General features: G+C 41.4%; 2 protein-coding genes across 2 annotated transcripts; one reads left to right on the top strand and one right to left on the bottom strand.

Annotated features, from left to right (window-relative positions):
• Positions 1–18,871: 18,871 nt before the first annotated feature.
• On the bottom strand, positions 18,872–23,031 carry LOC107781829 (2-hydroxyacyl-CoA lyase). The gene is made up of 2 exons (XM_016602619.2): positions 21,308–23,031; positions 18,872–19,612 (listed from the first exon to the last, which is right to left on the bottom strand). The coding sequence occupies exons 1-2, from the start codon at positions 22,715–22,717 to the stop codon at positions 19,298–19,300; spliced, it is 1,725 nt and encodes a 574-aa protein (XP_016458105.2). The 5' UTR covers positions 22,718–23,031; the 3' UTR covers positions 18,872–19,297.
• Positions 23,032–28,180: 5,149 nt separating this feature from the next.
• On the top strand, positions 28,181–29,062 carry LOC107781831 (uncharacterized). The gene has a single exon (XM_016602620.2). It carries the CDS (start codon positions 28,181–28,183, stop codon positions 29,060–29,062), a length of 882 nt encoding a protein of 293 aa, XP_016458106.2.
• Positions 29,063–72,089: the final 43,027 nt, after the last annotated feature.

The following is a 72,089-nucleotide window of genomic DNA, read 5'->3' as shown; positions in this document are numbered from 1 at the left end:
AAAGGAGAAGCATCTCGAGGTTGTGAGGAAGGAATATGGATGGGGGGACGAGGTGACCATACAGATCCCAGCTCCCGATGAGAGCATCACAACTCATGTGGAGGGGTTTTTAAGTGTTTACACTTACCCCTTCACACTAGACTCCCTCGATCTAGTGGTGATTGATTTCTGTAAAAGGTATGAGGTCACCCTAAGATAGATCCACCCTTACTTTTGGTGCATCGTGATTATAATGTGCTATTTTTCTAGCAAGGCCGAGGGGCTGGAGTTTACCTTCCAGCACCTCATCAGATTGTATCGGCCTCAGCTTTTCCGCGGACTGATCAAGCTCCAACGTTGGCCCAAGAAAGCTTTTTTTTGCCAGTAATGATGAGACCAAAAACCGAGGCTGGATGAGTCGATTCATCCGAGTGAAGACCTCGGACATCATTCCCGAGGAAAAAATGTCATTTCTTGAGAGATGGAACTTCCGATGTAAGTAAAAAATTCTTTTTTCGGTATTCCCTTGTGTTTTGTTCTCGTATTGTGTGATGCCTTCATCCTTTCATGCAGCTGATGGTTGGATGCCACATGTAATCCCTAACCTCGAGGACTGGGTCAGGAAGTTGGCCGCGACCTCCTTGTATGATGAGCGCAAATGGCGTGACTTGTCGTGGGGCAAATGGGAGGCCAAACATCATGGTAAGTTTTCCTTCCAGATTTTGATATATTTTTTCCTATTAGTGATGCCTTCTAACTCAAGCTTATTTGTGCAGGCATAGGAGATATCTCTAAAATAAAGCCAGCCCCGTCCAAGGAAGAGACCAAGTCCCTGATCCCAAAATCGAGGAAAGACAACAAAAGAAAGAGGGTTTCGAAGCCCGAGGACCATCAAGATAAGAAAGCCCCTGCTCGAAGGATGCGAAAGACATTTGCTCATGTGGACGCAGATTCGGCCCGCGATTCCCTGGATGATGAAGAAAATGATGGTGAAGTGTCGGTTCTAGTGCCTCAAACCAGGAAACCAATCGAGATCGGCAAGCCCTCGGGACTAGAGACCTCATCCCGAGGTGAGGAAAATCTAAAGAAAGACTCGGGAAAGGCCCCCGCGTCCCTGGAGGTTGAGATCGTTCCTCCGCCTTCAACAAATATATCGGAGGGGGCGAGTGCAGAAGCTCTCGAAGCTAATGAGAATGCCCCGAGTGAAGAGCTCGGGGCCATGACAACAGGTCACTCCCGTTCCTTGCCAACTTATTCCGAAGAGGCAAGAAGAAGCTAACGCTCTGCGCATGCCCGATCCGAGCTAGGTCCTCGAGGAAGATCTCTTTCTGAGTTGCTTTGCTGGGGTTGATGATACCGCCGACCTTAACGATGCATCCACCCTCTTCGAAGAGGCTCAACATCTCCTTTCTCGGGTAAATACTAACTTTCATTGTTGCATTTTTTATTTCTTTCTTTTCCTTTGCTTGACATATCTTCGTTTCATGCATAGGCCATCGTCAAGTTTAGAGCCGAGCTGAGCCAATGTGAGGCCGAGCTTAGGAGGTTTCAGGCGAAGATAAGTCCTTGATGCTCCTCTGTGACCAAAAAGAGGAAGATCTTAAGGACCTTCAGGCTGAATTGTCCAAAGCTTGAAAAAACGAGACCGAGCTAGATGAGCAGGTAACTGTAATTTTAACAGAGTATGGCCTTCTTGGCCTTACTTCAGAGGCTAATACTTCGATGTCTCAGCTGCAGCAGAAGTTGGAGATGATAAGGCAGTTTTGGGGCGAGGTTGATCAAGTAAGGGCTGACTGCCATAAATGGAAAGAGAACATGGATCAGCTTGCTGCCGATAAGGAAGTTGTCACAGCCCAACTGACCTCGGCTGAAACTCAACTCCGGGGACTTAAAGAGAAAGGCCTGGCTCATGCCAAGAAAATCGAGGAGTTAGAGGCAGAGCTTGCTAGAGCTCGGGCCGAAACTGTATAGGCCAAGGCTGAAGCTGAGAAGTCGAAGGCTGCGGCAGATAAATCAATCATTGTATATTTAAGGGATGTTGCGGCCGCTCAAGCTGAGCCGAGGGAGGCCTCCGACCGGGAAAAATGGAGCAATGATCTTGAGGGTTCAACGTTGTATTTTTCAAGGGTTCAACGTATCGGAACCTTATTAGTAACTTATTTGTGTAATAATAATTGAATACCTCTTGAGGTTTTTCTGAAGGCTGATGTTTATCGAAGCCTTTAAATTATTCAAGGGCTGAATTTATCGAAGCCCTTTAAATTATTCGAGGGGCTGAATTTATCGGAGCCCTTTATATTTTGCTTTTGCCGAGGGTGCCTGATTTAACCAGTTTTTTCAAAGTGTTTGAAGGCCTTTAATTTATGGAGGAAGTCAGATATCTCCGAACCACATTAGTTTGGTCGTAGCCTTTATATGACTGTAGTCTTTAATATGGTCGTAGCCTTCGGGTATGTCACTTGGACTTGTTTCCCGATAACTTTTCGAACTTGTCCAAAAAGTTAGTCCCCGAGTATATTGGCCTTGGCCTCTGCTTCGAGGGGATTCCTCTTTGAGGTCTTATGCGTCCGAGTTTCGATGACTCAGATATACTGACTGTCGATAATAGTCCCTAAGTATTTCGGGGTGCATTTGTGTTTTGGCTCTTGAGCCACTTCCTGTAGGATTGTAAGTGTAGAGCTCGTATGATGGTAAACGTCTTTGAGATACAAAGTGTTTTTGATATAACCAGAATGCTTCTTCTGTAACACCCCAAAATATTTTATAATATTTGCATTCTTGATTGGGCATTTTTATAACGAGGAAATATTTTACTTTGCACTTCCTAAATGTGAAATGGTCAATATATGAAAATTTCTTACTTTAGGTTGTGTTAATATTGACAATGAAGTTTCATGATGTTGCTATATGTAACACTTAATATTATTTTGACTAGTCGTTATTAAATATAATATATAATTAATTTTTGGTTTCCAACCTTTAGTATTTATCTAAGAATATTTAGTAGTTGGGTAACCATTTTATTTCATATCTATCCATAAACACCCCATTTTGTTTCATGAAAAAAACCATGGATTTCTACTAAATCAATAGGCAAATTTTGTTTTTGGTGAAGATCAAGTTGCTCCTGTTGGTAAGTTTCTAAACTCGTTTTTATACTAGACACCTACTAGAAGTTTCTACATATCGTTTTGTACAGTTCTCTGATTTAAGTTATCCAAAACTTTCTGGAAAGGTATTTCATAAATCTATAACTTTTATGAAGGAAACAAAATCTATTTTTGTCGGTATTTACCTGAAAAAGGATCAGAAAATACAGGGCAGGTGCTGTCCAGATTTCCAGTTTTAGAAATACTCCATGTACTACTGTTAGTAATTTTAGCATAACTTTTTGTTCAAAATTGATATGGAGGTGATTCAAGATGTTATGAAACGGTAAGACATATATCTACAACTTTTGTGAAGACCAGAAAGTCTAGTTTGTCCGTGTAGATCTTCAAAAACTGAGTCACATTCGGAACAGTGATACTGTCCAGAATTTCTGTTTCAAACGTTTTTGGGTAATTTTCACCAATATCATATTTAGTTTGACTTGCTAAATCACTGAACTTATTTAGATACTTGATTATGTATTTAAGGTATATAAACCCTTGAAAAAAATCAAAGGGGAAGTGTTTGAGGAAGTGGACAGATTTGGTTTGTTTACGGCGTAGACGATTCGAACGTCCCCAAGTTGTGATTGAACTGTTTCGTGGTAAAACACCAAGGTTTGTGTATAAACTTGTACTCTTTTTGATTGCTAGAATATGTTGAAATAACTTGATATTTTATTTTTCTTGGATTCAATTTATATTGTTATATTCGTACTATATCAAGTATTGTAAGATATTTGCTAAATCGCCCATTCGTACGAATTGTTTGATCATTTTGCATTTTTGTTGGGACTTTGTCCTTCTTGTGGCAGTGACTTTGTCACTCATCTTGGCATGCCTCTTGATTTGGATCTTTTGCCATCTTGACTTTGGATTTGTAGTTCGTCTTGAATTATGGAACTTGTCCGTGTTAAGTACGAACTAGGAAGCCATTTTTAATATGGTTCTTGATTCTCTTGTCTATTGGGTTTTGACCCTACTTGATTTGGGGCTTCGGTCCATCTTGATATCTGATTATGCTTAGTGTGATGGCATGACGTACATATTGGGCGAAAATGGATATTTGGTATACTCTCTTAAATTGATAGTATACACTTTCTAGACTCTTGAACATTGTTATTGATATTTGGAAACACTTCAAAGTTTGATATTGATATGTTTGATATATTTGTTCACTTGTTTTAAATTATGTTAAATTGAGCTAACTATGACTGAAAAGGGGAATTGGAGAATTTAATGACTCCAAGCCTAAAGTTTATACACCACTAAGCTTTATGCTTAGCGATAGTTGTTTTCTATCGTAGAAAATGTTCGGGATGAAATCTGAAGATGGCCAGGGTGAAGTAGTCTTTTTGGGAGAATTTATGGAGATCACATTTGCATATGCACCTTGGTTTGCATAGTTTTGGGACATGTACATGATATACATGATATATAGGATATATATATATACATATATGTCACACTTATGTTATTTGGAGGCTTGTGAGATTTTAAAGACCAAAATCTTATAGATATATACATACATATATATATATATATGTCACACTTATGTTATTTGGAGGCTTGTTGGATTTTAAAGACCAAAATCTTGTAACTTGAATTTGTAACCTATTTTATTGTATTAGGGTGTTTTAATAACTCAAGTCTTGTAATATGCTGAATTTACACTTTGTCTTGTAAATATGTAGAAAAGGAGAAAACTAGTTTCTTTTTTTTACCCGATAGTTTGAAATTTATGTACAATACAAACTTGTAGTGATTTTGAATGATTGTATACATCTGTTAGGAAGTTGCTTTAATCTATTGATTAATCCACAAGGGTTATATCACCATATGTTAATATTTTGACATTGTATTTCATTTAAAATAAAATTATGGTGTATTTTCAAAAAAGAAATATATTACACTTTGAACCTTTTCGCATGGGCCTACTTCCGCTACTAAAATTATTCTGAATATTTTTATTAATATCTCTTTTAATATATTGTATGTAGGAAATTAGATTTGTTTCCTAAGTTGTACCCTCCCAAAGGGGTTGCTATAAGTTTTGGTATCAGAGCCACGGTTTGTGATTCTAGGATTTGTTTTATTGTGATAGTACCTAGTATTTGTTGTTATTTCCTTTCTTGAAAATGACTTGGAGTTCATAAATTTTTGCATACTTGTTTAATTTAATTTATTGTATTCTGTGTGCACATGCATCATGTACATGTCTCTAATGCAGTGTGATCTTATCTTTTATAGGACTTTTAATATGGCCTCTTCTTCGAATAAAGCTGTTGAATCCGAATTACCCTTCCTAAACCTGTTTTCTCTCCTACTAGCTTCTTCCTTGTCAATTCTTTTCCAAGTAAGTGCAGCTGAAATCAGCTTGGAAAAATCCTCAAGTTGTAAGTCTGCCACTGATTTTGGAATGTAACCATTCAAACCTTCTTCAAATCTTCTGCACTTGTCTCTTTCACCATCAATAATACCTTTAGCATAGCGAGAAAGCCTGAGAAAGTTTGTTGATACTCTGCAATAGACATACTCCCTTGTCTTAAATTCAGAAACTCTTTCTTTTTAGCATCACAATAGACAGGGGGAACAGATTTTGCATGAAATGATTTCACAACGTCATCCCAAGTCAGCACCGGAGGTTTTGCTTTTACATTTGGCACACTTACCCACCAATCATACGCATTTTTTTTGTAAAAGGGAGATAATATACTTAAATTTGGCAGCATTAGTACACTCCAGTTGTTCAAAGACCCTCTCCATGCGCTCGAGCCATTGTTCAGCTACCGTGGGATCTGTAGTGCCTTCAAATTCAACTCCGCCCATTTTTCTCATCTTCTCAAAATTTATTTCACTAGGTTCTGACATTGTCCCTGCTAAGTGACGAAAGAATTCAGCCATCTGCTGGAATGGGGGAGTCATAAATGGAGTATTATGACTCATTGCTCTTGGATTACTGCCCATTTCATTTCCACTTGCATTTCCCGATACTGTTACATCTGTGAGACTTGACTTTGATGTGCTGGTCACGAGTCCATTAGGTTATCAGGCTGTTGTTAACAGGATTTACCGAGATTGTCCATTCATGATTCAAAATCTGGTCTTCCCTGTCGACTTGCTTGAAATGCCCTTCCGAGACTATGATGTTATTGTTGGCATGGATTGGATCCATAGGCACCATGCATTGGTTGATTGTAGGTTGAAGAAAGTGACATTTAGAACTCCTGCATATTCACACATGGTAGTTCAAGGAGAAAGATCATTGACATTTAATATTATTTCTGCGGTCTTGGCAAGGAAGATGATTTGTCAAGGTTGTGATGCCTATCTTGCTCATATAGTCGATACACGATTGGGGAGTCCAAGTCTTAAGGACATACCAACTGTGTGCGACTTTCCTGATGTATTTCCTGATGATCTTCCTGGGTTGCCTCCAGAAAGGGAGATTGAATTTCCTATAGATCTTGTCCCTGGAACTACTCCTATTTCTATCGCTCCCTATAGAATGGCTCCAACTGAATTAAAAGAGTTGAAGGCTCAATTGCAAGAACTTCTTGAGAAAGGTTTTATCCGTCCCAGTATTTCACCTTGGGGAGCTCCTGTTTTATTTGTGAAAAAGAAAGATGGCACTCTTACCGACAGTTGAACAAGGTAACAATCAAGAACAAATACCCACTGCCTAGAATCGATGACTTGTTTGACCAACTGAAGGGTGCCAACTTATTCTCAAAAATTGACTTGAGGTCTGGATATTATCAGTTGCGTGTGAAGGAGCAAGATGTTCCTAAAACTGCTTTTAGGACCAGGTATAGCCATTATAAATTTTTGGTAATGCTATTTGGTTTGACAAATACTCCTGCTGCATTTATGGATCTAATGAACCGTGTATTCAAGCCTTATCTCGATCAATTTGTGGTGGTGTTTATTGATGACATTTTAGTCTATTCCAAGAATAGAGAAGATCATGATAAGCATATCTGAATTGTCATGCAAATTCTGGAAGAGAGACAACTCTACGCGAAGCTTTCCAAATGTGAATTCTTGCTGAATGAAGTGGCTTTTTTAGGGCACATTGTATCATCTGAAGGTGTGAAGTTTGATCCTAGTAAGATTCAAGCTATTGTTGATTGGAAACTCCCTAAAACCCCAACTGAGATAAGAAGTTTCTTGGGTTTAGCAGGATACTACAAAAGGTTTGTGAAGGGCTTCTCTATTATAGCTTCTCCCTTGACCAAACTTTTAGGGAAAGACGCCAAATTTGTATGGGATGACAAGTGTCAAGAGAGCTTTGAAAAGCTCAAATCCTTGTTGACACAAGCTCCAATACTTTCTTTGCCAGCTGAAGGAAAAGATTATGTGGTATACAGTGATGCATCTCATCGTGGATTGGGTTGTGTTTTGATGCAAGAAGGGAAAGTAATTGCTTATGCCTCTCGAAAGTTGAAATCGCATGAGTTGAATTATCCCACTCACGATCTTGAACTTGTTGCCATTGTTTTTGCCTTAAAAATTTGGAGGCATTACTTATACGGAGAGAAGTGTCACATATTTACTGATCACAAGAGTTTGAAGTACTTGGGTACACAAAGAGAGTTAAACTTGCGACAACGTAGATGGCTTGAACTCATCAAAGATTATGATTGCACGATTGATTATCATCCTGGTAAAGCCAATGTGGTTGCAGATGCGTTGAGTCGCAATTCCCTTGCATGTTTAACTCTATGTCCATTGCCTTTGCTTCTTGAATTAAGAGCCATGAATGTTTGCCTTTCATTTAATTATAATGGTTCTATCATTGCTAATTTGCAAGTCAAGCCAGTCTTACTTGAGCAAGTCCAAGAAGCACAGAAGTTAGATGAGAAACTTGTGAAACGGGTTGAAAAAGTCCAAAATGGAAGAGAATCAGATTTTTCATTAAGGAAAGATGGTACCTTATTTTATAAAAATAGGTTATGTATTCCTAATGATGATGAATTGAGAAATCAGATCTTGATTGAAGCACATAGTTCACCTTATGCAATGCATCCTGGAGGTACTAAAATGTATCGGACCATTAAGGAGCACTATTGGTGGAGTGGTATGAAGAAAGACATTGCAGAGTTCATTTCTAAATGCTTGGTATGTCAACAAATAAAGGCTGAAGATCAAGTCCCAGCTGGTCTCCTGCAACCTTTATCAATACCTGAATGAAAATGGGAAAGGATAACGATGGACTTTGTTTCTGGACTTCCACGCACTCAAAGAAATCATGATGCAATTTGGGTCATTGTAGATAGACTAACTAAGAGTGCTCATTTCTTGGCAATCAGAGTGGACTACTCACTTGAACGTTTAGCAGAATTGTACATTAATGAGATTGTGAAGCAGCATGGAATCCCTGTTTCTATTGTGTCTGATAGAGATCCTAGGTTTACATCTAGATTTTGGTCTAGCTTGCAAGAAGCTTTGGGTTCCAGGTTGAATTTTAGTACTGCTTTCCATCCACAAACGAACGGCCAGTCTGAAAGGGTAATACGAATCTTGGAGGATATGCTTCGAGCCTGCATTATTGAGTTTAAAGGTAGTTGGGACAAACACTTAGCCCTAATAGAAATTGCTTACAATAATAGCTACCAATCAAGTATAGGCATGCCTCCTTATGTAGCTTTATATGGGAGAAAATGTAGAACGCCTCTTTGTTGGAATGAGGTTGGTGAAAGAAAATTTGTGGGTCCTGAAATTTGCAACAAACTGAAGATAAGGTAAAAATCATCAAGGATCGTTTGAAAATTTCTTCAGACAGACAAAAGTCCTATGCTGATCTTAAAAGGCGTGAAATTGAGCATCAGGTGGGCGATAAGGTATTTTTAAAGGTTTCTCCATGGAAGAATATTATGAGATTTGGCCAAAAAGGTAAACTTAGCCCTCGATTCATTGGACCTTATGAAATACTTGAGAGAATTGGTCTGGTTGCATATAAGCTAGCTTTGCCACCTGAATTAGGTAAGATCCACAACGTCTTTCATGTTTCTATGCTTCGAAAATACCGCTCAGATCTATCTCATGTTCTTCCTATTGAGTCTATTGAGGTTAATCCAGATTTGACATATGAAGAAGAACCAATCCAAATCTTAGCACGTGAGATAAAAGAGCTTAGAAAAAAGATAATCCCATTAGTGAAGGTTCTTTGGAGAAATCATTCAGGCGAAGAAGCTACCTGGGAGCGAAAAGAGGATATGCGAGTTCAATATCCACATTTGTTTCGGGACTAGTACAAGGTAAATTTCGAGACAAAATTTTTTTTAGGGGGAGAGAGTTGTAACACCCCAAAATATTTTATAATATTTGCATTCTTGATTGGGCATTTTTATAACGAGGAAATATTTTACTTTACAATTCCTAAATGTGAAATGGTCAATATATGAAAATTTCTTATTTTAGGTTGTGTTAATATTGACAATGAAGTTTCACGATGTTGCTATATGTAACACTTAATATTATTTTGACTAGTTGTTATTAAATATAATATATAATTAAGTTTTGGTTTCCAACCTTTTGTGTATATCTAAGAATATTTAGTAGTTGGGTAACCATTTTATTTCATATCTATCCATAAACACCCCATTTTGTTTCAACTCTTCAAGACAAAAAAGAGTAGCTATCTATCTCTCTCTTTCTATCTATCCCTCCTTCTCTCTATCTCTCTCCTCCGTAGAAACTTGAAAATCTGAAGTTTCATGAAAAAAACCATGGATTTCTACTAAATCAACAAGCAAATTTCGTTTTTGGTGAAGATCAAGTTGCTCCTGTTGGTAAGTTTCTAAACTCGTTTTTATACTAGATACCTACTAGAATTTTCTACATATCTTTTTATACAGAGCTCTAATTTAAGTGATACATGACTTTCTGGAAAGGTATTTCATAAATCTATAACTTTTATGAAGGAAACAAAATCTATTTTTGTTGGTATTTACCTGAAAAAGGATCAGAACGTACAGGGCAGGTGCTGTCCAGATTTCCAGTTTTAGAAATACTCCATGTACTACTGTTAGTAATTTTAGCATAACTTTTTGTTCAAAATTGATATGGAGGTTATTCAAGATGTTCTGAAATGGTAAGACATAGATCTACAACTTTTGTGAAGACCAGAAAGTCTAGTTTGTCCGTGTAGATCTTCAAAAGCTGAGTCACATTCGGAACAGTGATACTGTCCAGAATTTCTGTTTCAAACGTTTTTGGGTAATTTTCACCAATATCATATTTAGTTTGACTTGCTAAATCACTGAACTTATTTAGATACTTGATTATGTATTTAAGGTATATAAACCCTTGAAAAAAAATCAAAGGGGAAGTGTTTGAGGAAGTGGACAGATTTGGTTTGTTTACAGCGTAGACGATTTGAACGTCCCCAAGTTGTGATTGAACTGTTTCGTGGTAAAACACCAAGGTTTTTGCTTGCTGGAATATGTTGAAATAACTTGATATTTTATTTTTCTTGGCTTCAATTTATATTGTTATATTCGTACTATATCAAGTATTGTAAGATATTTGCTAAATCGCCCATTCGTACGGATTGTTTGATCATTTTGCATTCTTGTTGGGACTTTGTCCTTCTTGTGGCAGTGACTTTGTCACTCATCTTGGCATGCCTCTTGATTTGGATCTTTTGCCATCTTGACTTTGGATTTGTAGTTCGCCTTGAATTATGGAACTTGTCCGTGTTAAGTACGAACTAGGAAGCCATTTTTAATATGGTTCTTGATTCTCTTGTCTATTGGGTTTTGACCCTACTTGATTTGGGGCTTCGATCCATCTTGATATCTTATTATGCTTAGTGTGATGGCATGACGTACATATTGGGCGAAAATGGATATTTGGTATACTCTCTTAAATTGATAGTATACACTTTCTAGACTCTTGAACATTGTTATTGATATTTGGAAACACTTCAAAGTTTGATATTGATATGTTTGATATATTTGTTCACTTGTTTTAAATTATGTTAAATTGAGCTAACTATGACTGAAAAGGGGAATTGGAGAATTTAATGACTCCAAGCCTAAAGTTTATACACCACTAAGCTTTATGCTTAGCGATAGTTGTTTTCTATCGTAGAAAATGTTCGGGATGAAATCTGAAGATGGCCAGGGTGAAGTAGTCTTTTTGGGAGAATTTATGGAGATCACATTTGCATATGCACCTTGGTTTGCATAGTTTTGGGACATGTACATGATATACAGGATATATATATGTCACACTTATGTTATTTGGAGGCTTGTTGGATTTTAAAGACCAAAATCTTGTAACTTGAATTTGTAACCTATTTTATTGTATTAGGGTTGTAACCTAGGTTATTGTATTAGGGTGTTTTAATAACTCAAATCTTGTAATATGCTGAATTTACACTTTGTCTTGTAAATATGTAGAAAAGGAGAAAACTAGTTTCTTTTTTTTACCCGATAGTTTGAAATTTATGTACAATACAAACTTGTAGTGATTTTGAATGATTGTATAAATCTGTTAGGAAGTTGTTTTAATCTGTTGATTAATCCAGAAGGGTTATATCACCATATGTTAATATTTTGACATTGTATTTCATTTAAAATAAAATTATGGTGTATTTTCAAAAAAAAAATATATTACACTTTGAACCTTTTCGCATGGGCCTACTTTCGCAACTAAAATTATTCTGAATATTTTTATTAATATCTCTTTTAATATTTTGTAAGTAGGAAACTAGATTTGTTTCCTAAGTAGTACCCTCCCAAAGGGGTTGCTATATCTTCAAATAATTGATACTTGCGTACATGTCTTACCGTCGGGGATCGACTATTCTATATGGACACGGTTCATTTGACCGTTTGGCCCATTACAAAGTTCTCCTATCGAGGCCCTCTTAGGCGTGAAGTATTTTCCTCAAGATATAACCTCTGAGGGTGATGCCCCCCAGTATTCGAGGTTGATTGAAAAGAGCCTTGGATACTGTTGAGTTTTCCTTAGGTAGCACATAGTTGTTGCTTCATTAAAAACCTTATCGGTAAAACCCATTTGGGACAAAATCCGATCTAAGGGAAAAAGAGTGCAACGCATGCTTTAGACCTAAGGTCTTCGTGTAAAAAAAGGGGTCTTCGAGTATTGAGGGTGACTTTCCGTAGGACTAAGTCCCCAATTCCAAAGTGCCAAATGTTGGTCCTTCTATTATAGTATCTTTCGATCCTTTGCTTCTGTTCGGCCATCCGAACAAGAACTGCTTCTCGCTTTTCATCTAATAACTCGAGGCTAATATTCATGGCCTCGTGATTTGTCTCCTCCGATGTATGTTGAAACCTGACGCTGGGTTCTCCGACCTCGACGGGGATGAGGGCCTCGGAGCCATATACTAGAGAAAACGGAGTGGCCCCCATGCTAGTCTTCGATGTTGTCCGATATGCCTAAAGGACTTCGTGTAAAACTTCCCTCCATTTCCCCTTTGCATCGTCTAACCTTTTCTTCAGGTTTTGAATGATAGTTTTGTTTGTTGACTCGGCCTGCCCATTTCCAGTTGGTTGGTATGGTGTCGACAAAATCCTCTTTATTTTATGTTCCTCGAAGAACTCTATCACCTTGCTGCCGATGAACTGTTCTCCATTGTCACATACAATCTCGGTAGGTATCCCGAATTGGCATATTATATGGTCCCAGTTGAAGTCAATCACTTCCTTTTCTCGGACCTTCTCAAAGGCCTGTGCTTCCACCCACTTAGAAAAATAATCAATCATAAACAAAATAAATTTAGTTTTACCTAGGGCCATTGGTAGAGGGCCGACTATATCCATTCCCCATTTTATGAAAGGCCACGGGGATAGGACCGAATGGAGTTGTTCCCCGGGCTGATGGATCATCGGTGTAAATCGTTGACACTTATCACATGTTTTGACAAATTCGTTAGTATCTTTTTCCATGCTATCCTAGTAGTAACCTGCCCTGATAATTTTGCGGACCAAAGATTCGGCACCAGAATGGTTTCCACAAGTGTTTTCGTGGATTTCTCGTAGAAAATAATCGGTGTCCCCTGTCCCCAAGCATACCGCCAATGGTCCATCGAATGGTCTTCGGTACAATGTTCCATTTTTATCTAACGCAAACCTAGCATTCTTGGCACATAGGGCCCTCGATTATTTATGGTCCGATGGGAGTTTTCCACTTTTCAAATAGTCGATATACTTATTCCTCCAGTCCCATGTTAAACTAGTTGAATTTATTCCGCCATGACCCTCTTCGACTACAGACCTTGATAATTGGAAGACAGTCCTTGGGACGATGTCATCTTCTTAGACCGAGGATCCCAGATTAGCAAGTGCATCGGCCTCGCTATTTTGTTCTCGAGGCACATGATCCAGAGTCCACACCTTAAGTGGTGCAAAGTTACTTGTAGCTTATCCAAGTACTGTTGCATTCTATCCTCTCGAACCTCGAAACTTTTACTTACTTGGTTTACCACTAATAAAGAACCGCACTTGGCCTCGTTGACTTCTGTTCCCAAGCTTTTAGCTAGCTCGAGACCTGCCATTATGGCCTCATACTTGGCCTCATTTTTAGTTAATCTTGGAGTTTTGATAGATTGCCTAATGGTATCACCTGTGGGTGACTTTAAGACGATGCCAAGCCTGGACACCTTCACATTTGAGGCACCGTCCGTGAAAAGGGTCCATACCCCCGATGTTGTACGCTTAGCAGGAGTTCTTTCTCCACTTCGTGTACGAGGGTCGGCGTAAAATCGCCCACGAAGTCAGCTAGGATTTGAGATTTGATGGCCGTTTGGGGTTGATATTCGATATCGTACACACTAAGTTCGATGGCCCATTTGGCCAATCGACCCAATATCTAGGGATTATGAAAAATATTTTGAAGGGGATAAGCGGTTAATACACATATAGGATGACATTGAAAATATGGTTTTAACTTTCGAGATGAACTTATCAATGCAAGTGCTAATATTTCTAAGTGAGGGTACCTAGTTTCAGCATCTCCTAGAGTTCGACTTACGTAATAAACAGAAAATTGCGTACCTTGCTCTTCTCGAACTAGTACCCCACTTACCACTATCTCGAACACTACCAAATATAGGTAAAGTTTTTCATCTACCTTCGGGGTTTGAAGCAAAGGCGGGCTCGATAGATATCGCTTTAATTCTTCTAAGGCTTGCTGACATTCCGGGGTCCATGCGAAATCTTTTTTCTTTTTGAGCAAGGAAAAGAATTGATGACTCCGATCTGACTACCTCGAAATGAATCGACCCAAGGCAACTATTCGCCCTGTTAACCTTTGCACGGCCTTCACACTATCCATGATCGTGATATCCTTGATAGCCTTGATCTTATCAGGATTGATTTTGATACCCCGATTTGACACCATGAAGCCGAGGAACTTACCCGAGCTAACTCCGAAGGCACATTTCTCCAAGTTAAGCTTCATGTTGTATTGCCTCAAAATTTTGAATGTTTCCTGCAAATGAGTCAAATGGTCATTTGCGTGCAGGGACTTAACCAACATATCATCAATGTAAATTTCCATTGTCTTACCTATTTTTTCTTTAAACATTTTGTTAACTAGGCGTTGGTATGTAGCTCCTGCATTTTTTAGCCCGAAAGGCATTACATTGTAACAATAAGTCTCAAATTTAGTAATAAATGAAGTCTTTTCCTAGTTCTCCGGGTTCATCTGAATCTGATTGTACCTGGAGTAGGCATCGAGAAAAGTTAGGGTCTCGTGGCCAGCCATGGCATCGATCATACGATTGATGTTTGCAAAGGGAAAGAATCCTTTGGACATGCTTTGTTCAAGTCCTTATAATCTATGCACATTCTAAGTTTGTTTTCTTTTTTAGGAACCTCAACTACATTAGCTAACCACTCGAGGTACTTTACCTCCCGAATAGACCCTATTTTAAGGAGTTTGATTACCTCGTGTTTTATGAAAGCATGCTTTACCTCGGACTAAGGCCTCCTTTTTTGCTTTACCGATTTGAACCTGGGGTTGGTGCTTAGCCGATTTGTGGTGATCTCCGGTGGAATACCTATCATATCTAAATGGGACTAAGCAAAGAAATCCATATTATCAATAAGAAATTGAATGAGTTTTTTTCCTGAGTTCGGGGGTCAATCCCGTTCCCAGGTATACCTTTTTCTCGAGCATGTATTCGATTAGTATGACCTGCACCAGTTCCTCGATCGTTGACTTAGTTGCATCGGGCTCTTCGGAACGACGAAGGTTCGAGGAGTAAAGAAATCCTCATTCTCGTCTTCGATTACCTGTTGCTCTGATTTTATCAAGGTTGGAGGCTAGGGGTGGGCATCGATCAATTCGGTTCGGTTTTGTAGAATTTCGGTTCGGTTAATTCGGTTTTCGATTTGTGATTTTAATAACCAAAACTGAACCATAATAACTTCGGTTCGGTTCAAATTATTCATGTTCGGTTTAATCAGTTCGGTTTTTGGTTTCAAGCAATGGTAAAAATAGTACGAAACAACGAAAATAGATTACTTTTTGCAGCCGATGCAAGTGCTTCTACTGTCAATAGCAAAAAACATAGCTAGAAAAATTGGGTAGAACAACAAACTGCCCCGGCTACGTTTACTGGCAAGATAATCTCTCCCTTTGTTGTTTCACTTGCCATGTTGAAGCCATTCAGGACTCGGGATGCAGGTACAATCTGATCTTGTAGGCCGAGTTGCTCCACGACCCTCGATCTGATTATGTTTGATGAGCTACCTGTATCCACTAAAACATGTTTAACTTGAATTTTATTTAAAAGGATAGAGATTACCAGGGCGTCGTTGTGGGGCTGAGATATGCCTTCTGCTTCCTCGTCAAAGAATGATAAGACGTCCTCGGGCACATAGCTCCAAGTCCATTTTTCTCTATTGATTGATACTTTGGTGCATTTGAATACAGGTCGTTGAGGGACATCGACTCCACCAATGATCATGTGGATTACATGTTGTGGTTCTTCTTGCTCATTTTTCCTTGTATCTCTCTCCCTGAAGTGATTCTTAGCCCGATCACTTAGGAATTCTCGAAGGTGGTCCTCATTGAACAAACGAGCCACTTCTTCCCTTAGCTACCTGCAATCTTCTGTTCTATGACCATGTGTGCCATGATACTTGCACATCATGTTCGAGTTTCTTGAGAAGGATCGGTCTGTATAGGCCTTGGCCACTTGGTGTCTTTGATTTTTCCAATGGCTGAAACGATCCCCAATGCATCTATGTTGAAGTTGTACTTTGATAATCGAGGGGCCTCGGCAGGATTGGTATGCTTATCGAATCCCCTCTTACTCATGAGTCCCCGAGAACTTTGGCTTTGATCGTTCCGAGGAGCGTACGACCTGACCCGTTGTTTCTCTGATCGACGTATGGTTGATACCATTCTTTGTTGAACCTCGATTCCTGGTATGTGTCCCTCGTGGGCTTGACTACGAATCTGTTGGGATGAACTGAACCGAGGGGGCTCCCAACTGGTCGTCCTCGACCCTGATTTTTGACTGGTAACGATTGTGCACATCTGACCATGTCATAGCTGGATATTCGATCAAGTTCTGCTTTAGCTGTCGAGATGCAATCGAGCTCCTTTCATTTAAACCCTGCATAAAAGTTTGTACTGCCCAGTAATCCGAGACCGGCGGTAATTCTATTTTTTCCATTTGAAACCTGGACATGAACTCCCTTAACATCTCGTTGTTCCTTTGTTTTAGTTTGAAGACGTCCGATTTTCTCGTGGCCACCTTTATGGCCCCGGCATGTGCTTTCACGAAGGCATATGCTAATATAGCAAACGAGTCAATAGAATTAGGAGCTAAGTTGTGATACCAAATCATAGCTCCTTTCGACAACGTTTCTCCAAACTTTTTAACAAGATCGATTCGATCTCATCGTCATTCAAATCATTTCCTTTGATCCCGCAAGTGTATGAAGTAATATGCTCGTTAGAGTCGGTTGTCCCGTTATATTTTGGTATATCAGGCATACGGAACTTCTTGGGAATAGGCATCGGAGCCGCACTTGGGGGAAATGGTTTTTGTATGAATTTTTTGGCATCTAAACCTTTTAAAACTGGAGGTGCCCCTGATATTTGGTCCATATGGGAGTTGTAAGTTTCTACCTTTTTGTCATTATCTTCAATCTTCTTTTCTACGGACTCGATCCTCTTTGTGAGCTTTTCGAGAATCCTCATAATGGTGGGGTCAGTCCCCGAGTCATTTCCGTTCGATCTTTCTGGTGCTGGTTTAGCACGTTGAGTGTTTTCATGTTCCGCTACGCTCGAAGTTTTATTCTGACTTTGAAGTTGAGCGATGGCGATCTGCTGAGCTTGCAGCATCTCGAATATCACTTGGAGGCTGATTCCCCCATCTCCCATTCCTCGTGCTCCTTGGCCACCAGATCGGGCTTCCTTGCGTGCATTCCTTCCGGGGTCGGTGCCTGAATCCGCGTTTAGAGCATTATGTGAACTGATATTAATTGGCTCTATATTTGGCACTTCCTTAGGGTTTATTGGCGGTATACCAACCCCTATACCGTTGTTTCTCCAAGACCTTCGTTGTCATGAACATGTGCTTTTTGTGTGCTAGACATGTTTCAACCTGAGAATAAAAAAATCTTGACAATAAAAAGTGTAAAAACAACGTGTGTAATGAGAATCAGTAAAGAAATAATCACTATTATCTTTAGCCCCAGCGTGGGCGCCAAACTGTTTACCTCGAAAATATGAGTAACAATTAAGATTTGATTTGTGATTTTAAAAATATGTGATTTAGTTCAATACCAATTAATAATCAAGAAATATGAAGTAGAAATAAATGAAACAAGTGAATCAAACCAGTGTTACCCAACAGCGGTGACCTCGAACTTAGTGACCTCGAGGTGGGCTTAGAACAATAAGAACAATTAAGCAAGAAAACTAGAGTAAGAACAGTAAAGCTAAGGACAATTCTGATGAACAGTAAGCGAAAAAGTAAAGAGTATATTATTTTCTTAATGATTGGATGATGTTACAAATGATTGGGGTCCCCTTTATATAATAAGGGAACCCTAAATAAGGAATATTTCTATTTACAGTAAGGAATATTCTTGGTACAACTATCTAACCGCCTAGTACGGAATCGTACAACCCTATTCTGGGATTTGCGTCATGACTTTGGGGACGTGGCAGGAATCTAGCTCATTCTGGTACAAATCTATAATGGTACTATTTCGGGGTCGAGCATACTTGGCTTCGGTATTCCTCGTACTCCTACCTCCGGGCATTGCACTCTATCTTCGAGCTCGAGTCTGATCCACCGGTCTCGAACTCGACCCTGCCCGGGCTTGGACCTAGGATGGACCCTCGAGCCTATAAATCGGAGACATACGATTTTGATCGTATACACTACTGTTTCGTTTAACTTCCTCATTTATCTTTCTGAAAATTATAAATCAGCACCATAATTCTTACTCCTATTTAGTAGTGCCTACGGAGTGGCACGACATAACAATGTAGAGTGAAGCAGGACTTGGCAATAGGACCATGCCTTAAAGCAGACTGTCATTTAAGAGATGCACAGATCAGTGTGATTCTATTCAAACTGCATTTGGACTGTGCAATGATAATTCTGCTTAAGATACAAGAGCCAAAAATTTGTTACCTTAGTTTCTTATCAAACACAAGAAAACGCCTGAGATACTAAGACAATAATTTGAAGCAGCTTGAGAAAGTCCAGTACTGACGGATGACAAGTCTGAGACTTCAGAAAAACCATATGAATCATCTTAAAAGTAACCTTCGTCGGTAGCAAGGGTGAATACTTATTGCAAATCCATTATACTTATCAACTCAATCTACAACATAAGAGTTTTCTGTTCCTTAACGCCATAGTATATGAAAAATCATAGTCAACTGTAACTGAAGACCAAGCCCTATCAGTGACTACACTAACAAAACATGAAAAAATAACCTTCATAAAATCATTAAGAAGATGGCATTCATCGAGTTGAGACATTCACTTGGCCTATTTCCGTAGTTATTCCTTTTCCAATAGAGGTTCATTCCAAGTCATAAGAGCAATCTGCAATCTCTCTTCTTTTTCTTTTTTTCCCCCTGTTTGTACCAGTGGTAGATAAAAACTGAACTTCGGCAAGCATATCTTAGACACAAATAATCACAGACACTGAAGCTCAGTTTTTGTGCTGAAGCCTACCACTTTCAGCACCAGCATAAGGATCAATTGTTACGTTTATAACAGCAGGCTTCCTAGCCGAAAATGATTCAGAAAGTGCAGATCTAAGTTCATCAGGTGTCCCAACAAGGTATCCTTTTCCTCCGAAGGCTTCAATTAGAAGATGATACGATGCGCCAGGAACAAAAGAGGTGGGTGCTGGATCTTCTTTGTAAGGCCCTGTGATTTCTTCAGGGTTCCTCCTATCACCACCATAAACTCCGCCATTGTTAAAGACTATAACCACAACGGGGAGCTGGTAGCGAACTAGAGTCTGCAGTACATAAGTTACACTGAATTAGAAGAGTAAACAAAAATTCAAAAGAAAGTAAACCAAGAAATTGATATGGGAGCCAACGGTGTCACACGTAACTCTAACTAATAAGTTTAACTTAGAGTTAGAAGGAACAAGTGCCCTAGCAAATGACAGAGAACAAACTGAGTATGCTAGGTATATTTGGCAGTATAACATTGCGTTGCGAAGAGTGTGATCAATGCTATAAAGTTTAAACAGAAAGCAAAAGAGATGGTATCCATAAGAAACTTATAAGTCCTACAAATGTAAGAGGTTACCGCCACAAGCAACAAGGGGGAAAAGCTGAAAGCGTAACATTGCAGGGTTAATAATAAATAGATAAGAAAAATCATGAATCACCCCAGAACTGGTCTAATGGGGTAGCACAAGATGAGTGCAAGTACTGATATGACAGGTTATGGGCACAACATTAAGAACCGCACACCAAGGGAAGGGCCTAGGTTCCAGTCGTAACCGCGAGTTAACTAACTGTTAGTTGATTCGATGTCCCATGGAAATGGAAAGTAAGATGTTCTTAAAATCATTATGTACTTGTAAAGTTTGGTCCATATTTCTACAGACAGAACATTAAACTGATAATTTTGCTAACTCAAATTATAATTTGTGTGCTCATCAATTATACTACGTATTGATTTCAAAATTAGAACAGGTTACAAAAATCCCAATTCAAGAAATTGTACTAACTTATGACATCAAGTTGAATTCTCTGATGTAGTTGCACGACAAGGTTTAAGTAATTGTACTAACTTATGGCATCACCGTGCTATGCCGAGGCACAGCAGATCAAGGCTTCATTCCTAATCCCCTTAACTTCCCTTTTAACTATCTTTTCAACTAGAAAAACGATAAGATCCTTGTACCCTAGAAGATTGCTTCATTGGGCGAACTAGGATGTAACACAGATTAATGGCTTAGGGACTTAACAAGCTCTGAACCAATTCAAATCCACTTCTGCATTACAAGACTAAAACATGAGTCGTGTTTTACATTAACAAAGTTACAGAAGGGAACCTATAATAGCCAAACATGCATTTCTGCCAGATATGGTCCAGTACATATTAAAATTTAGTGGTGCAGAAGTGCCGAACGAGATATTAGTATGTCTCTAATATGGAATGGCATCAAGACGCCATGCAAAATCTAATCCAACGTCAAGAAGTATAAGCTAATCCATTTATTGATATTAATCCTGAAACCCAACGTGCTACTTAGAAAGATAGCAACTGCAGTTGACTATCAAATCTGACTAACCCCTGAAACAGTAAAAAAGCACATAATGAAACTACAGAAGAATCCTCAATCCTTAACAACCGATAAGGACATTAACTGCCTACAGCTAGTTATTACTAATTAGCAGGAAAAGTTAGCATTTCGAGCTTTATCAGAGCCTAAGATTAGGTACGAACAAGTTCAACTCCATATAAATGAGGAAAATCAATTTCGTGGGGATTAATTATTACTCAACAAAGAACGGTAAATTTACCAAACGAGTTATATATACTAGTAACAAGCAGCAAAAGTAATAAAGAGCTTGTCTGATCACCATAAAAAGAAAGGCATTCTGGGGTAACAATTAAAAGACAGTGAGATGCTATTAAATTACTATTAATAGAGGATCAAGAGCAAAAGATATAAGAAAGAAAGACAACGAACCTCAACTTCCATGGCACTGAAGCCAAATCCAGAGTCCCCTTCAACAGCTACTACAAGCCTTTCAGGACAAGCAACAGCAGCTGCAATGCAGTACCCTAGACCAACTCCCATTGTCCCCCACGTCCCAGCATCCAACCGGGTCCTTGGCTCCATTTGAACTAATACTGATCGTCCCACATCCATAGTATTCGCGCCTTCAGAGACAACAACAGGAGCAGGACTGCCCACTTGCAATATTGCATCTCTAATAATTCTCATTGGTGTCATAAAATTAAACGGCACAACATCCTTTGCCAGCTGTGCCTCCATTTTCGAAACATTCTCCTTACTCTTCTTTGCCAATGCCTCAACCCAAGGATGAGACTTCGCCAAACAAAAAGGGTCATCCTTAATCTCCTTATGTAACATCTCAACAACCTTAGTAGCATCACCAACCAACCCTAAACATGGTTTCCTAAGCTCTATCTCCTCCTCAGCTACATCAACCAAAATAAACTTCACATCCTTAGACCACTTTGGTGGCTCTCCAAAATGCAAAAGCCAATTAAGCCTCGCGCCAACTACCAACGCCACATCACATTTACCAATTGCCAGTGATCTAGCAGCAGTAGCAGCTAGCTCATGATTATCAGGCAATAAACCTTTTCCCATTGGTGTTGGCAAAAAGGGTATTCCAGTACTTTCAACTAACTTCTTCAAAGCATTTTCAGCTCTAGAAATTGCAGCCCCTTTTCCGAACACAATCAAAGGCCTCTCTGCTTTCCTTAATAAAGCAGCCGCCTTTCCAATTTCAGAATGTTTAACAATGGGTTTAAGATTAACCTCCTTTATCCTACAATTCTCAGCATCATTGATTAATTTCTGGGCTTCAGATTCACTAATAGTTTGATGAAGTACATCAGTAGGAAGATCCAAATAACAACCACCGGGTCGACCCGACACGGCCCAATCCAAAACATTGAAAACACAGCTAGGGATTTTAGTTATATCAGTAGCTTTAGCTGAGTATTTAGAGAAGGGTTTAACAGCTTCAATTTGATCTAATTCTTGAAAATCGCCCCTGCCCAAATCCTTCTGATCACATGACCCGGAAATCAGGACCATGGGCCATGTATTAACGGTTGCATTGGAAAGTCCGGCTAGGCCGTGAACGCAACCGGGACCGGAGACGGTGAGCATAACACCGGGTCGACCGGTAAGGTAACCGTAAGCTGAAGCAGCATAACCGGCGGATTGCTCGTTATGGAAAGCAATGAACCGGGTTCCGAGAGCGACCGCCCGGTTCGCGAGGGAAGTAACGGGTATCCCGACGACGCCGAACATCCGATCTAAGCCGGCACGTGCAAGGCACATGGCAACGAAGGTGTTGCCATCGACAGCAGATGGGTTTTGGTGATCGGAATTAGGCATTGGAGGAGTTTTATTTTACTAAAAGGAGGACTATACAGTGTGGGTTTTTTACTGATGATTTGATTCTTTGGGAAAGTCGAGAGAATCAATTGGTATATTTAGAAATGGTAACACGTGTTTGCTTATATGTAGATTTCCTGTTACTTAGGAATATATTAGATTCAGATATGCCCACACCAGATATTGGAGTGGCGGCTGAGGTTGTCGGAGGCAGTGTTTGGAAAGACGAAATTGGTTTTGCTTTTGCCTACTGATTCCTTCTTTTGATTCTTTGACCGAACGATTGCCAAACAAGAAATTTAATTTCAAATGTCAGATGTTGAATTCATAGATTTCTAAAGTAATATTATATATTTAAAAACTATATAAAAACACTAACTATTATAATTCTTATATTTAAAACAACAATATCGCTTTAATTATAAATAAGTTGGATTGAATATATGAATCCTCACCTATCGGGGCAGTCCTTCCATAAATCAAGTAAAGCGACTATTTTAGGCCTCACATTTATGGGAGCCCCATTTTTATTACACCTAATAGGTTGTGTATAAGTTTAGCAAAAAGTTCTGTGAAGTGAAAAAATTCGATTTTTTTCTTTAACAAATATAGAGAAGAAGGATTTGCAACTGCTAATATTTTTGCCAAGGAAATTTGCACTTGAAATGAATATCGATCCCAAATTTCGTAAGAAACGTGTGATATATAGGAAGTAACAATTTGATGAGAATGTTGATAATGAAATCTCAGAATCTTTCGAAGAGTTCTTTAGAGGAAGGGATATTCACATTTCATATGATGGAGTGAATTAAAAGCTAACCAGTGGAAATTCTAAAAATTCCCTAAGAGAAAATATAATGTCTCCTATGTTACCATAGATTACTTTTATATGTAGTTGACAAGACTATTTTTTCATTTCAAAATAGATTTGAGCAATTTGAAGCATATGAAAATATTTTTGATTTTTTATTTAGCGGTAAAAGCTAAGATCATTAGATGATGAAAATTTGAAAAAAATATTGCCTTAATCTTAACTTAAAGCAGAATAATCAATTTGATTTTGATGGTCTAGATTTATTTTCTGAATTAAAAGTATTAAGAAAAATAGTACAATTAGACGATAATAGTTTAATTGATATACTCAATCAAAGAAAAAGATCTGATTCTTTTCCAAATGCCTATATTGCTTATGGAATAATGTTAATAAGTCATGTTACCAATGCTTCAATGGAAAGAAGTTTTTAAAATTAAATTAATAAAATCTTACCAAAGATCAACAATGTCTCAAGAAAGGTTAAGTGGATTAGTTATATTGTCAATTGAGAAATACTTATTAGGAGCTATTGATTATAAGAAAATTATTAATAACTTTGTATCTAAGAAAAGCTGGAAAAATAGACTTCAAATAAATAAATAAATAAAATTTAAAAAAAGTTAAGGCTCCTCATAAAGTTTGGCTTTAGGCTACAAAATTCGTCGAGTCACACCTGCTCACCTATTAGTTTTATAATTAAAAAAAAGTTAAATTTATTTGAAAAGATCTATAAAAAACATATTAGCTTCGCTAGTTTAATTAATATTGCCGAATAAATTTGGATAAACGGAGCACCAAGCAAAGACCTCCATAATTTCAGTATCCCGACTTGACCGACTGTTTGACTCAAAAGATATTAAAACCTTTTTGAGCAAATCAGTCAAAGATGAAGGGGTAAATCTTAGCTGAGGATAATAATCTCTAGAAAGATCAATAGACAAAATGAAAAAATCGGTCATGAGGTTTCTTTTTTATCATAAATAGTAATATTCCCAACGTCCCCTGATGGCCATACACTATCACAAGGGTCGTCCCATCTCTGGTATGTCTCAGGGTCGTCTCCCTTATGGCGTCAATTCAAGGAGGCTCCGTCAATCGTCATACTCGTCGTCGGTCGTGGTCGGTCAAATTTGGACCCATATAGTTAGTCTCTCCGCTAGTCGGGGTCGCAACTGGGTGCGTCCTCAATGAGCGGACACCATGTGTTCCTATGGAGAAATTTGAGTCGTTGTGACGTTACAAAATGGCCAATGGAGGAAGATTGGCATGCTTGGCAAGACACCCGGTAATATACTTTACCGGGAAATGATGTCATCTTTATGTACGTCATTATCACGCATATTTTCGAGGCAGGAGTTGATGGTTTGATGCTTCGGTTTTAGCGCTATTTTGTGGCTCTCCGCTTCGATTCTGGCGCCACCCAACCCTATAAATAGGGGAAGGGTTTGTTTTTTCGAAAGTTTTTGGCCATTCCACTCTTGATAACCTCCTTCATTCTTCCGAACTTGCCCTCATACCCTTCTACTTCTTCTTACGTTCTTCATTTGAAACTTCTTCTTCTTCCTTCTTCTTGTGTTGATACCCCTTTGACCGATATCATGCCAAGGTCTCGTCGTTCTTGTGAAGAGGTTCCTGAGGCCACCCCATTGTCCACGGCACACCCCCTTCTGGCGGTGGTGATACGGTGGGGGAAGAGGGTGACAACCTTCCTACGGTGGAGGAGCTGCTGCCGAGGCATCCCTTATCTCGAAGTGACTTCCTCTAAGATCCCCCTCCTACTCCGGACCCCGTATTCTCTGAGACGGAGCAAGTTCATATTGATGCTCTTCGTGTAAAGTACGGCATTCCCGCTTACGTAGATATGGTTCCGGTGGGGAGAGATTATGTAGATGTTCACAGACCTAGGTATTGCGCTTTCTATGAGTACCCTTTCATGATTGGCTATACTCTTCCTCTCTTCCCCTTAGAGGAAGAATTCTGTAGGTTCTACCAAGTTTGTCCGGCGCAACTTTTGTCGTATACGCTCAAGATACTTCTGCTGCTGGCCAAGTATGCAGAGTTGGCGGAATGTAACATATCTATCCACCACCTTTTGCACATGTTCACGCCTGGCTTCCACAAGGGTACCATGGTGCATTTGAGGCTCCGTGGTACGAAAGGGCTACTGGTCGGGATGGATGACCGGGCAAGTCGCAAGTTTTGGCATAACTATTTCTTTGTCAAAACTGAACATATCGTTTCTGACTCCGCCAGATTTCCGGAGCGATGGAATGAGACTCGTAAATGTCGCCACTCGTTTTACTCTTCTTTCGTCTGTATTCACTATAAAATTTGTTTGCTTCCCATTTGCAGCTATGGGACGTCCGCCTCGCCCTATTGCGGATATCAGGGATTGGGTAGCCCGTCTGTTGCCTCATGCAGCAAAGACTCGAGGTTGGCCCGCCTTCGTGAAGCGTTACGGCCCTAAAGTCTCTTCTGGTAAATATTTCCCTTACCACTTCGTTGGCCGTATGACCTTGTTTATTAATACGACCCTTTGTGGTGACAGGTCGAGGAGTTTCCAGGCGAAGGGTGCCAGTCCCTGCGTTTCGACAGGTCATTGCTGCTGCAGACGCGCAGTTTGTATTGAGTGAGTCTGTTCGATAGGGTCGTCCTCAACCTATTCAATTAGAAGGTCCTTCTCGAGTTGTAGTCGTGAGGGAAGAGGCTTCTTCGGTACCGGCTCCACATCCTTTGGGCGAATCCTCTAACGAGGATGAGCTGTTATCAAGAAAAAAGAGGAGGCTGGAACTTGGGAAGGGCGTGGCCATGGACGCTGATAGAAGCAGGGCGTCGCAGACAGCTCCCATGCCCGTATTTATGGCTGACGCCATTTTATCGGGGAGATCTCCCCAAGTGGAAGGGGTTTACCCGGGAGCTAGCTCAGTGCGCTCTGCTGAAGGTGGTGCATCGTCCAACGTTGGAGGACGTCGTGTTGAGGGTGATGGCTCAGGTTCAGATGTGGACCCAAAGGATACAAATGAATTCGTAGGTCGCCATACTCACGTGGAGGTTAGAACATAAGGGTCTGATCGTTTACATAGTCGTCCTGGGGGATTACAACTTGCTGCTGAACTGCGAGCAAGTGGCGTCTGCTCTAGATCCTCTATATGTTGCCCCTAAGAATGAGGTGCTTAGGGCGATGAGCGACGCGGAGTTGTCTCAGAAGGTCGACGGTATGGCCTTGTAGGTAGGTGTCTTTCCTTCCCTTTTCGTCGTTAGGTTTATGTGGTGATCGTTGTTTTGTATTTTGTTTCTAACTTCTCCTTTTTTTGTCAAACCCTCGTCATGGATATTGAGCAAGAGCGTAGGGAGAGGAAAAGGATGGGCCTTTATGAGAAAATGTGAGTTTTTGGCAAAAATCATCCTTAAACTATCACACAAAGTGAGACTACATCCTTGTCTTACCCCACTAAACAAAAACCATCCTTGTATTATTTAAAGTGTTGCAACAATCATTCCTTCGTTAAATTTCATCACAAAACTAACAGCATCCATCAAAAGAAGATGCCCATCATGTGAAATTTTCCAAGATTGCCCCTTCTTTTTCAAAGCATGTGATGACCATCTTTTTCCAACTTTTGACAACTTTTGCACTGCTTTTGTACGCATGTTTTATGAGTATATTTTTTTGCCATCTTTTTCCAACTTTTACTAAGTTTTGTCAACAATCAGGCAAAAGTTTTCTTTACCATACCAACTTCATAGATTTATCTAGGGCAAAAATCTTGGCCAAAATAGAAGCTATCGCCTCAAATTAACAAGGTATTGTGGGTAGAAGCAAAAGAAACAATAAAAAGAATGTTGGATCGATTTTTAAGTGGTCGATCATCCACACCCAACTATGGTATTGTTGATATTCAAGACCTTTAAGTCTCTGTTATTGAATATTTTATCTGTTAGTGATTATTTAGTATTATATGCATAATAACTTTCACATTAAATTATGCAAATACTACAGATTTTGCAAAGTTGTAATAACTTTTTTGTTTGATATAGAAGTCTGCTATTTTAATATTTCTTTGTTAGCTTTATACATTCATATTTATGTGCAGATCCTATCTCTGAGGCCTCGCTTTTCACAATTGAAGTACACCATAGTAGATCATTTGTGCAAACTCCAACAAGAGGCTACATAGGTGGAAAAGTTGAATACTTTGACTATGTAAATGAGACAACGATAAAGCTATCAGATTTTAAGAATATGGCCGAGCAATGTGGTTATGAAAAGGAGTCGGTGGTATTTTGGCACAAGTATGGTTTAGACCTTTATAAGGTTCGGTTAATTGGGAGCAACACTGAAGCTGCTAGAGTTGCTACTTGCATTCCAAAGCAGAGAGTAGTTGAGATATATTTTGAACATTTAGATTTTTATGGTGATAAAAGTCAACATCACGAGGAAATGGAAATGATTTCTTTGCCAACAGTTGATGTAGGAGAAAACATTGATGATTCTCATGATGATAATTTTGAAGATTCTGATTATACCTTGGAGGATGATGATATATTATTCTCCAAAATTGTTGATCCTTCAGCTGAATCTTTTGGGATCAGTATACATGGAAAAAATAAAAAATAATAATGAAAAACAAGACTATGTAAGTGAAGAGATGCAAAGAAAGATGCAGAATGAGGAAGGTGACTCGGATTGTGTATATTCTGATGATTTAAAGAGTTTGAATAGTGACTGTGATTCTGAAAATGAAGATTGTGACTTCCCCAAACACAACCCAAAAACTGATGTTCTGAATCCCAAATTAGTGTTGGGAATGATATTTGGTAACAAAAAAGAGTTTAAGGAAGCTGTGATTGCAAATCAAGCCACAATAGGAAAGTCAATCGAGTGGATTAAAGATGACCGAGAAAAAGCTAGGGCTAAATGCAGAAAGCCTGAATGTAAGTGGAAGATATTGGGCTCACTAATGCAAAGGGACACTCTATCTTTCCAAATAAAGATGTTTGAGTCTGAGCATACTTGTTTTGGATGGAATTACAATAATGAAAGTGTCAATGCTAGCTGGATTGCAAGGAGGTATGTTGATAAAATAAAATCAAATAAGACTTGGAAAGTATCAGAATTCAGAGATACGGTGAGTAGAGAATTACAACTGCATGTGAGTATGCATCAAGCAAGAAGGGCAAAAGAAAAGGCTATTGCAATGATCGATGGACATATAAATGATCAATTTAGTATATTATGGGATTATTGCAATGAAATTGTTAGAAGCAATCCTGGGACTTCTGTTTTCATGAAACTAACTCCAAATGAAACTCCTAACAAGCCGATGAGATTCCAAAAAATTTATGTTTGCTTTGCAACTTGTAAATTTGGTTTCAAGGCTGGTTGTAGGAAAATTATTGGGGTCTATGGGTGTTGGCTTAAGGGTACTATGTATGGGGCACAATTACTGTCAGCAGTTACTTTGGACGGAAATAACAACATCTTTCCAATAGCTTATGCAGCTGTCGAGAAGGAAAACAAGGAAACATGAGAATGGTTCTTAACCTATTTGATGAATGATCTAGAAATTGAATAGCAGTACTTGTGGACTTTTATGTCAGATAAACAAAAAGGACTCATTGAAGCTTTTGAAACAGTGTTGCCCAATGTTTCTCATAGATTTTGTGTGCGACATTTGCATACCAATTTCAAGAGAGCTGGGTATAATGACATGGCTTTAAAAAATGCTCTTTGGAAGGCAGCTTCAGCAACAACTATTGACAGGTTTGATGCTTGTATGGCTTATTTATTTGAATTGGATAAAGATGCATATGAATGGCTTTCTACTAAATTGCCTAGTGAATGGTCAAGATCACATTTCTCTTCGCTTCCCAAGTGTGATATTCTGTTGAATAACTTGTGTGAGGTGTTTAATAAGTTTATTCTTGATGCGAGAGATAAACCAATTCTAAAACTTTTAGAGACCATTAGGCACTTGCTCATGGCCAGAACTAATTCAAATAGAGAGAAAGCTAAAAAATGGAATTTGGGGACATATGTCCTACTACCAAGAAGGCATTGGCCAAAACTATGAAGGATGTTGCTAGTTATATTCCTAAAAAGTCAAACACATGGAATTATAAAGTCATTGGACCTATGGAAGGTGATGCCTGGGCTGTTGACTTATATAACAAAACATGCAGTTGTAGGAAATGGGAACTTTCAGGAATTCCTTTAAGCATGCTATATCAGCTATTTGGTTGAAAAAGGATGAGGTTCTAGACTATGTTGATGATTGCTACAAGGTCGAAACATATAGAAAAAATTATGAAGTTTCCATATTGCCTATGAATGGACCTGATTTATGGCCTAAGTCACAAAATTCTTCACCATTGCCACCTTCTTACTTGAAGAAGAAGAAGAAGAAAGAGAGAAAACAAAAATTAAGAAGGAAAGAAGAAGATGATCCAGGAGCTAGTAGGACAAAGTTAAAAAAGAGACAAAAATTAGTTGATTGTAAGAAATGTGGCAGACCTGGCCACAACAACAGAACTTGCACTTCTTCTTTAAATACTGTTAAAATTCATCCATCGGACTACCCTTATAGTTTGGACTCTATTATGACCGAGGGAGCATGAAGTTCTCATAATGTTGAAAAACTACCGGTAAAAAATTATTTAAATTATTTTCATTACAATTTACAAATATAGAGAGTCATATTTTGCGTTTAACTTGTTCTTTCATGTTAGAAGAGGTACATCACAGTTATATAACAAAGTTACATCTTTCTGTCATCTCAACAAGGCGACAATTGTTGAAGAATTGTGCCTCCTTATTATAATGAAGAAATACTGATATTTTCGTGTCTTTAATTCGTGTTGTTGGAGTTTGGATCTTTTCATTTTCTGATTTCTGTGTTAATATAATGCTGTCGGTTTTATCTTTAATTAATCAACTTCACTAGTCTACAGGAGCTTGAGATCTTTTTTCAATAGTCTCAACAACCTCCATGTCGATTGGCTTGCTGTCTTTCACAATTACCTTTGAATTAATAGCTCTGTCAGCTTCAAGCCTTCAATAAAAAACAATGAAACAAGATCAACAATCTTCATAATTTAGAGAAAAACCTTCTGTTCTTCAATATAAAAAGAAAAGTAGTGCTACATGTAAAGTCTTTTGTATCTAAGTTAAAGGCCACCAAGATATAGCCAAGATGAATAAAAGGAGTAAACCTTCTGTCCAAAACCTTAAACTCTATTGGTGGTTCCAGTTACTGGATGTATTCCAGGTCCCGTGTGAGGTTTTTTTTTCTGTTTTATTTTTATTTTTTTTCTTTTACTATTAATACTTAATACATTTCTCTCCATCTTAAATAATTAATAATTTTATAAAAGGCACATTTTAAAGACCTGCAATCTAGCATGAAATTTCCCAGCAAAAATCTGCATAACTTTTGATTGTTAGTATGATAAAGAAGACTTTTGCCTGGTTGTTGACAAAACTTAGTAAAAGTTGGAAAAAGATGGCAAAAAAATATACTCATAAAACATGCGTACAAAAGCAGTGCAAAAGTTGTCAAAAGTTGGAAAAAGATGGTCATCACATGCTTTGAAAAAGAAGGGGCAATCTTGGAAAATTTCACATGATGGGCATCTTCTTTTGATGGATGTTGTTAGTTTTGTGATGAAATTTAAGGGAGGAATGATTGTTGCAACACTTTAAATAATACAAGGATGGTTTTTGTTTAGTGGGGTAAGACAAGGATGTAGTCTCACTTTGTGTGATAGTTTAAGGATGATTTTTGCCAAAAACTCATAAAATGTCGTCCAAATATCAACAGTATCGTGCTAAGCATCGTGCGATGGCCAACATTTATCATCAAGACCTTGAGTTTCAGTTGTTTTGTGAGGGGCTCAAACAACGGGAAGATCAACTGGAGCGTAAGATCGAAGAGTTGAAGGAGCGGGATGAGGAGCTCATGAAGACTGTCGCTCGTAATAGTGAACTCGAGGCTTCCCTTAAGGTGAAGGATGACGAGCTTGAGTTGAGTAGACGGTGATGGCTGAAAATGCCTGCTTGTAGGTAAAAGTTACTGGTTTGACCGCTGGGTTAAATGCGAAGGCGGTGGAGGTAGAGGGGCTTAAGGGCGAGCTGATCGTTGGTACTGATAAGTTGGTGGCAGCTATTTCTGGGACTGCATCTTTGGAGAATGCCCTCTGCGTGTGCAGGTCGGAGCTGGCTAAAGAGAAGGAGGCCTTTGGTCGTAAGGTTGTGGGGCTCGAAGGGTGTGCCAAAGAACTAGAGGCGGAGCTGGCTGCGTTAAATGGACAAGTGGCCTTGTTGAGGGCGGAGGATGCAAGTCAACGTTCTCAGCCTTCTACATCTCGTGCCTCAGCCGATCCGGTAGTGCCCGGTCGTTTATATGAGTTGTGGGTCCTTGCTGAGGCTCAGATTGACGTGTATAAGACTTTTCATGTCGAGGGAAGGGCTACTGAGGCGGAGCTTCAGGCCGTACACACCGAAGCTCGTATAGCTCGTGAGGCATGTAGGTACGACCCCCTCACTCCTGACGGGGATGATATCAACTCTGATGATGCGAACCGTCTTGCTTCAGACTCGTGGTACGAAGATGTTTACCCCACCGGGGATGATGTGTAGTCTTTGTTTGTACTTGCTTTTGTTTTAGGGTTTTTGCGGGGGGCATACTTGAGCCCGTTTGTAAAGACAAATGTAAATAACATTTTGATGCAATGTAAAATATATTTTGCCGATCGGCTCTTCTTTGCAATGTTTATGATATCCATGGTAACTGTCGAGCCATTAAGTTATTAAGTCGATGGCCTTGGCCACTAGGATGTTGCTTCGGATTGTCGTTGAAGTAGTGTCCCGTCGTAGTTCGAACGAGGTCGAACTCATATTTTTTGTCGATGGTCTTGGCCATTGGGATGTTGCTTCGAACTGTCATCGAAGTAGGATCCCATTGTAGTTCGAATGAGGTCGAATTCATGTTTTTGTCGATGGCCTTAGCCATTGGTATGTTTCTTCGAACTGTTGTCGAAGTAGGATCCCGTCATAGTTCAAATGAGGTCGAACTCATGTTTTTGTGATGGCCTTGGCCATTGGGATGTTGCTTCGAACTGTCGTCGAAGTAGGATCCCGTCGTAGTTCTAATGAGGTCGAACTCATGTTTTTATCGATGGCCTTGGTTATTGGGATGTTGCTTCGAACTGTCATCGAAGTACGATCCTGTTGTAGTTCAAATGAGGTCGAACTCATATTTTTGTCGATGGCCTAGGCCATTTCTTTGTTGGAGATTTGATCATATTCCCGTAGGAAGATATGTCGTCTTTATTCATGCAATGGATGTTTGATTTTATACTTGTAAGGATCACATGTCGACTCTGCACATACAATGGAGATTTGATTAAATTCTTTTGTCACATGACCATATTCATACAATGGAGATGATTATCTATATCCAGTCCCTTCATTACTTCACTTCGGAGATCATGTCGAGGGGTCGGGTTAATGAATAGCACTTCGATCCTTGAGGCGTCTCCCTTACCACCTCATTAAAAACCTCCCCGGGAAAACCCGATTGGGGAAAAACCCGAGTGAGGGAAAAAGAGTACGACTTAGGTGACGCCTTCTTTTAGAAGTGGAAGTACTTGAGATGGGCGACATTCCAGTTGTTTTGGACTAGTTTTCCCTCCATTATTTCTAACTGGAATGCTCATTTGTTTGATGTGGTTGTGATTTTGTATGGTTCGTCCCAGTCTGTTCCCATATTTCCCTCATTAGGGTCTTTCGCTGCTTGTATTTTAGCCTTGAGGATGTAATCTCCGACTTTGAGCGGTCGCACCTTGGCCCTCTTATTGTAGTACCTTTCTACTTGCTACTTATGGTCTACCATTCTTATGTGGGCCATGTCTCTCCGTTCTTCGACTTCATCCAGATCTTGTAGCCTACTTTCATCGTTGCTTGGTCCGCTCTCGTTGGAGTATCTCAAACTGGGTTCTCCGACCTTAACGGGTATAACTGCGCCAGTCATGTAAATCAGTGAATATGGTGTCTCGCCTGTGCTGGTTTTTGGCATAGTGCGGTATGCCCATAATACTTCCGGTAATAGTTCAGGCCATAGCCCTTTAGCATCCTCAATCTTCTTTTTCAATATATTCAGTATTACTTTATTGGAGGATTCGACTTGACCATTGGCGGCAGGGTGATATGGCGTGGAGAGTATTCGTTTGATGTGCCATTTTTCGAAGAACTCAGTCGTTCTCTTTCCGACAAACAGAGGTCCATTGTTGTAGCTGATTTCTTTGGGAATGCCAAAACGACATATTATGTTTTTCCATATGAACGCGATGACCTCTTGCTCACATATCTGAGTGTATGCACTTGCTTCCACCTATTTAGAAAAGTAATCAGTTAAAACCAAAAGGAAGCGTACCTTACCTCGTCCTGTTGGGAGGGGGCCGACTATGTCCATTCCCTACTTTATGAATGGCCATGGTGAAGTGATGGAATGAAGGAGTTCCCCCGCTTGATGTATCATAGGGGCATACTTCTGACACTGTTCATATCTCCTGACATAGTCTGCGACTTCTTTTTTCATGGTGGGCCAGTAATATCCGGCGCGGATGAGGCATCGAACGAGGGCGTGGTTTCCCGTGTGGGCACCGCAATTCCCTTCGTGTACTTCTTCCAGTACTCGCCTTGTTTGATTTGGCCCCAGACATTTGGCTAGGGGGCCGCCGAATGTTCTTTTGTAGAGATCACCATTTACGAGGTTGTATCGGGTTGTCTGTACCCAGAGTTTTTTGGCTTCTTTTTATCTTGCGGGAGCATTCCATCCTGAAAATACGCTACGAGGCAATTGTGCCAGTCCCAAGTTATATTTACAGAATGTACCTCGACGTGGTCTATTGCGGAATGGAGAAGGGTGACTACGTTTTCCCTGTTGATATATTTTGGGCCGCAGCTAATTTGGTGAGGCCATCTGCTTCGATATTCTGTGCCCTGGGTATCTGGTCGAAGCGGCATTCATCGAATTCCGGCAGCAGTTTGTGAATTTCCGACTGGTACTTCTGTAGTCTCTGTTCTTTGATTTGGAAAGTCCCAGTGACCTGGTTCACCACGAGTTGGGAGTCACAATAGAGGACGAGCCGTCGGGCGCCATATTTGAGGTCTAACTTCATACCTGCAATCACGGCTTCGTACTCGGCCTCGTTGTTAGTCATCTCGGGGCATCGTATGGACTATGAATTACTTCGCCTGTAGGGACTTCGAGGACGAGTCCCAGTCCCGATCCCGAGGCATTAGAGGCGCCATTGGTGTAGAGGACCCAAAGGTCAGTATACGCGGAAGCACGGAGCACTTCCTGTTCTACTTCAGGTAATATTTCTGCGCTAAAGTCAGCGACATAATCAGCGAGAACCTATGACTTAATGGCAGTTCGGGGTTGGTATGTTATGTCGTGCTCGCTTGATTCTATGGCCCATTTGGCCAGCCTACCCAATAGTTCGGGTTTGTGTAGGATACCTCTGAGGGGGAAGATTGTCATAACCTTTATGGGGTGACATTGAAAATATGGTCTAAGCTTTTGTGAAGCTACGACTAATGCCAAAGCTAGTTTTTCAAGGTGAGGGTACCTTATTTCGGCATCAATTAAGGTCTTGCTAATATAGTAAATCGGAGATTGCGTACCTTTGTTTTCACGGACCAAGACGGTGCTTACCGCGACTTCAAAAACTGCTAGATACACAAGTAGACATTCTTCCGGGTTCACTTTGACGAGTAGTGGTGGCGAAGATAGATACGCTTTCAATTTTCTTAGGGCGTCATCACATTCTTCATTCCATTACAGTCCGTGGTCTTTCCTTAGCACGTTAAAGAATTTGTAACATCTATCCGAAGACCGTGAAATAAACCTCGACAGACCGGCTACTCGTCCTGTCAATTTCTGCACCTGCTTTTTGCTGGTTTGTATCTCTGGTATTGCATCGATGGCCCTGATTTGATCCGGATTGACCTCGATACCCCTTTGTGATACTAGGAAACCAAGGAACTTTCCCGAAGTTATGCCGAAGGCACATTTTTTAGGATTCAGCTTCATTCTATATTGCCTTAATATCTCGAAGGCCTCCTTCAGATGGCCGATATGGTCCTCTTTCTTTGTTGACTTTACTAGCATGTCGTCGATGTAAACCTACATGGTCTTGCCGAGTTGTTCTTTGAACATCTTGGTAACTAGTCTTTGATATGTGGCCCCTGCGTTCTTGAGTCCGAACAACATTACCTTATAGCAATATGTCCCTCGGTGAGTGATGAAGGTTGTTTTTTCTTGATCTTCTTCGGCCATTAGAATTTGATTATAACATGAGTAGGCATCCAAGAAGCTGAATAGTTTGTGCCCCACTGTCACATCGATGAGCTGGTCAATGTGGGGCAATGGAAAGGAGTCCTTCGGGCACGCTTTGTTCAAATCGGTGAAGTCGACACACATCCGACATTTCCCGTTCTTCTTTTTACCATGACCACATTGGCGACCCATTGGGGGTATTTTGACTCTCTGATGGAACCGTTAGCGAGTAATTTATTGACCTCCTCGCTAACCGCCTCATTGATGGCGGCATTGAACTTTCTCCTTATTTTCCATATCGGCGGATGAAGTGGATCGACATTCAGCCTGTGTGTGGCGATCTCCCTTGGGATTCCTAGCATATCTCAGTGGGAAAAAACAAACAAATCGGTGTTGTTAGTTAAAAACTCATGATATTTACCTGGTTCTGAGAGGTTGTATCCAACATAAGCCTTTTTTGTGTTGTCAATATTGTCCAACTGGACGGGATCGAGATCCTCTACAGTTGCCTTGCAAGCTTCTACGGTGTCCGGGTCTTTGATTGCTTCTACTTGTACGTCGGGTCTGGCTCCCGACATGGCTGATTGTTATGCCTCCACGCGTGACCCTTTTAGTTGTTTTGTGTGTGTCCAATCTTGGGTGATCCGGTAGCATTCTTGGGCGGTGCGCGGCTCGCCTTGGATGCTGAATATCCCCCATGGGGTGGGAAATTTGATTACTTGGTAAAAACTTGACGGGACGGCTCGCATGGCGTGTATCCATGGACGTCCTATGATGGCATTGTTTTTCCTGATTCATGACGTGGAATGTCATTTCCAGGGTGACCCCTCCGACCAGGACGGGTAGCACTATTTCTCTAGATGTTTGCTCCACTGCATTATTAAACTCGTTAGTGTTATACAACGCGATATTATTTTATCCTCGAGTTTCATTTGGACGAGAACTCGTGGGTGAACAATACATGTGCCACTTCCGTCATCCACCATTATTCTTTTTACATTGGTATCCGTGATGTGTAAAGTTATAACCAAAGCATCATAGTGAGGGAAAGACAAACCGTCGGTATCCGACTTATCGAAGATGATACTGTCTTCGAGGTCATCATACCGTTCGTGGGCAACTGTCCGCTTGAGTTTATGTGTGGTGCTGAATTTTAAGTGGTTGATTACCGTATCGTCACCGCTGCCAATGATCATTTGTATGGTACGAGCTGGTGATGGAGGCTTTGGAGGTCCTTGAGGTTGGTCGCGCCCACGAGCAAAGTTGGACCATCCTTTATTGCTCAGCAGTTCTTTCAGGTATCCCTAGTTTAACATCCTCACTACTTCTTGTCGCAGACCTATGCAGTCTTCGGTTTTGTGTCCTCTCTCCTGGTGGAATTCACACAAGACGTTGTGAGCACGTTATTTTTGCTTCACGAGACAATCGCTCCAAAAGAAACAGAAAATAATAACAATTGATCCTGTTGTACAATTTTTGGATTGTTACATGGCACTTTTTTTTTAATTATTTATGACTTTGGCCCATTTTTACTTTATTAAAACAAAATACAAAAATGTACGTGTCATGCATAATTTGAACCGTAATCCGGTCGTTAAATAGAAAAGCATAAACAGGCATCTTCGTCCGTAATTTTGTTTTGTTTTGATTTTACATGTTTTGAATTATTTTAATGTATGTGCAAATAATTGTATTCAAGTGGGTATTTAATTTTAATTTGATTTTTTTTCTCTCTTGCTTAGTTTGTTTTTAAAATAAAGAAAAAAAAAGGAAATAAAAAAAAAGAGAAAAAGCCCTTCCCTTTTCGGACTTGGGCCAATTTTAAATAAATTGGCTCAACAAACTCAGCCCAAAACCCAGGCCTGCCCGGTCCAGACCACCTGATACCCAGGGTGTCCAAACGACGCCGTTTTAATCCAGTGTGATCTGGGCCGTTGATCTCAGATTGATCAACGGCCAAGATCACTTCCCCACAACCCACTGAGGAACCCGACCCGTTGCCACCCGGACTGACCCAAACCCCTTCAGGTTGAAACGACACCGTTCCCCATCAGCATAAAGATCTCGACCCTTCATCTCACCCCATCCAACGGCCAAGAATCGACCCCTCACTAACTATATAAGCCTAGAACCTTTACCCTGCCCCCCCTATCCTAACCCTCAGGCTGTAGTCGTCCCCTCCACAGACCTCAGTCCTCCAAACCCTAGTCGCCCCTGTATACCTTCACCATGAAATCCGGCGGCATGGACGCCGGTGACCTTGCCCTTAACACCATAGAACCCCCGTGTCATCCTGAACCCAAATCTACCAACCACACACCTCGAATCCTATCCCACCTTCTCGAATCTTCATTTGAAGATTCGAGTCGGAACCTAATCTACACCGATCTGCCTTAAATTCATACCAGACACTCCCCAGACCCCCCTCGTGACCAAACCATACTTGGTTTGGTCCGAATCTGACCAGGGAAGCACGAATCCCAGATCTGAGTTTTGTAACCATAAGGTTCCTCGTCGCTGGTTCATACCCGTTCGAGCCAAAGAAATTAAGGTCTAATGGACCTTAATCGAAGTGTTTCTCATCTGAGAAACACTTCGATTAAAGTCCGTTCAGCCTTAAGAAAGGTCTGTCCAAATCCGAGTCAAGGTTTTGATTTTTCGAGATTTGAGGTGAGTCTTGCTTGCTTTTCTTTATTTCTGTTTGGTCCATGTGAGTGATTAAATGTCTGTTCATGTTTTGTTTCAATTTGTGTCTTTGAATTTTTACCAACTTCTGTTTGTCCACTTTGCCTGAACCACTGTGTTTGTTTGAATCCCTCCTTTATTCTGATAACGCGTGTGTATATGCTGTGCGGATAATTGAGCTCCAAATGTTGACTGATCAATTGGCTCCTCGAGTACCACTTTTCTTAGCCAGTACAATTCAAATCATGTGTCGATACTGTTAGATGTTTGATTTTTGGTTACGATTGTATGTGTTATGATTAATATAGTCGAGTCGACATGTGTTGTCAATTAGTTTCAGTTGTCCGAACAATAACAAATCGACTTACTTCTGCTAAGCATTTGTTGAATCAATTAAGAACCAGTTTTGTTTACTTATAGCTGTTGATTTGGATCAGTAATGTAAAAGGGATGTTTGGTTTAAGTTCTGAATTGGAGGGCATGTGCACTTGTGCACAGCATGTGCATTGGTGCACCTCATGTGCTTTGTGCACAACCTGTGGCCTGCATAAAGGTTTTTGTTAAGTTTTAAATAATTTGACAGCATATGCTATCAGATACATTCTGCTGCCCATACTCTACTTTAACCTCAAAAAATAATAAACATTACTTAAAGTGAGTCTGCCAGGGAATATCATGGGTTTTGTTCATACTTAATTAGCCAATTGGAATCTGAAAATGAAAGGCACATGGGAGGGGTACTGTGATATTCTAAACAGGCTGTTAAAAGGGGTAAGGAAAGGCTTATAAAAGAGGACCGAGAGATAAGAGAGGGGGGCATATGATAATAGGGACATACAGACATAGAGGGAGACCTAGACTGAGAGGATTGAAAAAGGATAGAACTGATTTTAGGAAAACACAGATAGAGAGAGGTTAAGAGATAGAAAGTATACAATCAACAATCAGAAACTGTTTCTTCCTATTGTTGTTTGGGTTTCAGTTGTTCAACCTGTTCAAATCAATTCTGATTCTTTGAAGTTCCAGTTGTGTCTACTAGTCGAGTGTTTTCATTGGTTTACTACTGGTTTGGTCTGCCTGGAGTTCTGATTCTACTCCACTGGGTGTTGCTGTCATTTGGCTACTTCTTTCTATTGACCATAGTTGCATTTCTGCACTCGAGCCTGTTCTGCTGTGTTGCTTTGTTTGCTGCTGTCCTGTCCTGCTGCTATTGCTAGTCCTGTTTCTTGCTGCTGCTGATTTCCACATCTTCTTCTTCTTCTTCTTCTCCTTTGCATTTCCAGGTACACATTTCAAGTCCCATATTGATGTAACTGGAACAGTTTGAAAGCATGAAATGAAAAAGGTTGAAGAAGTTCAAGTATTTGTTGTAATATTCATAGTACATTAACGGGCCTGTAAAAATTGATTAGCTTATAATTCAACAGTTCGAAAGTATGTACTGATATTCGACTGAGTTTACCCCCTTTGTATTTTAGCTCGGTAGTTGTTTGTTAGTATGGGGTATGTATACTCCGACCTTATACAATGCTGTTTCTGTTTCATTTAGTCTTTTTTTGGGTCCCGTTAGGCAGTACCTAGGGTCACATTCAAAGTCTCATTAGTAACAATATCTAGTAGCTAAATCCTTTAATCTAGTCCAAATAAGTTTAGTTAAGTTCAACTCAAGAAATGTTCGGATTAAGTGTTGTATTTCGTTTGCTCGTATATGATTCCTTGTCAAATTAAAGCATTTTTCATTAAAGTATAATGTTTTCTTAACGTCGTAGATAATTAATCATAAGAATCCGGATCAGGCCAAAGCATATAATTAAATTATCATGTACCTCTTCTTCTAGTTTTAGGGACAAATGTATTAAAAATGTAGCCCCTTTAGGATATCCTTTCTAAAATAGAGACGAGCCTCGCCAAATAAAAATGCAAAATTGCGGGGCCCTCGATAAATAATCATAATAAATATTTAGAATTCAGGCTAGGCCGTTTTAGTGAATCTCATGGCCTTCTCAAAAAATAATAACGCGTTAGACTCTTTAGGCGCGGCTTAATTAAATCATATTCTTAAATTCGGGTGCACATTGATGTGACCCAAATCCAAATCTCAACGAAGTCAAAATGTTTTGACGATCACGGGCGCATTGATTGTGACGTGGTTCGAGATGCATTTTCACGACGTTGCAATTCTATAAAAATAAGTGATAATGATAAAAGCGGTTTTTAAGTTTAATAAAAGCACGTAAGTCATAACATGTATTTAAATCAGATATTTAGCCTTTATAACAATTTAAGCGACCGTGCTAGAACCACGGGATTCGAGGGTGCCTAACACCTTCCCTCGGGTCAACAGAATTCCTTACTTAGAATTTCTGGTTCGCAGACTTCATTTGGAAAAGTCGAAAATTTCCTCGATTTGGGATTCAAGATAAACCGGTGACTTGGGACACCAAAAGTCAAACCTTTCCCAAGTGGCGACTCTGAATTAAATAAATAATCTCATTTCGAATATTGTCACTTAAATTGGAAAAACTCCACCCGCGCATCTTACCCTTTGGGGCGGGGCGCGCAAAAAGGAGGTGTGACAGCTCTGGCGACTCTGCTGGGGATCATTTACCCAGAACCACTGGTTCAGGGTTCAAGAATTCGAGCTTAGAATAATTGTTATATTTGGCTTTATTATCTGACCTTTATTACATGTTTTTGCATAACGTGCTAAATGTTGTCCTTTACCGCTTTGATATTATCTGAACTGTATATAAACTGTGCCGAAACCCTTCTTTCCTTACCTCCGGGGAGAAGCTCGCTGGTCGAGACTCTCTAATCTGTTAGTGTCAATACCTGAAATAAGAAAGAGGTCGGACAAGTTACAAAGCCGGACGATCTCGCGGGTCCCCGGTACGTAGCCCCCTCCTCGACTCGAGTTGTCCGCTCGGGTACACAGTCTAGAACAAATACCCAGGTTACAAACCTAGAATAACTTGACTTCATGCCAGATCCCTAGTAGGAACGCTTATTTGCATCATGTTGCATTTGACTTAGGGGACTCAACGCAGGGGTTGGGTCCGTCTAGGACATGCAACCTGAAATGAAAAAGACCACCCTTGTTGCATCCTATTTGTTTTGCGCATTTATTTGCTTCGGTTCCGCATGCTGACCGGTTTCTAAAAAAAAGAGGAAAATAGCAGCGTAGGGAGATAACTACTTATTTTGGAAAAATAAAACCAATGTCCAAGTAGTGTCAAAACCTCGCCGGAATTTTTCTAAAAAAAAGAATAAAAGCAAAATTTGTTTTCTTAGTTTGAATTATTAAAAAAAATATACAAAAATTTTCTTTTCATCATTTCCAAAATCAAAAAAAAAAGAAAAAAAAGAAGGTATTTATTTAAAAGTAAAAAAAAACGGAAATTCATAATTCAAAAAAAAACGTTGTTTCTTTTGTTGTACCCTTTTTATAAATTCAGACTAATAGTCCAAATATTTTCAAAAAAATAAATAATTAGTAATAAATATTTTCTTTAATCTTTATCTCTTTTCAAAAAAAATAATAAAAATACGTATTCTTGATTTTTGGGTTTATTTGATTTTCTCTATTCACAATGGCCCGAACTACGCCGGTTTGATTCTCACCGGATGTGAGATACGTAGGCAACCCTCGTCGGGTTCAACCCCATTTTTTCTAAATAGCCAAAAATCAATAAATAAATAAAAAAAATGTGTTAAATTTTTAAAGAGTCGTAAATAAATCGGGTGACGCTGTTTTGTCATAAATAGCCGAATGTTCCCGAAAGGGACGCCGGAAGGCTGACTTTGCATAAATAGCCACTTTTGGGTCTTGTTTAGCATTTTTATCCAGTAGACCCACACAGCCTTAAAATCTTCGCCCCCGAAATGTTTAAAGGCCGTGTTTAAAACTCGATCCCCTCAGTAAAAAAAAAATTTGAGTCAGTTCGTTTTGTTAAAATCACCTTAATAAATGTGCAGGATGAGCACGATGCGAAATAAACGTTTTTCAATAATGACCAAAATCCCTGTCAAGTTACGGCTATGGTGGAATGATCTAGGTGTTGAAGGACAAAATGAGGTTAAGAAATATCTGAAAGGTCTTGTGGGTTTATTGGAAATCCAGCCTCGGGGAGATATCATAAGAGCTTTGGTTACCTATTGGGACCCGGCGCACAATGTTTTCCATTTCTCTGATTTTGAACTCACCCCGACTTTGGAAGAAATGGCCGGATACATCGGGAATACTGAACTTCCGTTGAGGGAAAAATACTTGGTCGCCCCGAGAGTCGTCACGGTACATCGGTTCCTGGATTCATTGAAAATACCTAGAACAGTCCACAACCCGGATCTAGCAGCCGGATTCTGTACTCCATGCTTCATATATGATAGGTACGGTCACGAGGGGGGATTCAATAATCCAATCAACAAACTGTGCAGCAAAGGAGTTCGTCAGAAGTGGGACGAGCACAGACGGGTAGCGTTCATGATAATATTCCTGGGCCTTCTGGTATTTCCAAGGAAAGATGGAAACATTGATTTGAAGATATCTGGGGTCGTCAGCACTTTACTCACGCAAAGTGACAGTACTCTCACGCCTATGGTGGTGTCCGACATCTTTCGAGCTCTTACAGCTTGTAAAGCTGGGGGAGATTTCTTCGAAGGTTGTAACTTGCTCCTACAAATATGGATGACCGAGCACCTCTGCCATCATTCCGAGATTTTGAGCCACGGTTCCCCAGAAAAGACCTGCATAGAAGAATCTTACACGAGAACCAAAGAGATCATTTTGCCCAAAGGAGTCTTGGCATGGACTTCATTCTTTCAAGCTCTTACAGCCAGCCAAATACAATGGACGTTGGGATGGTTGCCTGTTGATGAGATCCTATATATGTCGGCGGCTAAAACTCATTTCTTGCTGATGGGGCTTAAGAGCATTCAACCTTACGCACCGGCCGAGTTTTGAGATAGTTCGGAAGATGCCAGACAGTACCTCATGAGGAAGATCTTAGCGCTCAAGCAGTTGAGATAAGTCCTAACGGACAGTTCCCAGAAGCAAAGATTCGCCAAATCTGGAATGAGGGTCAATATTTGAAATCAGATACTTGCGTGCGGGATCGAGCCAAAGGAGAAACGGCACCAGGTTACCTTGCATGGTATAGAAGGGAACTCGAGCATGAAAGGCCAGCTAAGAGACCCCACATCCGGAATTTCACCGAGTCATCGCAAAGGCATTGGGATTGGTTAGCAAAGGAAAGAGGCTATTGTGCCGAAATCAGCAGGTTAAAGCAACAAGTAGAAGGCATGAAATACGAGCACAACGTGCAAATTGCTACCGATCTAGGAGAGCGGAACAGGTTAATTCAAGAAAATGAAATGCTCAGAGCCCAGATCAAACAGATAAGGTTGGATGCAGATAAACAGCCAAGGCGTCGATCAGACGAGCACCTGATAAAAAGGCTAAAAAGCGAGATCAGAGAATGGCAAGATGGTTTGGAGAAATCTGAAAACGTCATAGCAGAGCTCAAAGCACAGTGGGATACAAGAGCAGATAAGCATCGTCGATACCTGAATCAATTGGAAGACGACCACGAAAAAACTGTTGCTAAAATAAAGAGAGAGATGGCTGCACTTGAGATCAAAGCAGCTAGTCAGGCTAAGGACTTCCAAATGGAGAGCAGATACTGGTACAACTCAATAGCCCAGATGAAGTTGGAAGTACGGCAACTGAAGCATCAGCATATACAAGATGCTTAAGTATTTAAGACATGCAGCGATCAGATAAAACGCCTACTCGTGGAGAAGAAGCAAACCAGAGATAGGATCAAGGCCATTGCCCATGCCATCACCAGACGATGTCTACGATGTGAGAACATGTCCAGCGTTACCGTCCTCTCAGCAGTAATGGGTTATGTCAAGCAGACTATGCACGAGCTAGAGCAACTTGAGAGGGATCTCACGCCTAGGACCGCGGCAAGGCCGAACGATGCCCCGCGGACACCAATTTTCAAAACCATAATGCATTCATAGGTCAAATCTGTATCTTAGCATCTTCTGCTTGTTTTTCCCATCCGGGTGATTTTTAGCCTATTTTTGAATCTAGGTCTATTTTCAAAGTTCGTTTTTCTTTTGCAAATGTAGTTTGTAATAGAACGTTTTCAACAATAAAAAGGTTGTTTCTTTTACGATCATTTGTGTTTTTCGAACTACGTAATGATCTGATTCACGTAGGCATCGTGATACGTAGGAAATCCTCATCGGATCCGGTCGCATTTCTTTTACTGCAAAAATAAAAAAAATGAAAAAATAAAAGAAAAACAAAAAAAAAGAGAAAAACTAAAATACCGGAACGACGCATGCTCTCGTAGCAAACATATAGTAATCCACTTAACTGTATAGGTGCATCATGCCCAACGTGAGATTAACTATCTGTTATTTGCTACAAATTAACCGTGCGTTTGTCGTTGAGTATATCCAGGGTTTTGGAAGACGGTTGGTTTGGTGAAAGTCTGGCCTCGCACTCATACTTCACGAGGTCAAGGAGAAGTGTTCAACTACCTGTTGTTAGGACCAGAAGCAGTACTCACACTTACTTCACCAGGTCAAAAGGAAGTGTGGAAATGTCTTCAGAAATTCCGTTGCAAACAATCCCTGTTTCCGAGGAAAGCTCGATCTCAGCCGTCCTCACACCTGAATCCGCAAATGCGGAGGAAAATAGAATCTTACGGCTCCGCATGCTGGAGATGCTGGATGATTGGAATAATGGGAAAGAGCCGCCAAGTGTCGTCCCCGGATTCCCTGAATTGTTCTCCAGGTCAAGTGGGACTTCTAATGTCCCCATAAATTATCCTGCTACCCCATTCGGGTACCCAACCACCTCTGCCTTCTCTGCTGGATCGCCTTCTGAGCCTCATCCCCGAATGTCACCCACTGATGCAAGCACGAACATCTTTACTGCATCGCCTTGCCCGATTACGGCACAGCCTACCACGTACAAGCCAAGCTTTGACTCATCCTCCTTTACGTTCCAAACACCATCGTTCTCAATGGAACCAACTAGGTTCGCTACCAGTACTAATCCTCTACCGCCTCAGTGCGAGCTTGCACCGGGACAGGATCAGAACCCCAGAATTGCAGAACAAAATGAGATTGCCAAGAGAATGAGAAGCCTTGAACAAAGTTTGAAGAATATGCAAGGATTGAGCGGACAAAAGAGCGTCTCTTACGCCGACCTGTGCATGTTCCCTCACGTGCACCTGCCAACAGGTTTCAAGACCCCCAAGTTCGAGAAATACGATGGGCACGGTGACCCCATTGCACATCTTAAGAAATACTGCAACCAATTGCGGGGAGCCGGCGGAAAAGAAGAACTGCTAATGGCATATTTTAGGGAAAGTCTAGTAGGGATAGCTTCGGAATGGTATATGGATCAGGAAATGTCCCGATGGCATATATGGGATGATCTCGCTAGAGATTTTGTAAAACAATTCCAGTATAACATCGACATTGCGCCAGACCGAAACTTTCTGTCGAATTTAAAGAAGAAGCCTTCGGAAAGCTTTAGAGAATATGCTATTAAGTGGCGTGAACAGGAGTCGAGAGTGAAACCTCCCATGGATGAAGTGGAAATGGTCACTACCTTTCTCCAGGCTCAAGAGTCTGACTATTTCCAAAACATGATGTCAGTCATGGGTAAGCCATTCGCGGAAGCGATCAAGATTGGAGAGATGGTGGAAAATGGTTTGAAAACAGGTAGGATTCTGAGTCAAGCAGCCATAAGGGCGACCTCCCAGGCCGTCCAAAGCGGGTCTGGAGGAACGACAAGGGGGAAGAAGAAGGAAGAAACGACTATGGCAGCCTCTGAAGCAAGGGAGTATCGTCATCCCAGGCCCCATTTTCCGGAAAGAGCCCCACAACACTACTACCCCCACTCAAATTTGGCATATGCTCATCAACCTTATATGGTCATGAATGCCCAACCTTATAACCATCCACCACAACAAGCCAACCGAGGCCCGGCTCCACCTCCCAGAAATCAGCCTCCTTACCGCAACCACTATAACCCACAACCCCCGCAGAATAACTACCGCCCCCAGGAGCCACCTCGACGGCGGACTTTCACGCCCATCGGTGAACAATACTCTACTTTGTTCCCTAAGCTAGTCCAGTTGGGTTTCTTGCAACCAATTCCCCAAACGAGGTAAAACCCAACATCGCCTTCTTACAAAGTCGGAGTCAGATGCGCCTATCATTCAGGGGCCGAGGGACATGATACAAATGACTGCTGGTCGTTGAAAAGAGTGGTCAAAAATTTGATAGAGCAAGGGAAAATAGTGCTAAGGGACGAGGAAATCTCGAACGTAACTAACAATCCATTACCTGCTCACAATAATGGGCCGCTGATCGGAATGATTTGTGAAGACAAAGAATTCGATCCTGCTTTGAAAGCTATAATTGCCATTGTCGACACGGGGAAGAGGCCCGAAATGGACCAGAAACCAGAAAAGGGGGAAGAGGTCAAGGCTATAAATAACAAGCCTGAAAAGAAGGTAGAGAAGAAAGTGGTACCTATAAAAAATGAAGTTCTTTACATACCACGAGGTCGAGCTGAGAAGGCGCAGAATTTCGGGATCAAAAAAACAAAACCTATGTACGTGCCAAAAGGGGCCTATGTGGTCCGGGGGACGATTCAACCACCTCGGCTGAATGAGCCAGTGGTTATCGGACGCGTGCCACAAAAGCCAATGACCAACCCGTCCACAGTACCGTGGAATTATCAAAAGACTTTGGTAATGTACAAAGGTAAAGAGGTCATGGGAGAACTTCCAGAAAATACTTTCATTGGAAGGTATTCAAATACCCAAGGACTGAACAACGCCACACAAAGGCGCTTCCCGCCAAAGAAGCCCGTGAGTGTTGAAGAAGCGGAAGTGTTCTTCCAACAAATGAAAATGCCAGATTACGAAGTGATAGATCAGCTGCGCAAGTACCCTGAGCAAGTATCCATGCTGTCATTATTGATGAGGTCAACCGAGCATCAAAAGATCCTGCTGAAAACCCTGAATGAAGCATATGTACCAGTTGAAACCTCGGTGGAGCAACTAGAGCGGATGACAGAAAGATTTTCGCCGTCAATCAAGGAAGAATGATTTACCCCCGGAAGGAGCAGCACACAACAAGGCTTTGCATCTAACAGTTAAATGCGAAGACTATTATGTCAAGCGGGTAATGTTGGATGGAGGCTCAGGCGTTGACATTTGCCCGCTCTCCACGCTACAAATAATGGAAATTGGGACCGGAAGAATCCGACCCAACAATGTCTACGTAAGAGCTTTCGACGGCATCAAGAGAGATACCATGGGAGAAATAGACCTGTTGTTGGTCATAGGACCAGTCGAATTTCGAGTAACCTTCCAGGTGATCGACATGGACACATCCTACAATTTTCTCCTTGGCAGACCTTGGATCCATGCGGTAGGAGCCGTGCCTTCCACTCTTCACCAGATGGTAAAGTTCGAGTATGAAGACCGAGAGATCGTGGTCCACGGGGAAGATGAGCATGCCATTTATCGGGACCCATCCATCCCGTACCTTGAACCGAGAGAAGAAAGTGAACATACGGTCTATCAATCTTTCGAGATTGTACTGGCAGAGCAGCACGAAGAGGGAATACCCTGCCCCCAGCCTTTCTTGTCTAACGCCTCGTTTATGGTGGCCAAAGAGATGATCCGGAATGGATTTAGGCCAGGGAAGGGGCTTGGACGAACCCTTCAGGGAATAACAGAACCCATTACCTTGCCAGTCACCAAGAAACCTTTTGGACTAGGTTTCAAACCTACTCCAACAGACGAAGAGTGGGCAAAGAAAAGGAAAAATGAGGGTTGGAAGTTACCTCGACCACTGCCAGATTTATATGCAACTTTCATCAGGCCAAGGTACGCTGAAGAAGAAGATGATGAGGTCTTCACGGTTGAGGAAATCGAGGAGATATGTGGGGCGATGAGAGAGATGCTCTACGAGGTCCACATGGTTCAACCAGGTGAAGGCACAAGTACTGCTGAGGTGCTGTACATGGGGCCAAACGCCCAACTCCAAAACTGGGAGGCCACGCCATTCCCGACTAGACGGAAGTCCGGGTAGACCTGTCCTGCCACCTTTCCTGTGTCACAAGTTATCTCCAGGACATAACTTGAACGTTTTCTTCTTTTTGTTGTTTTGAATCCCTAGTTGTAAACATTGTTGTCTTCCAACTTTCCAAAGAAAATAAAAAAAATTTCATCATTGCTTTCCCATTCTTTCTCTTGTTGTAATTTTTGTTATTTTGCCTTTTATCTTTCTTTTCAGTCCTAATAATGCGGCTTTAAATATGACATGCTTGCGGACTTCACGCCCAGATCACAATGAGCTATTTAACTGTGAATTAATGAACCCAGAACCAGAATATGATGCGGAAGAGGCTTTTAGGGAAATAAACCGAGAGTTGGAATATTTCGAGAATAAACCTAAGCCAAATCTGAATGACACTGAACCGGTAAATTTAGGAACCCCAGAAGAAATCCGGGAGACCAAGATAAGCATTCACACGGACAAGAAAACGCGAGAGGCGATAATTCAACTTCTTTTTGAATTTAAAGACGTGTTTGCTTGGTCATATGATGACATGCCGGGACTAGGTATTGATCTGGTGGTTCATAAATTGTCGATTCATCCTGATTGTCCTCCAGTTCAACAAAAGCAACGAAAGTTCAAAACTGAGGTCAGTGACAAGATTAAAGAGGAGATCACCAAGCAACTTAAAACAGGAGTGATTCGGGTAGTCCAATATACAACATGGTTGGCGAATGTGGTTCCAGTACCAAAAAAGGACGGGAAAACTCGGGTATGTGTAGATTACCGAGATCTGAACAGAGCAAGTCCTAAAGATAATTTCCCGCTGCCCAACATCCACATCCTCGTTGATAATTGCGCCAAACACGAGATACAGTCTTTTGTAGATTGTTATGCTGGGTATCATCAGGTATTGATGGATGAAGAGGACGCCGAGAAAACTGCCTTCACCACGCCTTGGGGCACCTACTGTTACCGGGTCATGCCATTTGGTTTGAAGAATGCTGGGGCTACTTACATGAGGGCCATGACTGCCATTTTCCATGACATGATGCATCAGGAAATAGAGGTGTACGTGGATGACGTGATAGTCAAGTCCAGGACACAGGATAATCACATCCAAGACTTGAGGAAATTCTTCGAGAGGCTAAGGAAGTATGACTTGAAGCTAAACCCAGCCAAATGCGCTTTCGGAGTTTCGTCGGGCAAACTTTTGGGCTTCATTGTAAGCAGGAGAGGTATCGAGCTAGATCCAACTAAGATAAAATCCATCAGAGATCTGCCTCCCCCAAGAACAAAGAAAGACGTGATGAGTCTTTTGGGCAGGTTGAACTACATCAGTCGGTTTATTGCCCAGCTGACAAGCACGTGTGAGCCCATATTCAAGCTATTAAGGAAAGATGCGGCGATTAAATGGACAACTGAGTGTCAAGAAGCCTTTGATAAAGTCAAAGAATACCTTTCGAATCCCCCGGTCTTGGTCCCTCCAGAACCGGGAAGGCCACTTTTCTTATATCTAACAGTATTGGAGAACTCTTTTGGCTGCGTCCTCGGGCAACACGACGTAACCGGAAAGAAGGAGCAAGCAATCTACTACTTGAGCAAGAAATTCACCGGCTACGAGGCCAAATACACACTGTTGGAAAGGACATGTTGCGCTCTCACATGGGTTGCTCAAAAGCTGAGACATTATCTCCAAGCCCACACTACGTTCCTCATAAGCAGGTTGGATCCTTTGAAGTATATATTTCAGAAACCAATGCCTACTAGGAGACTGGCTAAATGGCAAATCTTGCTTACGGAATTCGACATAGTTTATGTCACTCGCACGGCAATGAAAGCCCAGGCGTTAGCGGATCATTTGGCGGAAAATCCGGTCGATGAGGAATACCAGCCATTGGATACTTTCTTTCCAGATGAAGAAGTAAACACCGTAGAAGTGATCTCGGAGGAAGCTCATGTTTGGAAGATGTTCTTTGACGGAGCCGTGAATGCCAAGGGTGTAGGGATTGGGGCAATTTTGATCTCGCCTTCTGGTCAGCATTATCCCGCCACAGCTAGACTTCGTTTCTTTTGCACAAATAATACAGCTGAGTATGAAGCTTGCATCATGGGCATGCATATGGCAATCGATCAGGATGTCGAAGACTTACTGATTATGGGAGATTCTGACCTGATCATCCGACAAGCCCAAGGTGAATGGGAAACTCGGGATGTCAAACTTATCCCATACCGACAACATGTGGAGGACCTCAGCAAGCGCTTTACATCAATAGAGTTCAGGTATATTCCGAGGTGTCACAATGAACTGGCAGATGCACTTGCTACTTTGGCTTCAATGCTACCATACCCGGGCAACGCCCACGTCGATCCTTTGGAAATCCAAATCAAGGAAAGACACGGTTACTGCAATGTAATCGAGGCAGGATCAAATACGCAGCCTTGGTACCATGACATCAGGAAATTCCTGAAGACGCAAGAATACCTCGAGCATGCTACTGGAGATCAGAAGAGGACCATTAGGCGACATGCAAGTGGTTTCTTTCTAAGCGGTGAATTGTTATATAAGAGGACCCCGGACCTCAATCTCCTAAGATATGTTGATATCGAGGAATCGAGAAAGATCATGCACGAAGTACACGCAGGTGTGTGCGGACCTCACATGAACGGGTATGTCTTAGCGAAGAAAATCCTTCGAGCAGGTTATTACTGGATGACCATGGAAAAAGATTGCTTTAGCTTTGTCCGGAAGTGTCATCAGTGTCAGGTGCACGGTGATTTGATTCATGCACCTCCCACGGAGTTGCATCCCATGTCCGCACCTTGGCCATTTGTCGCATGGGGCATGGACGTCATTGGACCAATCGAACCGAAGGCTTCGAATGGACACAGGTTTATACTGGTAGCCATCGATTACTTCACAAAATGGGTAGAAGCTGTCACTCTCAAGTCGGTCACTAAGAAAGCTGTGGTGGATTTTGTACACTCAAATCTTATCTGTCGCTTCGGTATTCCTGCGACTATCATTACAGATAACGCAACAAACTTGAACAGTCACTTGATGGGAGATGTATGCGAGCAATTCAAGATAACGCATAGGAATTCCACTCCTTATCGGCCGAAAGCCAATGGTGCTGTGGAAGCTGCAAATAAAAACATCAAGAAGATTTTGAGGAAAACGATCCAAAGTTCCCGACAGTGGCATGAACAGTTACCTTTTGCATTATTGGGGTACCGCACTACAGTACGCACATCGGTGGGAGCGACTCCTTATCTTTTGGTTTATGGGACCGAGGCTGTAATACCGGCAGAGGTAGAAATTCCTTCGCTTCGAATCATTGTCGAAGCAGAAATCGAAGACAGCGAGTGGGTTAAGGCTCGACTGGAGCAATTGACGTTGATTGATGAAAAGCGAATGGCCGCAGTTTGTCACGGATAGTTATACCAACGAAGGATGGCCCGTGCTTACAACAAGAAAGTCCGACCCCGGAATTTCGAAGTAGGTCAGCTGGTACTAAGGCGTATTCTGCCGCATCTTGAAGAAGCAAAAGGAAAGTTTGCCCCAAATTGGAAAGGCCCATACATCATAAAGAAGATATTGCCGAGAGGAGCATTGTATTTAGGTGATATCGAAGGAAATGACCCCGACACAGCAGTAAATGCAGATGCAGTCAAGAGATACTACGTCTAGATCATACTCCAAGTAGTCCTGACACATTTGAAAATGGCGAAGGTTTTATCCCCCACTACTCCCAAACACTACCCAATCCTCTCTACAAAAAAAAAAACAAAATTTGATTGAGGCCTGAACTACGTTTGACTTGATTCTGAAAGGATACGTAGGCAGCCTCTCCCCTGAGGTTTAGTCACACCAACAATAAGATCCCATTCACCCTGAAATTGAAACCGGGGCACGTCGAGCAGTTGAGAAGTTAGTATTATCTACCCTTCTTTACCAAGCACAAGCCTTCAAATCAATTATCGAAGATGGTGGGGAACCAATAAGCGTCACAAATGGACACTCTGAATTGAGAGAGATAAAATGAGAGAGTCTCGTCGGTGAAAACCTTCGGGCACCACGAGGCGACGGGAGTAGAGGAGCCAAAATGAGAGAGCTTGTTTAGTAAAAACTCGCAAAGAGTGCTATCAAGCGATGACAGGAAGAGAAATGAGAGAGGTCAGCCAGCGAAAACCCGCAAAGGGCGCTGTTGGCCGAAAAAGAATGACTCTACCCCAAGGAAGTCTCGACAGAGTTTCTGCCGGTTTGGAATCACAGATCCGTTCTGTTTCAGGGAAACGCAAGTTCATGGAAGATCAGGCGTCCAGTCCAAAGAGCATGTCATGTCATCTAAAGCCAGCGTTATCTTCCTCAGATAAGTCTTTCTCGTCCCGAAAAGGACACTCCCTTCCTGAAATTTGTTTTCTCCTTTCTTTGCCTCTCTTCAAATCCCTTTTGTGTTTTAACCCCAAGTTCAGGATACACCGGAAAGGGCAGGTGGCAGGTTTGTTTGCACGGAATCCCGTCTCATGAAAGAAAGCGCCTCATTTCGTTGGTACGATTGCCCAAGCCTGATGGATCATCACGTTTGATGGTGTTTAAAGAGGAAAGAGAGAAATCTTCCCCAGCAAGTCCGCCTTCGGACAAATCCCCACTGAGTCTCCCCCTGTACAAATCCCCACAGAGTCTCTCCTTTTTGTACAATCTCCCACAGAGTCTCCCCAATAAAAAAAAAAATGGAATCCCCAGCACATCCCAGCGAGTCCCTTTGTAAAAATTCCCCAGCAAGCTTACCCCAACAAATCCTAGAAAGCCCGCTTTGAAATAAATCCCCAGCATTCCCCATTGAACAAAATCCACACAAAGAATCCACTTTGTAAATATTCCCCCACAGAGCTTCCTTTTTGTACAAATTCCCACAAAATACCTCCAATAAAATCCCCGTTGAGAACCTCCGAGCAAAACGGGACACAAAAAAAAAGAGAAAAAGGGAAAAGAAAAAAAAAAGAAAAAAAAGAGCCTCACGAAGCAAGTCATCACAGAATCCGGAAATACAAGCCTGAGCAGTCTAAAGGTTTCGCCATTCGAATCAAATCAATGGCGGGACTTCGCAACAGAAATAGAGACGCAACAAAGCAATTGGGAACGATCAAGGTCACCGAACCGACCGTCATTTCCGAACTAACAATTGTTCTTTGTCTGAAAAGTTGAAACAGGTATAATCCAAGACAACCGTGCAAGAAGCAGGTGTCGCCCAAAGAAGAAGGTACACGGGTACAAGAAACATTTTGGCAATAAGGAATTCACTCAAAAGGTAAGTTCCCGCAAAACTCTCTTTTGTTCTTTTACTAAAATAAGAAAATTCAAAAAAAAAAAAGAAGTCAGTGGTTGTTCTCGAATTTTGTCCCCAACCATCAGCATTAGGGTTTTAAACCCTAAACTGAATTTTTCCTTTAATCAGCATTAGGGTTTTAAACCCTAAACTGAATTTTTCCTTTAGTCAGCATTAGGGTTAAACCCTAAACTGAACTTTTTCCTTTCAGCCAGCATTAGGGTTTTAAACCCTAAACTGAGCTTTTCCATGCAATCAGCATTAGGGTTTTAAACCCTAAACCGAATTTCCTTTTAATCAGCATTAGGGTTTTAAACCCTAAACTGAATTTTTCCATGCAATCAGCATTAGGGTTTTAAACCCTAAACTGAATTTTTCCTTTAGTCAGCATTAGGGTTTTAAACCCTAAACTGAACTTTTCCTTTTAGTCAGCATTAGGGTTTTAAACCCTAAACTGAACTTTTTCCTTTCGGCCAGCATTAGGGTTTTAAACCCTAAACTGAGCTTTTCCATGCAATCAGCATTAGGGTTTTAAACCCTAAACTGAATTTTCCTTTTAGTCAGCATTAGGGTTTTAAACCCTAAACTGAACTTTTTCCATTCAGCCAGCATTAGGGTTTTAAACCCTAAACTGAGCTTTTTCATGCAATCAGCATTAGGGTTTTAAACCCTAAACTGAATTTTTCCTTTAGTCAGCATTAGGGTTTTAAACCCTAAACTGAACTTTTTTCCATTCAGCCAGCATTAGGGTTTTAAACCCTAAACTGAGCTTTTCCATGCAATCAGCATTAGGGTTTTAAACCCTAAACTGAACTTTTTCCATTCAGCCAGCATTAAGGTTTTAAACCCTAAACTGAGCTTTTCCATGCAATCAGCATTAGGGTTTTAAACCCTAAACTGAATTTTCCTTTTAGTCAGCATTAGGGTTTTAAACCCTAAACTGAACTTTTTCCATTCAGCCAGCATTAGGGGTTTAAACCCTAAACTGAGCTTTTCCATGCAATCAACATTAGGGTTTTAAACCCTAAACTGAATTTTCCTTTTAGTCAGCATTAGGGTTTTAAACCCTAAACTGAACTTTTTCCATTCAGCCAGCATTAGGGTTTTAAACCCTAAACTGAGCTTTTCCATGCAATCAGTATTAGGGTTTTAAACCCTAAACTGAATTTTCCTTTTAGTCAGCATTAGGGTTTTAAACCCTAAACTGAACTTTTTCCATTCAGCCAGCATTAGGGTTTTAAACCCTAAACTGAGCTTTTCCATGCAATCAGCATTAGGGTTTTAAACCCTAAACTGAATTTTTCTTATAGTCAGCATTAGGGTTTTAAACCCTAAACTGAACTTTTTCCTTTCATCCAGCATTAGGGCTTTAAACCCTAAACTGAGCTTTTCCATTCAATCAGCATTAGGGTTTTGAAACCCTAAACTGAATTTTTCCTTTGATCGGCTTTAGGGTTTTAAACCCTAAGCTGAACCTTTCTCCAGTTAGTCGGTATTAGGGCTCCAACCCTGAACTGAACATTTTTATCTTCCTTTATCAATTTTATGAACTTCCTGGCGAATAATTAACGAAATTTTCCTAGTGAAACTGGGGCAGAAAATTTCGTTCGTTTGTTTGTTTTCTCCCGCAGGTCTAACCTCGAGCCACATGGATCGAAATGACCCACGAGATGAGTCCTGGTTCGGAATCAACGAAGAAAAAGAAGAAAAAAGAGAGAAGATGTCCCGAGATATCGGAGTAAATGGAAGGCAGATTGACTCCAACATTTGACTAAGGCCCCGAACTCTGCCGGTCGCGTTTCACTCGGTATCCCAAAGATTGAACAGGTCGCCGCAACTCGCAAGCATCAAGATTCGGATCAAAGTCTCCAAGCACAATCAGCTAAGACCCAAGATCAAGTCGCAAACGAATCATAGATAGGAATCTTGTAACTCGCAGTTGACACACATATAAGTAGTTAGTTCAGTTTCCAATTTTCCTTTGGTTGTAATAAGGTGGTCAGTGACGCAGCAGTGACAACAGCAACAGCAGTAGCAGCAAGCATTGCAATCCCATGGTAGTCCCAGCTACCAGAATTTTCCCGAAGTACATCGACCTGATTCCTGTTTAGCCCAGGATATGTAAGAAATCTTTGAAGCAAGATTCAGTCAGATCTTTCAAAAAACATGCTTCATACGGAGTAGTCCATAGGCAAAAATCGCCCATACACGCTCACTTTATCTTTGCATGAAAACTCTTCGTGTTTCCGAACAAAGAGGGGCAGTTGTGAGCACGTGATTTTTGCTTCACGAGACAATCGCTCCAAAAGAAACAGAAAATAATAACAATTGATCCTGTTGTACAATTTTTGGATTGTTACATGGCACTTTTTTTTAATTATTTATGACTTTGGCCCATTTTTACTTTATTAAAACAAAATACAAAAATGTACGTGTCATGCATAATTCGAACTGTAATCCGGTCGTTAAATAGAAAAGCATAAACAGGCATCTTCGTCCGTAATTTTGTTTTGTTTTGATTTTACATGTTTTGAATTATTTTAATGTGTGTGCAAATAATTGTATTCAAGTGGGTATTTAATTTTAATTTGATTTTTTTTTTCTCTCTTGCTTAGTTTGTTTTTAAAATAAAGAAAAAAAGGGAAATAAAAAAAAAGAGAAAAAGCCCTTCCCTTTTCGGACTTGGGCCAATTTTAAATAAATTGGCCCAACAAACTCAGCCCAAAACCCAGGCCTGCCCGGTCCAGACCACCTGATACCCAGGGTGTCCAAACGACGCCGTTTTAATCCAGTGTGATCTGGGCCGTTGATCTCAGATTGATCAACGGCCAAGATCACTTCCCCACAACCCACTGAGGAACCCGACCCATTGCCACCCGGACCGACCCAAACCCCTTCAGGTTGAAACGACACCGTTCCCCATCAGCATAAAGATCTCGACCCTTCATCTCACCCCATCCAACGGCCAAGAATCGACCCCTCACTAACTATATAAGCCTAGAACCTTTACCCTGCCCCCCTATCCTAACCCCCAGGCTGTAGTCGTCCCCTCCACAGACCTCAGTCCTCCAAACCCTAGCCGCCCCTGTATACCTTCACCATGATAGCCGGCGGCATGGATGCCGGTGACCTTGCCCTTAACACCATAGAACCCCCGTGTCGTCCTGAACCCAAATCTACCAACCACACACCTCGAATCCTATCCCACCTTCTCGAATCTTCATTTGAAGATTCGAGTCGGAACCTAATCTACACCGATCTGCCTTAAATTCATACCAGACACTCCCCAGACCCCCATCGTGACCAAACCATACTTGGTTTGGTCCGAATCTGACCAGGGAAGCACGAATCCCAGATCTGAGTTTTGAAACCATAAGGTTCCTCGTCGCTGGTTCATACCCGTTCGAGCCAAAGAAATTAAGGTCTAATAGACCTTAATCGAAGTGTTTCTCATCTGAGAAACACTTCGATTAAAGTCCGTTCAGCCTTAAGAAAGGTCTGTCCAAATCCGAGTCAAGGTTTTGATTTTTCGAGATTTGAGGTGAGTCTTGCTTACTTTTCTTTATTTCTGTTTGGTCCATGTGAGTGATTAAATGTCTGTTCATGTTTTGTTTCAATTTGTGTCTTTGAATTTTTACCAACTTCTGTTTGTCCACTTTGCCTGAACCACTGTGTTTGTTTGAATCCCTCCTTTATTCTGATAACGCGTGTGTATATGCTGTGCGGATAATTGAGCTCCAAATGTTGACTGATCAATTGGCTCCTCGAGTACCACTTTTCTTAGCCAGTACAATTCAAATCATGTGTCGATACTGTTAAATGTTTGATTTTTGGTTACGATTGTATGTGTTATGATTAATATAGTCGAGTCGACATGTGTCGTCAATTAGTTTCAGTTGTCCGAACAATAACAAATCGACTTACTTCTACTAAGCATTTGTTAAATCAATTAAGAACCAGTTTTGTTTACTTATAGCTGTTGATTTGGATCAGTAATGTAAAAGGGATGTTTGGTTTAAGTTCTGAATTGGAGGGCATGTGCACTTGTGCACAGCATGTGCATTGGTGCACCTCATGTGCTTTGTGCACAACCTGTGGCATGCATAAAGGTTTTTGTTAAGTTTTAAATAATTTGACAGCATATGCTGTCAGATACATTCTGCTGCCCATACTCTACTTTAACCTCAAAAAATAATAAACATTACTTAAAGTGAGTCTGCCAGGGAATATCATGGGTTTTGTTCATACTTAATTAGCCAATTGGAATCTGAAAATGAAAGGCACATGGGAGGGGTACTGTGATATTCTAAACAGGCTGTTAAAAGGGGTAAGGAAAGGCTTATAAAAGAGGACCGAGAGATAAGAGAGGGGGGCATATGATAATAGGGACATACAGACATAGAGGGAGACCTAGACTGAGAGGATTGAAAAAGGATAGAACTGATTTTAGGAAAACACAGATAGAGAGAGGTTAAGAGATAGAAAGTATACAATCAACAATCAGAAACTGTTTCTTCCTATTGTTGTTTGGGTTTCAGTTGTTCAACCTGTTCAAATCAATTCTGATTCTTTGAAGTTCCAGTTGTGTCTACTAGTCGAGTGTTTTCATTGGTTTACTACTGGTTTGGTCTGCCTAGAGTTCTGATTCTACTCCACTGGGTGTTGCTGTCATTTGGCTACTTCTTTCTATTGGCCATAGTTGCATTTCTGCACTCGAGCCTGTTCTGCTGTGTTGCTTTGTTTGCTGCTGTCCTGTCCTGCTGCTATTGCTAGTCCTATTTCTTGCTGCTGCTGATTTCCACATCTTCTTCTCCTTTGCATTTCCAGGTACACATTTCAAGTCCCATATTGATGTAACTGGAACAGTTTGAAAGCATGAAATGAAAAAGGTTGAAGAAGTTCAAGTATTTGTTGTAATATTCATAGTACATTAACGGGCCTGTAAAAATTGATTAGCTTATAATTCAACAGTTCGAAAGTATGTACTGATATTCGACTGAGTTTACCCCCTTTGTATTTTAGCTCGGTAGTTGTTTGTTAGTATGGGGTATGTATACTCCGACCTTATACAATGCTGTTTCTGTTTCATTTAGTCTTTTTTTGGGTCCCGTTAGGCAGTACCTAGGGTCACATTCAAAGTCTCATTAGTAACAATATCTAGTAGCTAAATCCTTTAATCTAGTCCAAATAAGTTTAGTTAAGTTCAACTCAAGAAATGTTCGGATTAAGTGTGGTATTTCGTTAGCTCGTACATGATTCCTTGTCAAATTAAAGCATTTTTCATTAAAGTATAATGTTTTCTTAACGTCGTAGATAATTAATCATAAGAATCCGGATCAGGCCAAAGCATATAATTAAATTATCATGTACCTCTTCTTCTAGTTTTAGGGACAAATGTATTAAAAATGTAGCCCCTTTAGGATATCCTTTCTAAAATAGAGATGAGCCTCGCCAAATAAAAATGCAAAATTGCGGGCCCTCGATAAATAATCATAATAAATATTTAGAATTCAGGCTACGCTGTTTTAGTGAATCTCATGGCCTTCTCAAAAAATAATAACGCGTTAGACTCTTTAGGCGCGGCTTAATTAAATCATATTCTTAAATTCGGGTGCACATTGATGTGACCCAAATCCAAATCTCAACGAAGTCAAAATGTTTTGACGATCACGGGCGCATTGATTGTGACGTGGTTCGAGATGCATTTTCACGACGTTGCAATTCTATAAAAATAAGTGATAATGATAAAAGCGGTTTTTAAGTTTAATAAAAGCACGTAAGTCATAACATGTATTTAAATCAGATATTTAGCCTTTATAACAATTTAAGCGACCGTGCTAGAACCACGGGATTCGAGGGTGCCTAACACCTTCCCTCGGGTCAACAGAATTCCTTACTTAGAATTTCTGGTTCGCAGACTTCATTTGGAAAAGTCGAAAATTTCCTCGATTTGGGATTCAAGATAAACCGGTGACTTGGGACACCAAAAGCCAAACCTTTCCCAAGTGGCGACTCTGAATTAAATAAATAATCTCATTTCGAATATTGTCACTTAAATTGGAAAAACTCCACCCGCGCATCTTACCCTTCGGGGCGGGGCGCGCAAAAAGGAGGTGTGACAGCTCTGGCGACTCTGCTGGGGATCATTTACCCAGAACCACTGGTTCAGGGTTCAAGAATTCGAGCTTAGAATAATTGTTATATTTGGCTTTATTATCTGACCTTTATTACATGTTTTTGCATAACGTGCTAAATGTTGTCCTTTACCGCTTTGATATTATCTGAACTGTATATAAACTGTGCCGAAACCCTTCTTTTCTTACCTCCGGGGAGAAGCTCGCTGGTCGAGACTCTCTATTCTGTTAGTGTCAATACCTGAAATAAGAAAGAGGTCGGACAAGTTACAAAGCCGGACGATCTCGCGGGTCCCCGGTACGTAGCCCCCTCCTTGACTCGAGTTGTCCGCTCGGGTACACAGTCTAGAACAAATACCCAGGTTACAAACCTAGAATAACTTGACTTCATGCCAGATCCCTAGTAGGAACGCTTATTTGCATCATGTTGCATTTGACTTAGGGGACTCAACACAGGGGTTGGGTCCGTCTAGGACAGGCAACCTGAAATGAAAAGACCACCCTTGCTGCATCCTATTTGTTTTGCGCATTTATTTGCTTCGGTTCCGCATGCTGACCGGTTTCTAAAAAAAAGAGGAAAATAGCAGCGTAGGGAGATAACTACTTATTTTGGAAAAATAAAACCAATGTCCAAGTAGTGTCAAAACCTCGCCGGAATTTTTATAAAAAAAAAGAATAAAAGCAAAATTTGTTTTCTTAGTTTGAATTATTAAAAAAAAAATATGCAAAATTTTTCTTTTCATCATTTCCAAAATCAAAAAAAAAAAGAAGGTATTTATTTAAAAGTAAAAAAAACTGAAATTCATAATTCAAAAAAAAACGTTGTTTCTTTTGTAGTACCCTTTTTATAAATTCAGACTAATAGTCCAAATATTTTCAAAAAAAAAATAATTAGTAATAAATATTTTCTTTAATCTTTATCTCTTTTCAAAAAAAATAATAAAAATACGTATTCTTGATTTTTGGGTTTATTTGATTTTCTCTATTCACAATGGCCCGAACTACGCCGGTTTGATTCTCACCGGATGTGAGATACGTAGGCAACCCTCGTCGGGTTCAACCCCATTTTTTCTAAATAGCCAAAAATCAATAAATAAATAAAAAAAATGTGTCAAATTTTTAAAGAGTCGTAAATAAATCGGGTGACGCTGTTTTGTCATAAATAGCCGAATGTTCCCGAAAGGGACGTCGGAAGGCTGACTTTGCATAAATAGCCACCTTTGGGTCTTGTTTAGCATTTTTATCCAGTAGACCCACACAGCCTTAAAATCTTCGTCCCCGAAGTGTTTAAAGGCCGTGTTCAAAACTTGATCCCCTCTGTAAAATATTTTGAGTCAGTTCGTTTTGTTAAAATCACCTTAATAAATGTGCAGGATGAGCACGATGCAAAATGAACATTTTTCAATAATGACCAAAATCCCTGTCAAGTTACGACTATGGTGGAATGATCTAGGTGTTGAAGGACAAAATGAGGTTAAGAAATATCTGAAAGGTCTTGTGGGTTTATTGGAAATCCAGCCTCGGGGAGATATCATAAGAGCTTTGGTTACCTATTGGGACCCGGCGCACAATGTTTTCCATTTCTTTGATTTTGAACTCACCCCGACTTTGGAAGAAATGGCCGGATACATCGGGAATACTGAACTTCCATTGAGGGAAAAATACTTGGTCGCCCCGAGAGTCGTCACGGTACATCGGTTCCTGGATTCATTGAAAATACCTAGAACAGTCCACAACCCGGATCTAGCAGCCGGATTCTGTACTCCATGCTTCATATATGATAGGTACGGTCACGAGGGGGATTCAATAATCCAATCAACAAACTGTGCAGCAAAGGAGTTCGTCAGAAGTGGGACGAGCACAAACGGGTAGCGTTCATGATAATATTCCTAGGCCTTCTGGTATTTCCAAGGAAAGATGGAAACATTGATTTGAAGATATCTGGGGTCGTCAGCACTTTACTCACGCAAAGTGACAGTACTCTCGCGCCTATGGTGGTGTCCGACATCTTTCGAGCTCTTACAGCTTGTAAAGCTGGGGGAGATTTCTTCGAAGGTTGTAACTTTCTCCTACAGATATGGATGACCGAGCACCTCTGCCATCATTCCGAGATTTTGAGCCACGGTTCCCCAGAAAAGACCTGCATAGAAGAATCTTACACGAGAACCAAAGAGATCATTTTGCCCAAAGGAGTCTTGGCATGGACTTCATTCTTTCAAGCTCTTACGGCCAGCCAAATACAATGGACGTTGGGATGGTTGCCTGTTGATGAGATCCTATATATGTCGGCGGCTAAAACTCATTTCTTGCTGATGGGGCTTAAGAGCATTCAACCTTACGCACCCGGCCGAGTTTTGAGACAGTTCGGAAGATGCCAGACAGTACCTCATGAGGAAGATCTTAGCGCTCAAGCAGTTGAGATAAGTCCTAACGGACAGTTCCCAGAAGCAAAGATTCGCCAAATCTGGAATGAGGGTCAATATTTGAAATCAGATACTTGCGTGCGGGATCGAGCCAAAGGAGAAACGGCACCAGGTTACCTTGCATGGTATAGAAGGGAACTCGAGCATGAAAGGCCAGTTAAGAGACCCCACATCCGGAATTTCACCGAGTCATCGCAAAGGCATTGGGATTGGTTAGCAAAGGAAAGAGGCTATTGTGCCGAAATCAGCAGGTTAAAGCAACAAGTAGAAGGCATGAAATACGAGCACAACGTGCAAATTGCTACCGATCTAGGAGAGCGGAACAGGTTAATTCAAGAAAATGAAATGCTCAGAGCCCAGATCAAACAGATAAGGTTGGATGTAGATAAACAGCCAAGGCGTCTATCAGACGAGCACCTGATAAAAAGGCTAAAAAGCGAGATCAGAGAATGGCAAGATGGTTTGGAGAAATCTGAAAACGTCATAGCAGAGCTCAAAGCACAGTGGGATACAAGAGCAGATAAGCATCGTCGATACCTGAATCAATTGGAAGACGACCACGAAAAAGCTGTTGCTAAAATAAAGAGAGAGATGGCTGCACTTGAGATCAAAGCAGCTAGTCAGGCTAAGGACTTCCAAATGGAGAGCAGATACTGGTACAACTCAATAGCCCAGATGAAGTTGGAAGTACGGCAACTGAAGCATCAGCATATACAAGATGCTCAAGTATTTAAGACATGCAGCGATCAGATAAAACGCCTACTCGTGGAGAAGAAGCAAACCAGAGATAGGATCAAGGCCATTGCCCATGTCATCACCAGACGATGTCTACGATGTGAGAACATGTCCAGCGTTACCGTCCTCTCAGCAGTAATGGGTTATGTCAAGCAGACTATGCACGAGCTGGAGCAACTTGAGAGGGATCTCACGCTTAGGACCGCGGCAAGGCCGAACGATGCCCCGCGGACACCAATTTTCAAAACCATAATTCATTCATAGGTCAAATCTGTATCTTAGCATCTTCTGCTTGTTTTTCCCATCCGGGTGATTTTTAGCCTATTTTTGAATCTAGGTCTATTTTCAAAGTTCGTTTTTCTTTTGCAAATGTAGTTTGTAATAGAACGTTTTCAACAATAAAAAGGTTGTTTCTTTTACGATCATTTGTGTTTTTCGAACTACGTAATGATCTGATTCACGTAGGCATCGTGATACGTAGGCAATCCTCATCGGATCCGGTCGCATTTCTTTTACTGCAAAAATAAAAAAAAAGAAAAAAAAAACAAAAAAAAAGAGAAAAACTAAAATACCGGAACGACGCATGCTCTCGTAGCAAACATATAGTAATCCACTTAACTGTATAGGTGCATCATGCCCAACGTGAGATTAACTATCTGTTATTTGCTACAAATTAACTGTGCGTTTGTCGTTGAGTATATCCAGGGTTTTGGAAGACGGTTGGTTTGGTGAAAGTCTGGCCTCGCACTGATACTTCACGAGGTCAAGGAGAAGTGTTCAACTACCTGTTGTTAGGACCAGAAGCAGTACTCACACTTACTTCACCAGGTCAAAAGGAAGTGTGGAAATGTCTTCAGAAATTCCGTTGCAAACAATCCCTGTTTCCGAGGAAAGCTCGATCTCAGCCGTCCTCACACCTGAATCCGCAACTGCGGAGGAAAATAGAATCCTACGGCTCCGCATGCTGGAGATGTTGGATGATTGGAATAATGGGAAAGAGCAGCCAAGTGTCGTCCCCGGATTCCCTGAATTGTTCTCCAGGTCAAGTGGGACTTCTAATGTCCCCATAAATTATCCTGCTACCCCATTCGGGTACCCAACCACCTCAGCCTTCTCTGCTGGATCGCCTTCTGAGCCTCATCCCCGAATGTCACCCACTGATGCAAGCATGAACATCTTTACTGCATCGCCTTGCCCGATTACGGCACAGCCTACCACGTACAAGCCAAGCTTTGACTCATCCTCCTTTACATTCCAAGCACCATCGTTCTCAATGGAACCAACTAGGTTCGCTACCAGTACTAATCCTCTACCGCCTCAGTGCGAGCTTGCACCGGGACAGGATCAGAACCCCAGAATTGCAGAACAAAATGAGATTGCCAAGAGAATGAGAAGCCTTGAACAAAGTTTGAAGAATATGCAAGGATTGAGCGGACAAAAGAGCGTCTCTTACGCCGACCTGTGCATGTTCCCTCACGTGCACCTGCCAACAGGTTTCAAGACCCCCAAGTTCGAGAAATACGATGGGCACGGTGACCCCATTGCACATCTTAAGAAATACTGCAACCAATTGCGGGGAGCCGGCGGAAAAGAAGAACTGCTAATGGCATATTTTAGGGAAAGTCTAATAGGGATAGCTTCGGAATGGTATATGGATCAGGAAATGTCCCGATGGCATATATGGGATGATCTCGCTAGAGATTTTGTAAAACAATTCCAGTATAACATCGACATTGCGCCAGACCAAAACTTTCTGTCGAATTTAAAGAAGAAGCCTTCGGAAAGCTTTAGAGAATATGCTATTAAGTGGCGTGAACAGGCGTCGAGAGTGAAACCTCCCATGGATGAAGTGGAAATGGTCACTACCTTTCTCCAGGCTCAAGAGTCTGACTATTTCCAAAACATGATGTCAGCCATGGGTAAGCCATTCGCGGAAGCGATCAAGATTGGAGAGATGGTGGAAAATGGTTTGAAAACAGGTAGGATTCTGAGTCAAGCAGCCATAAGGGCGACCTCCCAGGCCGTCCAAAGCGGGTCCGAAGGAACGACAAGGGGGAAGAAGAAGGAAGAAACGACTATGGCAGCCTCTGAAGCAAGGGAGTATCGTCATCCCAGGCCCCATTTTCCGGAAAGAGCCCCACAACACTACTACCCCCACTCAAATTTGGCATATGCTCATCAACCTTATATGGTCATGAATGCCCAACCTTATAACCATCCACCACAACAAGCCAACCGAGGCCCGGCTCCACTTCCCAGAAATCAGCCTCCTTACCGCAACCACTATAACCCACAACCCCCGCAGAATAACTACCGCCCCCAGGAGCCACCTCGACGGCGGACTTTCACGCCCATCGGTGAACAATACTCTACTTTGTTCCCTAAGCTAGTCCAGTTGGGTTTCTTGCAACCAATTCCCCAAACGAGGTAAAACCCAACATCGCCTTCTTACAAAGTCGGAGTCAGATGCGCCTATCATTCAGGGGCCGAGGGACATGATACAAATGACTGCTGGTCGTTGAAAAGAGTGGTCAAAAATTTGATAGAGCAAGGGAAAATAGTGCTAAGGGACGAGGAAATCCCGAACGTAACTAACAATCCATTACCTGCTCACAATAATGGGCCGCTGATCGGAATGATTTGTGAAGACAAAGAATTCGATCCTGCTTTGAAAGCTATAATTGCCATTGTCGACACGGGGAAGAGGCCCGAAATGGACCAGAAACCAGAAAAGGGGGAAGAGGTCAAGGCTATAAATAACAAGCCTGAAAAGAAGGTAGAGAAGAAAGTGGTACCTATAAAAAATGAAGTTCTTTACATACCACGAGATCGAGCTGAGAAGGCGCAGAATTTCGGGATCAAAAAAACAAAACCTATGTACGTGCCAAAAGGGGCCTATGTGGTCCGGGGGACGATTCAACCACCTCGGCTGAATGACCCAGTGGTTATCGGACGCGTGCCACAAAAGCCAATGACCAACCCGTCCACAGTACCGTGGAATTATCAAAAGACTTTGGTAATGTACAAAGGTAAAGAGGTCATGGGAGAACTTCCAGAAAATACTTTCATTGGAAGGTATTCAAATACCCAAGGACTGAACAACGCTACACAAAGGCGCTTCCCGCCAAAGAAGCCCGTGAGTGTTGAAGAAGCGGAAGTGTTCTTCCAACAAATGAAAATGCCAGATTACGAAGTGATAGATCAGCTGCGCAAGTACCCTGAGCAAGTATCCATGCTGTCATTATTGATGAGGTCAACCGAGCATCAAAAGATCCTGCTGAAAACCCTGAATGAAGCATATGTACCAGTTGAAACCTCGGTGGAGCAACTAGAGCGGATGACAGAAAGATTTTCGCCGTCAATCAAGGAAGAATGATTTACCCCCGGAAGGAGCAGCACACAACAAGGCTTTGCATCTAATAGTTAAATGCGAAGACAATTATGTCAAGCGGGTAATGTTGGATGGAGGCTCAGGCGTTGACATTTGCCCGCTCTCCACGCTACAAAGAATGGAAATTGGGACCGGAAGAATCCGACCCAACAATGTCTGCGTAAGAGCTTTCGACGACATCAAGAGAGATACCATGGGAGAAATAGACCTGTTGTTGGTCATAGGACCAGTCGAATTTCGAGTAACCTTCCAGGTGATCGACATGGACACATCCTACAATTTTCTCCTTGGCAGACCTTGGATCCATGCGGCAGGAGCCGTGCCTTCCACTCTTCACCAGATGGTAAAGTTCGAGTATGAAGACCGAGAGATCGTGGTCCACGGGGAAGATGAGCATGCCATTTATCGGGACCCATCCATCCCGTACCTTGAACCGAGAGAAGGAAGTGAACATACGGTCTATCAATCTTTCGAGATTGTACTGGCAGAGCAGCACGAAGAGGGAATACCCTGCCCCCAGCCTTTCTTGTCTAACGCCTCGTTTATGGTGGCCAAAGAGATGATCCGGAATGGATTTAGGCCAGGGAAGGGGCTTGGACGAACCCTTCAGGGAATAACAGAACCCATTACCTTGCCAGTCACCAAGAAACCTTTTGGACTAGGTTTCAAACCTACTCCAGCAGACGAAGAGTGGGCAAAGAAAAGGAAAAATGAGGGTTGGAAGTTACCTCGACCACTGCCAGATTTATATGCAACTTTCATCAGGCCAAGGTACGCTGAAGAAGAAGATGATGAGGTCTTCACGGTTGAGGAAATCGAGGAGATATGTGGGGCGATGAGAGAGATGCTCTACGAGGTCCACATGGTTCAACCAGGTGAAGGCACAAGTACTGCTGAGGTGCTGTACATGGAGCCAAACACCCAACTCCAAAACTGGGAGGCCACGCCATTCCCGACTAGACGGAAGTCCGGGTAGACCTGTCCTGCCACCTTTCCTGTGTCACAAGTTATCTCCAGGACATAACTTGAACGTTTTCTTCTTTTTGTTGTTTTGAATCCCTAGTTGTAAACATTGTTGTCTTCCAACTTTCCAAAGAAAATAAAAAAAAAAATCATCATTGCTTTCCCATTCTTTCTCTTGTTCTAATTTTTTGTTATTTTGCCTTTTATCTTTCTTTTCAGTCCTAATAATGCGGCTTTAAATATGACATGCTTACGGACTTCACGCCCAGATCACAATGAGCTATTTAACTGCGAATTAATGAACCCAGAACCAGAATATGATGCGGAAGAGGCTTTTAGGGAAATAAACCGAGAGTTGGAATATTTCGAGAATAAACCTAAGCCAAATCTGAATGACACTGAACCTGTAAATTTAGGAACCCCGGAAGAAATCCGGGAGACCAAGATAAGCATTCACACGGACAAGAAAACGCGAGAGGCGATAATTCAACTTCTTTTTGAATTTAAAGACGTGTTTGCTTGGTCATATGATGACATGCAAGGACTAGGTGTTGATCTGGTGGTTCATAAATTGTCGATTCATCCTGATTGTCCTCCAGTTCAACAAAAGCAACGAAAGTTCAAAATTGAGGTCAGTGACAAGATTAAAGAGGAGATCACCAAGCAACTTAAAACAGGAGTGATTCGGGTAGTCCAATATACAACATGGTTGGCGAATGTGGTTCCAGTACCAAAAAAGGACGGGAAAACTCGGGTATGTGTAGATTACCGAGATCTGAACAGAGCAAGTCCTAAAGATAATTTCCCGCTGCCCAACATCCACATCCTCGTTGATAATTGCGCCAAACACGAGATACAGTCTTTTGTAGATTGTTATGCTGGGTATCATCAGGTATTGATGGATGAAGAGGACGCCGAGAAAACTGCCTTCACCACGCCTTGGGGCACCTACTGTTACCGGGTCATGCCATTTGGTTTGAAGAATGCTGGGGCTACTTACATGAGGGCCATGACTGCCATTTTCCATGACATGATGCATCAGGAAATAGAGGTGTACGTGGATGACGTGATAGTCAAGTCCAGGACGCAGGATAATCACATCCAAGACTTGAGGAAATTCTTCGAGAGGCTAAGGAAGTATGACTTGAAGCTAAACCCAGCCAAATGCACTTTCGGAGTTTCGTCGGGCAAACTTTTGGGCTTCATTGTAAGCAGGAGAGGTATCGAGCTAGATCCAACTAAGATAAAATCCATCAGAGATCTGCCTCCCCCAAGAACAAAGAAAGACGTGATGAGTCTTTTGGGCAGGTTGAACTACATCAGTCGGTTTATTGCCCAGCTGACAAGCACGTGTGAGCCCATATTCAAGCTATTAAGGAAAGATGCGGCGATTAAATGGACAACTGAGTGTCAAGAAGCCTTTGATAAAGTCAAAGAATACCTTTCGAATCCCCCGGTCTTGGTCCCTCCAGAACCGGGAAGGCCACTTTTCTTATATCTAACAGTATTGGAGAACTCTTTCGGCTGCGTCCTTGGGCAACACGACGTAACCGGAAAGAAGGAGCAAGCAATCTACTACTTGAGCAAGAAATTCACCGGCTACGAGGCCAAATACACACTGCTGGAAAGGACATGTTGCGCTCTCACATGGGTTGCTCAAAAGCTGAGGCATTATCTCCAAGCCCACACTACGTTCCTCATAAGCAGGTTGGATCCTTTGAAGTATATATTTCAGAAACCAATGCCTACTGGGAGACTGGCTAAATGGCAAATCTTGCTTACGGAATTCGACATAGTTTATGTCACTCGCACGGCAATGAAGGCCCAGGCGTTAGCGGATCATTTGGCGGAAAATCCGGTCGATGAGGAATACCAGCCATTGGATACTTACTTTCTAGATGAAGAAGTAAACATCGTAGAAGTGATCTCGGAGGAAGCTCATGTTTGGAAGATGTTCTTTGACGGAGCCGTGAATGCTAAGAGTGTAGGGATTGGGGCAATTTTTATCTCGCCTTCTGGTCAGCATTATCCCGCCACAGCTAGACTTCGTTTCTTTTGCACAAATAATACAGCTGAGTATGAAGCTTGCATCATGGGCATGCATATGGCAATCGATCAGGATGTCGAAGACTTACTGATTATGGGAGATTCTGACCTGATCATCCGACAAGCCCAAGGTGAATGGGAAACTCGGGATGTCAAACTTATCCCATACCGACAACATGTGGAGGACCTCAGCAAGCGCTTTACATCAATAGAGTTCAGGTATATTCCGAGGTGTCACAATGAACTGGCAGATGCACTTGCTACTTTGGCTTCAATGCTACCATACCCGGGCAACGCCCACGTCGATCCTTTGGAAATCCAAATCAAGGAAAGACACGGTTACTGCAATGTAATCGAGGTAGGATCAAATACGCAGCCTTGGTACCATGACATTAGGAAATTCCTAAAGACGCAAGAATACCCCGAGCATGCTACTGGAGATCAGAAGAGGACCATTAGGCGACATGCAAGTGGTTTCTTTCTAAGCGGTGAATTGTTATATAAGAGGACCCCGGACCTCAATCTCCTAAGATGTGTCGATATCGAGGAATCGAGAAAGATCATGCACGATGTACACGCAGGTGTGTGCGGACCTCACATGAACGGGTATGTCTTAGCGAAGAAAATCCTTCGAGCAGGTTATTACTGGATGACCATGGAAAAAGATTGCTTTAGCTTTGTCCGGAAGTGTCATCAGTGTCAGGTGCACGGTGATTTGATTCATGCACCTCCCACGGAGTTGCATCCCATTCTGCACCTTGGCCATTTGTCGCATGGGGCATGGACGTCATTGGACCAATCGAACCGAAGGCTTCGAATGGACACAGGTTTATACTGGTAGTCATCGATTACTTCACAAAATGGGTAGAAGCTGTCACTCTCAAGTCGGTCACTAAGAAAGTTGTGGTGGATTTTGTACACTCAAATCTTATCTGTCGCTTCGGTATTCCTGCGACTATCATTACAGATAACGCAGCAAACTTGAACAGTCACTTGATGGGAGATGTATGCGAGCAATTCAAGATAACGCATAGGAATTCCACTCCTTATCGGTCGAAAGCCAATGGTGCTGTAGAAGCTGCAAATAAAAACATCAAGAAGATTTTGAGGAAAACGATCCAAAGTTCCCGACAGTGGCATGAGCAGTTACCTTTTGCATTATTGGGGTACCGCACTACGGTACGCACATCGGTGGGAGCGACTCCTTATCTTTTGGTTTATGGGACCGAGGCTGTAATACCGGCAGAGGTAGAAATTCCTTCGCTTCGAATCATTGTCGAAGCAGAAATCGAAGACAGCGAGTGGGTTAAGGCTCGACTGGAGCAATTGACGTTGATTGATGAAAAACGAATGGCCGCAGTTTGTCACGGACAGTTATACCAACGAAGGATGGCCCGTGCTTACAACAAGAAAGTCCGACCCCGGAATTTCGAAGTAGGTCAGCTGGTACTAAGGCGTATTCTGCCGCATCATGAAGAAGCAAAAGGAAAGTTTGCCCCAAATTGGAAAGGCCCATACATCGTAAGGAAGATATTGCCGAGAGGAGCATTGTATTTAGGTGATATCGAAGGAAATGACCCCGACACAGCAGTAAATGCAGATGCAGTCAAGAGATACTACGTCTAGATCATACTCCAAGTAGTCCTGACACATTTGAAAATGGCGAAGGTTTTATCCCCCACTACTCCCAAACACTACCCAATCCTCTCTACAAAAAAAAACAAAATTTGATTGAGGCCTGAACTACGTTTGACTTGATTCCGAAAGGATACGTAGGCAGCCTCTCCCCTGAGGTTCAGTCACACCAACAATAAGATCCCATTCACCCTGAAATTGAAACTGGGGCACGTCGAGCAGTTGAGAAGTTAGTATTATCTACCCTTCTTTACCAAGCACAAGCCTTCAAATCAATTATCGAAGATGGTAAGGAACCAATAAGCGTCCCAAATGGAGACCGGCACTAAGAGAGATAAAATGAGAGAGTCTCGTCGGTGAAAACCTTCGGGCACCACGAGGCGACGGGAGTAGAGGATCCAAAATGAGAGAGTTTGTTTAGTAAAAACTCGCAAAGAGTGCTATCAAGCGATGACAGGAAGAGAAATGAGAGAGGTCAGCCAGCGAAAACCCGCAAAGGGCGCTGTTGGCCGAAAAAGAATGACTCTACCCCAAGGAAGTCTCGGCAGAGTTTCCGCCGGTTTGGAATCACAGATCCGTTCTGTTTCAGGGAAACGCAAGTTCATGGAAGATCAGGCGTCCAGTCCAAAGAGCATGTCATGTCATCTAAAGCCAGCGTTATCTTCCTCAGATAAGTCTTTCTCGTCCCGAAAAGGACACTCCCTTCCTGAAATTTGTTTTCTCCTTTCTTTGCCTCTCTTCAAATCCCTTTTGTGTTTTAACCCCAAGTTC

Source organism: Nicotiana tabacum, chromosome 3, assembly GCF_000715075.1.
Source record: "Nicotiana tabacum cultivar K326 chromosome 3, ASM71507v2, whole genome shotgun sequence".
Lineage (NCBI taxonomy): Eukaryota > Viridiplantae > Streptophyta > Magnoliopsida > Solanales > Solanaceae > Nicotiana > Nicotiana tabacum.
The sequence above is the reverse complement of the archived record's forward strand: the minus strand, read 5'-3'. Positions and strand labels throughout refer to the sequence as shown.

What these genes read in the sequence shown, in the direction of transcription:
- LOC107781829 (XM_016602619.2), bottom strand. Translation starts at nt 22,717, where the DNA reads ATGCCTAATTCCGATCACCAAAACCCATCTGCTGTCGATGGCAACACC. An exon ending in TCAGTGCCATGGAAGTTGAG is followed by an intron (nt 19,613 to 21,307) that starts GTTCGTTGTCTT and finishes TATGTACTGCAG; the next exon opens with ACTCTAGTTCGCTACCAGCT.
- LOC107781831 (XM_016602620.2), top strand. Translation starts at nt 28,181, where the DNA reads ATGCAAAGAAAGATGCAGAATGAGGAAGGTGACTCGGATTGTGTATAT.